At 41.1% G+C, this 70456-nt stretch overlaps 7 protein-coding genes across 10 annotated transcripts; 5 read left to right on the plus strand and 2 right to left on the minus strand.

Annotated features, from left to right (window-relative positions):
* Positions 1-13161: 13161 nt before the first annotated feature.
* Positions 13162-17333, plus strand: npy7r (neuropeptide Y receptor Y7). Its single transcript, XM_034232661.1, has 2 exons — positions 13162-13199; positions 15832-17333. The coding sequence occupies exon 2, from the start codon at positions 15869-15871 to the stop codon at positions 16982-16984; it is 1116 nt and encodes a 371-aa protein (XP_034088552.1). The 5' UTR covers positions 13162-13199; positions 15832-15868; the 3' UTR covers positions 16985-17333.
* A 1526-nt stretch (positions 17334-18859) lies between these two features.
* Positions 18860-23292, plus strand: prelid1a (PRELI domain containing 1a). The gene is made up of 6 exons (XM_034232538.1): positions 18860-18960; positions 19535-19652; positions 20273-20498; positions 20588-20701; positions 21506-21584; positions 22351-23292. The coding sequence occupies exons 2-6, from the start codon at positions 19561-19563 to the stop codon at positions 22470-22472; spliced, it is 633 nt and encodes a 210-aa protein (XP_034088429.1). The 5' UTR covers positions 18860-18960; positions 19535-19560; the 3' UTR covers positions 22473-23292.
* A 782-nt stretch (positions 23293-24074) lies between these two features.
* mxd3 (MAX dimerization protein 3) lies at positions 24075-27526 on the minus strand. Its single transcript, XM_034232611.1, has 6 exons — positions 27329-27526; positions 26579-26684; positions 26442-26471; positions 26187-26301; positions 25845-26010; positions 24075-25288 (listed from the first exon to the last, which is right to left on the minus strand). The coding sequence occupies exons 1-6, from the start codon at positions 27396-27398 to the stop codon at positions 25170-25172; spliced, it is 606 nt and encodes a 201-aa protein (XP_034088502.1). The 5' UTR covers positions 27399-27526; the 3' UTR covers positions 24075-25169.
* An 859-nt stretch (positions 27527-28385) lies between these two features.
* Positions 28386-39151, plus strand: fam193b (family with sequence similarity 193 member B). 4 transcript variants are annotated; one of them, XM_034232607.1, is made up of 11 exons: positions 28386-28689; positions 29990-30268; positions 30901-31087; positions 32980-33198; positions 35369-35780; positions 36137-36320; positions 36447-36680; positions 37318-38395; positions 38494-38569; positions 38702-38774; positions 38902-39151. In XM_034232607.1, the coding sequence occupies exons 1-11, from the start codon at positions 28531-28533 to the stop codon at positions 38950-38952; spliced, it is 2952 nt and encodes a 983-aa protein (XP_034088498.1). In that variant the 5' UTR covers positions 28386-28530; the 3' UTR covers positions 38953-39151. The 4 variants fall into 4 exon arrangements, with proteins under 4 accessions (XP_034088498.1, XP_034088499.1, XP_034088500.1 ...); XM_034232608.1 differs by having other exon boundaries at positions 38497-38569; XM_034232609.1 differs by having other exon boundaries at positions 37318-38371.
* Positions 39152-40971: 1820 nt separating this feature from the next.
* ddx41 (DEAD (Asp-Glu-Ala-Asp) box polypeptide 41) lies at positions 40972-47793 on the plus strand. The gene is made up of 17 exons (XM_034232641.1): positions 40972-41195; positions 41615-41710; positions 42144-42294; positions 42410-42484; positions 42608-42668; positions 42749-42885; positions 43000-43072; positions 43158-43311; positions 43485-43621; positions 44291-44453; positions 45273-45404; positions 45526-45597; positions 45682-45778; positions 46674-46823; positions 46934-47005; positions 47131-47241; positions 47412-47793. The coding sequence occupies exons 1-17, from the start codon at positions 41169-41171 to the stop codon at positions 47546-47548; spliced, it is 1845 nt and encodes a 614-aa protein (XP_034088532.1). The 5' UTR covers positions 40972-41168; the 3' UTR covers positions 47549-47793.
* A 115-nt stretch (positions 47794-47908) lies between these two features.
* dok3 (docking protein 3) lies at positions 47909-53666 on the plus strand. The gene is made up of 5 exons (XM_034232642.1): positions 47909-48172; positions 49478-49777; positions 50063-50153; positions 51065-51252; positions 52281-53666. The coding sequence occupies exons 1-5, from the start codon at positions 48116-48118 to the stop codon at positions 53112-53114; spliced, it is 1470 nt and encodes a 489-aa protein (XP_034088533.1). The 5' UTR covers positions 47909-48115; the 3' UTR covers positions 53115-53666.
* A 4-nt stretch (positions 53667-53670) lies between these two features.
* On the minus strand, positions 53671-54678 carry atoh1b (atonal bHLH transcription factor 1b). The gene has a single exon (XM_034232643.1). The coding sequence runs from the start codon at positions 54617-54619 to the stop codon at positions 53981-53983; it is 639 nt and encodes a 212-aa protein (XP_034088534.1). The 5' UTR covers positions 54620-54678; the 3' UTR covers positions 53671-53980.
* Positions 54679-70456: the final 15778 nt, after the last annotated feature.

Below are 70456 nucleotides of genomic sequence, written 5' to 3' on the forward strand. Positions count from 1 at the left end.
TCTATTGTACCCGCCGAGCAGAGTCAGGGCGGCTTCTATTCCAAGTACTTCCTCGTTCCCAAACGGGGAGGGAACGGAATTCGGCCAATACTTGATTTGAGGGCTCCGAACAAATATCTAAAAAGATATAAGTTCAGAATGCTCACTCACACATCTCTGCTGCGGCTCGTGCGACAAGACGACTGGTTTACATCAGTCGACCTGAAAGATGCGTACATCCCAGTATATTACCCACACAGGAAATATCTGGGATTCGCATTTCAGGGGATCTGTTATGAATACAGAGTACTCCCCTTCGGTCTGTCTCTCAGTCCAAGGGTGTTTGTACGATGTACGGAAGCCGCGATAGCCCCGTTAAGACAACAGGGTATTCGCCTGGCGACCTACCTGGACGACTGGATGCTTCTCGCACAGTTGGAGCAGGAGGCTGTTACGCAGACAAATGTCCTCGTAAAGCACCTGCTCAACCTGGGTTTCATAATAAACACAGAGAAGAGCATGTTGTGCCCCGCGCAGACTATACTCTTCCTGGGTTTACGCCTGAACTCGGTGCCCTTTTCAGCTCGCTTGTCAGCGGAAAGAGTGAAAGCTTTCAGAGCTTGTCTCGCTCTTTTCCAGCTGAGAGTTATGGTTACTGTGAAATGCGTAATGGCACTGCGCCACTGGCTGCACCCGACTTTTCTAGTACGAGGTGTGCCTATGGGTGCTGTCCTTTCACGGAAAGTGGTCACCACGGACGCATGTCTGACAGGTTGGGGAGGTATTTATGAAGGTCGCCCGGTGAGGGGTCTCTGGAGCAGAGACCTCCAGCGGGTGCACATAAATTACCTGGAGCTTTTAGCGGTGTTTCTCACCCTAAAACGCTTTCTGCCTTTCCTCAGGGGACATCACGTCCTCGTGAGGACAGACAATACGACCACAATATCGTATATTAACCGCCAAGGGGGTTTGTGTTCTCTCCAGTTACACACACTGGCGCGCAAACTGATCGTATGGAGCGGTAGACGTCTCCTCTCTCTGAGAGCGACGCACGTACCGGGAGTGATGAATCTTGGGGCAGATCTACTGTCCAGAGGTATACCACTTTATGCAGACTGGACTCTACATCCAAGGATTGTGAGCCAGCTGTGGGTGCGTTACGGCAGAGCCGCGGTGGATCTGTTCGCATCGAAAGACAACGCTCAGTGTCAGCTGTTCTTTTCGATGCGTGATCTAAATGCACCGTTAGGCGTGGATGCACTCGCGCACGATTGGCCCCCGGGCCTTCTGTACGCGTTCCCACCCCTGGCTCTGATACCCCCAACTCTGGCCAGAGTGAGAGAGCAACGCCACACACTTATCCTGATAGCTCCGCACTGGCCAGCTATGTACTGGCCAGCGGAGATATATCAGCTGCTGTGCAGCCATGGCAGCTCCCACTACGCAGGGACATACTGTCCCAAGCGGGGGGGGGCGATCTTTCACCCACACCCAGAGCGCTTGTCTCTATGGGCCTGGCCCGTGAGTGGTACAATCTGAATACAGTGTGACATGAAGCTGACCCTGGCAGCTGCCAAGCGAGCCAGTGGCACTCATGCGCTATCTGTACAGTCTTCATGCACTCAGTTTGCCCCAGGGCAAACAGAGTGTGGTTGAAGCCCAACCCTACCTTTATCTTAAGGCGGTTGGTTCAGGTACCACATTTGACATTGAGGAATCCTCCCCGCCACTGTATTCCTCCGGGGAACAGCGGCCGGATTTGCCGTGTCCAGCCCGTGCTTTACGCACGTACAGGGACAGATCAAGGGTGCTTCGTCATAATGACCAACCCCTTGTGTCCTGGGCTAACCCTTATAAGGGCAAGCCTGTTACTAAGCAACGGCTCTCCCACTGGTTTGTGGAAGCAATTGCTTTGGGGCCCATATGAGTCAGAGTTCGCAGGCACCCTCGGGTCCGCGAGCTCTTTCGACTCAGGGTCTGGCTGCATCCTGGGCTCTGTTCAGGATGTCTCCCATCCAAGACATTGGTGCAGCGGCGAGCTGGTCCTCGCCGCTCACTTTTGTCCGCCTCTTAACAGGCTGGACGTTCTGCTCCCAGTGTGACTCAAGCAGTGCTGGGCACCTGGTTGAGTCAGAGCTCTACCTGTTAAGTTCTGGTTGGTTTGGTGATTTTCGAGATAAGCTCGTCTGACAATACGGGAGCTACAATTTCCCATAGTGAGACATCGAACGGAGTGTTATGAATGAGAACTATAGGTTACTTACGTAACCCCAGTTCTCAGAGTAACATGAAGTGAGATGTCTCACCAGACGGCCCTCCTTGCTATGGTGAAGCGAGAAGAGGTGCTTATTTTGAATGATGCATGCGTCGTGGCGCAAGCTACTTATAGGGGGTGAATTCCCTGACGCTGACGTCAAGATCACCAGCCAATCAGGATTGGCGTAATGAGATTGATGCTTCTGTTTGCTCCGCGATGAGGCGCATCCCATAGTGAGACATCTCACTTCATGTTACTCTGAGAACTGGGGTTACGTAAGTAACCTATAGTTTTGGACAGTCTGCCGTGGTTCCATCCCATTTCAAGTGCTGTTCGAGGCTCGGCGTAACCCTCGGAGCACACTCTCCAATCACAGAGCTTGAGGACTATCACGGGGTTTGTCAAACAGAGCACATGGTGTAGTCCAAACGATAGCTGGGGATTCTGGGTAGTGTAGTGTCTTCTGCCATCCTTTACTCCGAAAAAATATTTGTTTCTCCGAATCGAAGGGGAAAAATACAAAAGCATTGCACACAATTTAAACCAATCAATGTTGTGTAATTAACAAGGATAATCTGGTGTTTTTTAGTCGATGAGTAGTGCAGATATCACTGTAAAATCAATCGACAGTAAGGGGAATACTTACTTCCGGGTGTACAATTCTCCGTTATCCAATGAGAATGGACGCTCACATTGCCTTTAAGGGCAGTCGACACAAACGAACGCCGTGCTTCCATGAGCGTCCATAGAAGCATATGGACATCCCGGAAAGCTGAAAATGGACGCTAAGGGCCCCCCCCTTGCTTTGAAAATGGACGCTAAGGGCCCCCCCCTTGCGTTGGAAAAACACAGGGGACTTGACATAACGTCAACATAGGCCGACCTGGGAGTGAGGATGTGTTGAGTTTGTGCAATCGAGAAGGTTAAATAGGGGAAGTGCATTATGTGTAAATAGGTATGGACACAATAGGGATATGTGCAATTTGACGGACACTATACATAAGTGCAATAGGGAAAGTGCAATATTGATAATGATTTGTGTATGAATACAATAGGGAAAAGTGCAATATTTAATTATGTATGAATGCAATAGGGAAAGTGCAATTTGATTATGTATGTGCAATAGGGATAGTGCAATAGGGAAAGTTATGTCCCTGTATGTTTCTTGTTTGTTTCTTTGCCATGTGATATGTAATCTCTGTTCTGTATCTATGGCTGATTGACCTGAATGTTTTATGTGTATTATCTCGATGCCCAAGACAAATTTCTCCTAAGGGAGACAATAAAGCTCTATCTTATCTTATCTTATACTTAACGTACCCAGGGCCGGCACTGACCAAATTGCTGCCCTAGGCAATATTTTAGCTGGCCCCGCCCCTTCCCCCCTCCCAAAATGCAGACACTCACTATCATGCATAACCACCAAAACAGAAAGATATGGATACAAGATGTGTGCAAATGCATTTAGTTTCCTATCCATTTGAACATGATTTAAGTGGGGGTGGACCTAACATCCTCTAGGGAGGTCCGGGGGATTTTTTATTTTTTATATTGAAGTTAAAAGCATCAATCTGGTGCACTTTGAGAGCAAAATGAAGAGATCTATGGAAACATCTCAACACCCATATGAAACAGAACTGTAAGCAGATTTTATTTTTCTTTCTGGATATTTTACAAATCACTCCCCTTTTAAACTGTATTCTTGTATATTAAATTATTAATAACAACTTTTTTTTACTGTCATATAGTATGTTATACCTGTTTTTCATCTATTCTCTTATTTTTGTATAACTATAATGATCATATAAAGGTGTGCCTTTACCTCACTGAGCTGAGGTTATCAGAGCCGCTCAGTCTTTCAGGAGAGAGCTCTCTAAAGCTCTCCCCCCTGCGGCCGCTTACACAGTAAATTCCAATGTTAATAAAAGCTGTGTACGTTTTTTGGGAGTTTGATTTATTTTAAATTAACACAAATACAAAATGAAAACCTATAATTGCACACTAAAACCATTATTTAAAAAAAAGAACTATTTCACATAAACCTTTGGTTTTTACTGGGGCTGGGGCAGTTCAACTTGATTTTAAACTTGAGTTTATGGGCACTGTGCGTAATATAGGCATAGTTATGTTAGTATAAGATAATAAGATGTACTTTGTTGATCCAAAATCTGGAAATTGTGTTGTTTCTCCACAATTTTCGGCGCCCCCGATGGGTTAATGCGCCCTTAGCATTCTCGCCTATACTGCCTATGCCAAGGGCCGGCCCTGAACATACCAAATGTAAAAGTACACTTTGTGGGGTAATATCCAATTTCAGGGAGTGGAGAAGAAGTATAAAGTAGCATACAATGAAAATACTTAGGCTACAAGTCCCCCAAAATTAAACTTAAGTACAGTACTGGAGTAAATGTATACTTCATTACATTACACCACTGGAAATAATGGAACTTGATTGCACTCAGCTTGTGGTGCCTGTAGGGCTAAACAAAGAGTTTTAGTATTGCACTTCCATAAAGTTGGCACAGTACCAGGAGACTGGTTTTTAAAAGAGTGGACAGTATCCGAGCAGGAGACACAGAGATATCTTGACTTTTTGGTTTCAAGAACTGGATCATCTGACATGAACAGGGCACGTTTTTTAGACTTTTGAAAAGTCTCCTCAGGGCAGAGGTATTTTCGAACTGTTTTATTTCACAGTCTAAGATTCGAGATTCAAAGTCTTTAATGTCATGCACAGTAGCTACAGTGTAGACATGGATTGCAACTCTTAAGTCCCAGGCTCCTCCAACATTGCAAAATAGTTATATAGCACATGAAACAATACAAATAAATGTTTTTTAAAGCTCAAGAAGAAACAGGATAGAATAGATTAGAATAATATTGTGCCGATTATATTGCAGACCAATGTGCAAGTAATGCAGATCAAGTAAACTATATGTCAGGAAAATAAATAAATACAATAAGCTAAATAATGCAGAGAATGTTGTAAGTGACTATGTAAATGCAGGAGTCTCGGACATGTAAATAGAATAAGATGTATACAAGGACAGCCCACCCTCTATAATTAATGTGAAAAGTAGATGTGAAATGCAGAAGTCCCTCTCACATTGTTAAAGCCTCCATATTGCCGGAAACATTACCAAGGACATAGCCTAATGGTAGGTTTGAATAGACTCCTAATTTAATTGTCACTAGAGTCATGTTTTAGACAATATGGACATGGAGATAGATGTCCATGTTGCTTTCCTAGAAACATTGGCCATGCCTTAGAATAAAATAACACCATAAGGTATGACTAGAGCACCCCACATGTTTACCCAAGAAATCCAATTTGACTGACACTGAAAGTCCACCCTTTCAAATCAATATTTTGGATCACTGAAAACTAAAGGCTGGTGTCTGCATTATGGCTACATTGTCCACCTGTCAAGTTGAACCTAGACAAAAAAAACAAAAAAGCAAGAGTCTCAAATGGGATTTCTCTGTTTGTCTGTCATCCTCTACTCAATTTATAATTCACAAAGCCCACACAAAGAGAAGCAGACAGACAGGGAGTGCCAGTAAGAACATCCCTAGCAGTGTGTGTGCTGTGATTGTTGTTGCTTTGCAACGTGAGGGTGCCACAGTCTCTGATCATGTCATCAGATCAGTGGCACCAGTGTTCTCAGAGGAGCTGAACAGACACAGCGATCAGATGGAGAGCAGTGGAACATAAATACAGAATCCTGGCCATATGGAGGGAGGTCCTACTAATTAGGTACATGTAGATTTATATGAGCACATGAAGAAAGCTGTAAAGACCTACAGTATGGGTTGACTTAAAGGGGACCTATCATGCAAAATGCTCTTTTGTAGGTCTTTTATACATGAATATGTGTCCCTGGTGTGTCAGGGAACTCACCAAGAACTCATACAGACTGATACAGATTTGAAAATAGTGTGATGTCAGCAGGGTTGGGTTGTAACGGAATACATGTAACCACTGGCGGCACATATCAGACCCGGGCCGGGGGGTGGGGCCACATGACCGGGCCCTTTAAACCCAATAAAGCTTGACAAAAATATCGGGAGTCCGGGGTGGTAATCTGACGCTCGTGCGTAAAAAGTCGCTCAGTCAATAAGATTACAATTTAAAACAATGTTTGAAAGAAAAGTAACTAAACAAAAGGTGTGATATTTCGTTTCTACAAAGGGTATAGAAACGAAATATATATATCAGAGATAATAATGATATAACATAACAAAGTCCAACAAACCACAAGGACAACAAAAACATAGCCTAATAAAATGACTACATTTCTGACACACCATTCACCATGGACCAGCAGCCACCATTGTTGTGTCTCGTCAGATCTGTTAGTATTATTTCTCTGTGAGTCTATATTGTTAAGTCCGTGTCTGCCATTTCCTGTTTTTACTTTGTCATTTTCCTTCTCATTTCAGGTAGTTCGATTCCTACCTTGCCTGTTTGTCCACTGACCTAATTACCTGCCCCGCCCTTATTGTTTACACCTGTGGAGTCCCTTGCTTTTGTATATATTCTGTGTGTTCCCTGTGCCAAGTGCCAGATCGTTTTGAACCCTGTGAATGGATTACCTTGTTTCATCATTAGAGTAAAACCTTTTTTGAATCATCTTTTGTCTAGAGTCGTGCATTTGGGTCCTATCAGTTTTTGTGTACTCCAGTCGTAACAACCATTACATTGCATTTAGCTGACGCTTTTATCCAAAGCGACTTACAATAAGTATAACCATGAGAGCAGAGCAGTGTAAAATTGGCACGGCGGCCCATACATTCACGTACAAGTAGGCTACTGTACAAATTAAATTTGAAGTGTACTCACCACTACTTGAAGGGTACTCGGCGAGCCTTGCACTCCGCGAACTCGTCCACAATCCGCTGTATGTCCAATTTCTTGGCTCGGTCACTTTCGATGGACAGCAAGGCCAGTCCACTCAGTCTCTCCTGTCCCATCGTGCTCCTCAAATAGTTTTTGATGAGTTTTAATTTGGAGAAAGAGCGCTGGGCGGTTGCCACGAAGAGTCAGAAATAAGATGAAGGCTGTGCAAACCTCACTGAATGTAGATGTTACTGCTGGGTTGTAAACAATGAGCATTTTTTTCCAGATCCGCGACAGATTTTAGTTTTTGTATTTGGTCCCTGAAACAGGTTCTGAAAGAAAGCAGCTGGCCAGGGAAGCTGGCGGCGATGTCCCGACTGTAGTGCTCTCTAAGCCGCTGGGCAGCTTGGTGTAAATCCTCATCCTTTGCTTGCAGTAGTGTGTTGGGGTGAATTGCCTCAAACATGTTCACAGTTGCATTTAAGCTGGTGAATCTTTGGGACAGTTGCTGGATGATTATATCGAGACATGCATTGAAAACGGTCACCCGAAAGTTGCTCTCTGCGTCAGTCTTCAGAAAGTTCATCAAAGTGTCTCTTAACTTTCCTTTAGTAGCCAGGGCAAGAGTGGCGGACTTCACCTCATCAAATTGTCCCCCATACTCCACCAAAACACTGATGGCATTTTGCAGTAGAGTAGATGCTTTGAGAATATCCGCGTCTTTTGCTTGCAGTAACTGTGAAGCATAATTTATGCTTTCCAAAATCTTGGTTTGCATGTTGACCAAAAATAGAAAGCGAAATTTGCTTATGGCATTCTTGAGTGCACTTGCTTCATTGCGCTCATCCTTTTTGTCACTGGTAAGGGATATTTTGACGAGGGCTTTTATAATGTCTCCATATCTGTGCCTTAACGCAACAAGCGCATCATGGCGAGATGACCAGCGAGTGGGACATAAGCGTTTTAATGTGATAGTTCTGCTCTCTGGCGTCATTAACTCACTGAGCAATGCCCATCGTTTGATACTGTGACCAAAAAAGTTGTAGAGCGTCTCTACAGTGTCATAGAACTGCTTCACTCCAGGGACATTTTTAACAGAGTCGTTGAGTGCTAGGTTGAGATTATGAGCAGCGCAATGAACATAGTGGGCAAGGGGCTCCTTCTCGGCTATTCTTGCTTGCACGCCTGAATACACACCACTCATATTAGCCGCCCCATCATAGCCCTGTCCGCGACATTTAGACAGATCTAATCCGTTTTTCTCTATAGAACCAAGGATTTTGTTTTCAAGCTCTGAAGCTGATGAACCTTCAGTCACTTCAAAACCCAAAAAGACTTCATCTATATATCTGTTGCAATATCCATGTCGTTCTTAACAACAGTTATGTAACGGTAAACCTGACTCAACTGGTCTATCTTTGACACATCTTGCGTTGTGTCCATGATGACGGAATAAAATGGGGCTTCGTTTATTTCATCAATGATGTCAGCTTTCACACGTTGAGATAATATGTAAATAATCTAATCTTGAATCTGGTGACTGAGGTATTTCACTGACCCTTCTGGTCGGTTGATTAGCTCTTTCAAAACAGGGTCGTAGCGAGCCAATAATTATATTATTGACAAAAAGTTGCCAGCTTTTCCCTGACCTAGAACCTCTCGATGGCCCCTGAATGCCAAGTTGCTTGAAGCTAGAGTGAGAGTTACATTAACAATGCGCTCCACGACCTGTCTCCAAAATTGGGCGGCATTACGCACATTCCTCTCCATGTCAGCGTCTATTGTGCCGTTGGTTTTCCACTGCTCATATACTACGCATGCACCAAGGTGTATTTGAGTGGATTCATGCCTCTCAATTTTAGTAGAAAGATGTTTCCAGTCTTTTATTCCGTTTACCCATGCATTGTTGTAGAACGGTGCCTTTCGGTTGACAAAAAGCCAGCAAGGCTCACAGTAGCAGCAGTCCAATTGTGGGGAATAGCACATCCAGCTGCGTGGACATTTCATCCCAACTTTAGTGGTGGAGGTGTAATAGCTTTCTGAAAAGCAACGGTTATCCTTGTCTTTGGGAAATGGACCTTTGGGTTTGCATGGGCCCATTTTAAGGATATATCTTTTGATATTGGCGTCCTCAATGTTTTCAAAATAGTTTGCCCGATCAGTCGGAAAACGCTCCAGAGGATAATTGCAGGACACATCATGATCCGTGGTCTGAGTTTCACCCGTAGGCGTAGCGTGAGGAGGAGACCTGTTGCTGCTTTCATTCCCAGTGTCCGGTACTTCTTCACCTTGCGGCGCAGCAGGTAAGGAGCCGGAGGGGTGCGGCTGGTCAAGCGTCAGGCCTGGCTCTCCTCTAGACGAGCAGCTAGCAGCTGCTGAGTCGTCCCTATTATTATTATTATTATTATTATCATCATCATCACTACAGCCGAGAGACAGAAAAGGAAATAAGCTAGGCGGCCGAGCTACACGAAGTAACAACAACTATATGATATCAACATTTACCACAAACTCACATTTTCTTGTTGACAGTGTGTGTCCGTGATGGTAGCCAACCTGTAAATCTGGCTAACCCCCACTAACGTTGTTGGCGGGCTGGGGCTCGGGGATGAAACACTGCTGGCAGTGGCAACAACTTCAGGTTCATCTCCCGCAGGAGGAGGAGTAGGGCGAAAAAAATATCCATCTAGCTTGGACAATTTGGCCTTTTGGTCCTCCTTTTTATCTTTTTCTTTGCGTTTTGTAGCTCCACTTTTGTGTGTATAACTGCTCATGCTTAGGCAGTGCTCTGTTGAATGACAAGTGATTGATGATGACGTTGACGTTCATTTACGTATGATGTTGATGGACGGCTGTTGATGACGATTTTACCCAAAATACATTTGGAGACAATAAAAGGGATTCACTTGCAATTTTTCATGTTTTAATGTTAAATGTGAGTGTGAAAATAGCAGCACAAGTTCAACTCATATTATAGGCTACAATGCTTTATACCTAATATGACCACGAACGTCAGTGCACTCAGTGGCGCGAGGCAGCAGGGCCCGCCGGCGAATATCTCGGGGGCGGAGCCTGCTGCCTCGGCGACGGGCCCCCATTGAGTCCCGACCGTCCCGGGCCCGGGGAGCCCTGCCCCTACAGCCCCCCCTGAAGCCCCGCCCCTGCATGTAACGGCGTTACGTAATCAGAATACAAAAATCAAGTAACTGTATTCAGCTCGCGTTACATTTGAAAAACGAGTAATCTGATTACAGTTACTTTCTTAAACCTGAAGTGAATACATTTTGGATTACTTATTGGAATTATTGGTGGAAAGATTTCCTCACAACATTTAATATTCATTACTAAAGGTACAGCCGAATCATCAAAGCCCACAAAACCTATTACCGCCGCAGATGGACCAAAAAAGCGTTTGAAAAAAAATCGCGGGTCCGCTCAGTGAAACAATAACAACGAAACATGGAGGAACAAAAGTCTGCGTTTAAATCGCGTGTGTGTGTGGTTAAAACACATCAGCCTGCGGTCGCTCTTTCTTTAGCCTTACTAATGATTATTTCTGAAGGTAAACACAGTGAATGCGGTGCGTGAAAGGCACTGCGTGCTCCTCTTTTCAGAGGCTGAGTTAACCCTCCCGCTGCCTCCTGGTGCTGCAGAGATTTCATGAAGTGAAGGAGGTGTTCCTTCTATAAAACAGCTGCGGGCAGCAGATACTGTGAGAGTCACGGACATGAATTCATAGATCAAGGCAGACTGGTGCACACACTCTCCTGTTTTGCCAATCCGGTGCTTAAACAAATATAGCTCTACACCCCTGGCCGTAATGTCCTTAAAATGAAGTCCGAGTTTGACATTTTAATTCATGTCCTGCCAACACTGGCAGGACAGAAGGCGACACGCTCGTTCTAAGCCGTGTCCCTCACTCCTCACATCCCAAGCTGCATCCCCAAAGAGTTTATTATGTTGTTACATCATTTCAGATGTTATGTTTCAGTTGTGCTCTTGATAAGCCATTACAACAGTAAAAACACGTTCAGTTTCCTTTTGCTTTTTGTGTCTCCTGTTCACCAAAACATACTCATCTGTGATGGAAAAAGAAAGTAATCCAAAAGTAATCTAAAAGTAATCTGATTACGTTACTTTTTTAAGACACGTAACTGTAACTGTATTCGGATTACTTTCAGAGCCATGTAATCAGTAATCAGTAACTGATTACATTTACAAAGTAACCCTCCCAACCCTGGATGTCAGTGACGAGGAGCTCCGCCTATATGGCCAACTCTCCACCAAGCAGGGGAATGAGAGGTTGCCGTGGCATGGTAACAGCATGGTAACATGACGCTCGTAACTCGGCCCCCTCCTTTGCAGGGGGGCGTGGTCAGCTGCAGCGCATGCAAGTTGCATGCAAAGACAGGGTGGAGGAGAGGAAAATAGAGCAAAATGAGGCATGGCTAAAATGCATGATCTGTTTGGTATTTTGAAAAAAAACAACGTATAAATATACCTTATATAGGTTACGGCCCTACAATATATTATTCAAATATAGCATGATAGGTGTCCTTTAAATTGACACAAACATTTGTTTTTTTGCCAGTATAAAACCTCACCACTTTTCAGAAGCCCTTAGAGATAAGTATGAAGCAAGGACAGGAATCCTTTATCCTTAACGAATACAAGTCAGGCTGAAGGAACTGTCAAGCTTCACTGCGAGTGACCCAGTGCACTGCAGGTTTTTGGGACGACTCTTATTATTGAAAGAATAAATTGAGGTGGAGGGGCAGCCTGCCACAATCAATAAGGAAAATATCTGTTACTGAGTCAATCAGTGAGGCAATTATTGCACCATTAAATATAATTCCACCACAAGAATCCAAGGATCCCATGTCATGTTTCTCCATTCACTATAGTTCTCAGCTGTGATGGTGAAAGACGACTCTAAAGCTCCAGGGTATTGCAGAGACAAGGGTCGGGGGAGACACTGTTATTGAAATCACTAAACGTTTTTTAAGTGCGCGACAATGGGTTTTCCACGTGGCTAAAGCTCCTATGTTAATGTCTAATTTAAAGTGACAGCATGTCACATGTCCTTAATTATCTGGCGACGTTCCTGTTACATCTGTGCGAGCAGTCTACAGGTCTGATGAGGTGAACACATTTCAAACAGATTCAATGGAGATGGAATCACATGCAAATGTTTTTATTTGAGATATTTTTTCAAGAATTTGAAAGTTGTTGCAAGGTAACTGCTGGGTATATAATTGTATTACCTCGGAAATGTTCTGTGCACAATATCACAGTCAGCCTTGAGACATCTCCTGACAATCTTTTCACAATCCTCTCCAATATTTGCTACATTATATGAGGGGAAATGGCTCTAGACACACAATGTAACCTGATCCCTTCAAACCCCAGTGGAAATGACATAATTCAGGTGAATGACACCCATAATACTACATATTGATTGAAATTCCCAACCGAACCCTATTCAAATGTACTACAATTGAATAATCTCAGAGGACATAAAGGGAGCACACAGAAATTAGTTTTTTGAGAGATGTGTGTTTTTCCAGGGAATCAAAATAAAGCATGCAAGTAGGGCTTGTTGCACAACAACACAACACCTCAGTTATATGCTCATGTTATTGCTGAAATTACATTGTGACATGTGATGCCAAATAAAGCAATATATGAGGATTTGCTTTACAATCGTGAATTGTTCCAAAGTTCATTCAAAGTTGTATGAATATGAATACAACAAGTGTTAAGCCTGCCTAGAAATAAAGTGAATGATAAATGCAGATAAAACAGGAAAGTGCAATAAATCAGTGACGTTACTCTTGTGAGTTGGCTCTTTAAAGGACATTCTGTGATATTGAATTACATTTATTCTGTATATTCTATGTGCACTGGAAATGAAATCACAAAGAGCCCTCCGGTGACAGTCCCTGGCACTGATGTGGACGCTGACACTGTCTGTGTCCTGTAGACCTGCCTCAGGAACGCACTGTCGAGCCACAAGATGCGCACTATAGGAGAGCAGTTTGGGAGGAGCTTCGGGATGTTCCCCCTTGTTTCACGCCACTTTGGAGTGAAGACTCGTCTGTAAAGGGAGATATAGGAGAAAAGGTGAGTGCATAACTACGTGGGTAGCGCTTATTTTGACTTTAAATGTGTGTTCCGAGGTTGCTTTATTGAAAAAAATGTATCCCTGAGGAAATAGATATTACATTCTCTGTTATTCTGCTCAGCGTTAGTTGCTAAAACTGTTATATGTGCGTAATTTGGATATGAGAGGAACCTTTGAAAAGGAACAAGTGTCCAAATTGCGTACCACAGGTGATCATTGGTGTTGGAGGCAAACGATTTGCAGCTGTCTAGTCGGTGAAAAAAAGCTTTGAGAGCTCACTTGGAGATATTTGAATGCGCACTATTCAGTAAGTTAAACAAATGGCGACAAATTACGCACGACCGAAGCATCAATGATATTTGATTGGGACATTAAATATCTCATTAGAATGTCATGGCAGTGCGTATAATTCAGTATAATATAACATTCAGTTGAATTGCTCCAGCAGGTGTATCATAAAACGTTACTCAGTGCCACGAGCTTTGTTAAAGTCATGTTTAACCTTCGCTGATCAGAACGGGTGGTTTGACAGATTCCTGATGCATTGTGAAGTGCACATTTCGCCTGCAGTCTCAATGTTAAATCCCTGCTGCCGGCTGGTGTGTGACAGTCTGCTACGCGGACAGAAGGTACAGGTGTAGGATTTTGGGCTCATTGGCACTGCACACTGTAGGCCTAGTTGTCATTAAATACGTGGTCCCTAATAGATTGAGAGTCATTACACAGTGTGTGTGTGTGTGTGTGTGTGTGTGTGTGTGTGTGTGTGTGTGTGTGTGTGTGTGTGTGTGTGTGTGTGTGTGTGTGTGTGTGTGTGTGTGTGTGTGTGTGTGTGTGTGTGTGTGTGTGTGTGTGTGTGTGTGTGTGTGTGTGTGTGTGTGTGTGTGTGTGTGTGTGTGTGTGTGTGTGTGTGTGTGTGTGTGTGTAAATACCTTTTTCACCTCGAAGACAATTGCAGAGGACCATTTGATTAATATAGCTTCTAAAATAATAATAATACATTGTATTTATCAAGTGCTTTATCATACCTCAAATATGACAATATCAACCCAACAATACAGCCAAAAATGATTTACTCTCTATTGTCCTTGATGAAATTCTTATTTGTGAATACAATACTGAAAAGGCAAAATGTATGTCTAAAAGTGTGTCAAACAATATGCTACAAAATCTCCAGAGCAACAAAAAAAATGTAACCAAAGAAACCTCTTACTGTTGTTCTGTTTGTCTCTGTGTTTAGAAACAACTTGAAAACGTAGTGTTAGCTTTGAAATGTGTTGAATTAGGCATATGAGCACTCACAATCTTAAAAAGTGTTCCGTTTTGAACAGTTATATCAAAGTAATTTAGATTTGTTGAAAGCCTCTGGTCGATTCTAATGTCACTAAATGTAAAAAACCTTTATTTGGTTAATGAGGATGCAGCAATTTAGCAGTCAAGAGTCAAAATTGAGAGTAGTTTTAACACATGCCATCACAAAATGTTCTGTCTGTATTCAGCATGGAGCTCTCAGTCTCTTGCAGGTAAATGGACAGTAATGACAAAATAATGAACTATAGAAAGTACTGAGGAGAAAGAATATATTTTATACTAAAATACGGCTGTCTAACATGGGTCAGCACGGACCTTTATGCAAGTAATTACCACACAGTATTCCCTTTATGAGCTGCCAACTGAGTTTGAAGGCAGTCGGCAGCTCTAAAGATAGCTATGACTGCCTGACATCTTCTGATCACATTTAGCCTTTATCATGGCACAGGTGTCTCTCCCTTGGAGAAACAGTGAGCTGTAAACAAACCAATACTTGTACCTAGGCCATGGTGGATGCAATAGATCTAGGTAGCATTATGCTCTGTTTTTTGGGAGGCACACATGTGTACAAAGAGAGCCATTTCCTTCTATTTTTCTTAGCTTATTCAAAACGTCTACTTCCTTAATGAAAGGCTGTTTAATTGTTCTATTAATTAGGCTGCATGCATTAGAGAATTATCATATCTCCTATTTTGATTAATTACAAAACGGTTTTAATAACCGTTTGACATTTACAATGCAAACTACCCTTTCCAGGTAATATGAAAAGAATAATTAAACGGTTCGGTATGGGATCTTTTAGTCAGTTTGTCAAAGCTCTAGCAGGTGAGATGCAGACCCTGAAAATACATTTGAATGACTGGAAGTATCGTACAACATAAAGAGAAGAAGAGAATATTCCAGGAGTCATTAAGTAGATAACAAAAACAGCACAGCAGCACCGTAGAAACCCTGGGAGCATTTCACAGCAAGGGTACATCCGGCTTTTTCAGGCAAAAATGAGAGGAACTCTTAGTCTTTTGGTAAGTGGCTGCCAATGAGGGATCATGTTACTGCTTCAGAAAGTCATACTTGTTGTTTGGGACATCTGCACAGAGGGGGGGGGGGGGGGACGACGACACATAGGAAGACATGTGTATCCTAAAGCGTTATTTGCAGTGACAAAAAACATTTGGAATTCTAAATTGGAGAGCAAATGTTGGGAATAAAATAATTACCTCATAGCTCCGGCCTTTTTTTACATTTGACATGTTATTTTCAAAGGCTTATTATTCAGGCTAGATTGTGTCAATAATTACATTTGATGGGTTTTCCCCTCCTCAGGTGTCGGCACAGCCTAAATCTATCATCTGACGACAGAATGAGCCCTCCAGACACATCCAACAGCACGAGCGAAGGGGAGGCTGGTGAAACAGATCCCTGGTTTCTTCTCAACAACAGCATGGGTTTACACACACCAGGTTTCCACACAGACATCACCAAGCACATTGGAGTCCAGATCACCCTGATCGCAGCATATTCCCTAATCATTCTGCTGGGGCTTATGGGAAATGCTCTTGTCATCTACATGATCATTCGCTACAGAAACATGCGAACAGTGACCAACTTCTTCATAGCAAACCTGGCCCTGGCAGACCTCCTGGTGGACACCCTCTGCCTGCCCTTCACTCTGGTTTACACTCTGCTGGATGAGTGGAAGTTTGGGGCTGTGTTGTGCCACATGGTGCCGTTTGCCCAGGCCCTGAGTGTGCATGTATCCATCCTGACCCTGACTGTCATCGCTCTGGAGCGATACCGCTGCATCGTCTTCCACCTTGGCCGGCGCCTTACATGGCATTCCAGCTTTCTCATCATGACACTCACCTGGACTATGTCAGCAATCCTGGCAGCGCCCCTGGCCATCTTCAGAGAGTACCGCCATGAAGAGATCCCTTCCATCAACCTGCGTATCTCCGTCTGCTCTGAGAAGTGGCCCCACGGGACCAGCAGGGACGGGGTCATCTACAGCCTCTCAATGCTGCTCCTGCAGTACATCCTTCCCTTAGCCATCATCAGCTATGCTTACATCTGCATCTGGGTCAAACTGAAGAACCATATCAGCCCGTCCACCCGTAGTGACAGCATCAGACGCCGCAAAAAGACCACCAAGATGTTGGCGCTGGTGGTGGTGGTGTTTGCTATCTGCTGGCTGCCATTCCACGTGTTTCAGCTGGCCAGTGATCTAGACCTGGTGCTCAGGTTTAAGGAGTACAAACTCATATACACAGTGTTCCATATCATTGCTATGGGTTCGACTTTTGCCAATCCTGTCCTGTATGGGTGGATGAATAAAAACTACAGGAATGGCTTCCTAATGGTGTTTCGTTGTGAGGATAAGCCAGATGCTTTCCACCCCGAAGGCTCCTTCAGGACACGCTCCTTAAGAAGGCTGACACTGAATGGCCGTAATGGTGGACATCCTCCAACTGCTGTTTGAGATTAGCACAATTTAAAATGCCTGTAGGATGTGACTGAGCACATTTAACACACCTCCGGTTTGTGGTGCTTATGGTTGAAAAGTAGTCTTTTGACTTGAATTGCCTGATTATGAGTATATCTGGGACTAGAGAGGGCTCAGAGCTTTGCATGCAAATTGCTTTATGTAAGGCTTTTCTTTCCTTTGTGAATGGTACTAGTTAAAACACATCTGTCTAACCTGTTCAAATACGTAATTAGGATGTTTACTAGGCTGTTAGAGAACTTGGTACAATGTAATATGTGTCTCCTGTAACTGCAGAGCTGTTGTTGATAAGTTATGTCCAATTAATAATGCATTCCATTGCAAACATTGCCTGAAGCTATTATTGTGTCCATACCTACTGAAGGGTAAAAGGTTAATATTGTGAACAAGTTTTGTTTTTCTCACTCGTTCTTCTATTTGTTGAGTTTCACATATGCTGCATTATGGATTCACTCAAAAGTCCTTGTAGAGTAACATTCAATTTCCGACCATGTCCATCTAGAGGAAGTGTTGATCTGTCCAACCAGGAAGTTAATTGTGTTCACCTGGCAACCAGCTGTTCTCGATTAGACGAACCAGCTGTGTCCAAAGGAATAAGACTTTTTGGTATTTTCGTCACATGTGTGCAGCTGCTTTGAGGATATGTAGAACAAGGGATTTGGATGAAGAAAAATCATGCAATTATACATTCTACACGCTGCTCAAGTGACCTTTGTGGTGGTCTGTTAATAATGAACACGACAGCATTAATCAACCACACTGCCTCTGGACATATAGTGAACACCCGCTGTACACATAACACATCAGGAGAAGAAATTATATGTGTTTCAATTAAGAAAAGTTTGGATGAGAGGATTAAGTCGAATATAAAACTCAAAATAGTGGCATATTCTGAAATGTTTTCAACACATCTATACATGGATTACTCTCGGGGTCTGTGCCGTGGGTATACACCCTCCATACGGTAATATAGGAGAGACGAACGACAGCTAAGAAAATCCATCTATAGGAGGGAAGACAGTCCACACAGAGAGGGGAAAAATAAGCATTTGCATAATTGAAATGAATCAAAGTCCTGCACAAAACATTCAGACTTCATTTTGAAAAATAAAAATAACTAGTGGGTCCAAATAACATCAAATAAAGTATTTATTGAACACCCAGCTGCAGTGTGATTCATTTCATATAAAAAAACATGTATTGATTTTGTACTGCTGGTTCTTGACACCCACATTACTAATGCCCTAGTTTAGCCTATGTTTTTTATTTATGTACTGTAGATAATTATAGAAATTCCTAGCCTTAATCGAGACTACTAGCAGACAAATACTGAGCTTACACCCTTGGCATCAAACCGTTTGGGCATTAGAGCTAATGTGTGAAGATTTGGCTGCAGTCTGGAGATGTATTCAGGGATGGTTTTAATATGCGTGAGAGATTATGCATCTGTCCTAAAGTATAGCATGCTGAAGGGGGTATATCTCCAGAAATAGCAAGACATGGTCATATTAAAAAGAGAGTTCACCCAAAATACACAGTTTCCGTTTCCCTGTAGTTATTTATCAATCTAGATTGCTTTAATGTCTGCATTTTTTTTTCGTTTGCTTTTTCTTTTTAATAAATACTTGGGTTTTTAAGGAATACGGATGCCACTTTTAAGGTTTTGGGCAAAATTACATGATATTTGACCACAAGAATCCGATCAAAATCTACATTTCAGGTAACAAATCCTCTCTCATGCTGTAGTGCATTTTGCACGGTTACCTGCTTCCCTCTAGTGTTCAAAATGGATATTGCATCGTCACCACCTACCGGATATGTCGTCTTCGTTTGACCTTCTCTCCAGTTTCACATGATTTGTCGGTGGCTGCCATGGTGGCTGCACGGTGAAATCCATGCCGACAGGAGTATAACATGAAAATACCCAACTTTTGAATGTTGTCGCCTTACAGGTAACCACCTTTGCCTTAGGAATGAAAGCAGCAATTTACTTTTTGAATGTCGATGAATAAAATCAATGTCTTTGCCATTCATTCATAGAGACTGCTTCATGCTAGGCTAGCTCATGCTAACTAGGAAGCTTTGCAGTGCGGACGTGACAAATGTGACATAGGCTACATGTTATATCTGTATCTATATTATATTATTGTTTGTGCTCATGATGGTCGCTCAAGGCTTATTTTGAGCAGTTTCAGTGTGGTATTTAAGAAGTATTATTTGAAAGACAGCTGTCATGTAGTCTGAAAAGTTCTGGAAAACGTGTGTCTCAGGATTTATGACAGATGTAAAACATGTTTAAACAAACCTATGTAATACAATGTATTTAGTTTAATATGACCTTGTCGACATTAATGGTCAATTGGTTCAAACAAACACAAATGTTCTCGAATCTGCTGTCCAGTGAATTCCGGGCTCCCGTTGTGTTTACCTGGGGGGGGGGGTAAACTGCAACTTCACTGCACTGTTGTTGGAAAGCTAGTTACATAAACGTATGAAACTCACAGGCTGTATTCTGTGTCTCCACAGCGTGGCCACAGTAAACCCACGGCACCATGGTGAAGTATTACTGCTGCGCAGGTATGCTCAAAAGCAGCTGGGACCAAGTCTGTGTTGCTTTCTGGCAACGATATCCCAACCCTTACAGGTGAGCGAGTCTGCATTCAGTGTTTCCTCTGCTCCTCGCATACACTTATCTATCCAAAAATTGCAAAGCATGAAGAGTTGGGATTATGTGTCTACATTTCTATACTCAAAGTGGTGAGAAGTAACTGAAGTGTATTTACTCTAGCAGTGTTCTTAGGTATAGGATTTAGGTACTTCACTAGTATTTTAGGGTACTTAACACTTTGAATCCACTGCAGTTTAGATGCTTGTTTCTTATGTTTTTGCACATTGATTATTAGATAAAATATGTAATCCAGTGATGTGATATAACATCATTCTGTCACCTGATGAGAAATGTAATCTTTAACACGTTAAGTCCTTTTGTATGCACATAATTCAGAACTGCTGCTAAAGTAAGATGATTAATGTTAGACTTTTACCTGTAATGGAGCATTTCTATATTATGATGTTGCTATTTCACAGTGAGTAAAATACTGAGGGATTGGTGTATGATATTTGCATTCCTTTAGGTTACTTATTTTCATATATGTGCTTGCATAGATTAAACAATATGATTTAATTGAAGAAAAATATACTTTATTATAAGCCCACAGCGGTTTTGTATTGTTGTGATCCTTATCTTCTCCTTCTCTCCCACAGTAACCATGTTTTGACTGAAGACATAATTTTCCGAGAGGTTACTCCAACAAACTGCCTCGTTTCCAGACGTCTCTTGACCAAAACGAGCCGATCACCTCGCTGGATGGAGCCCTACCTTCCAAAGCAAATGTCCAGCTCGGCATATATCATCGAGGACTCTATTGTGGACCCTCAGAAAAGGACCATGACCACCCTCACATGGAACATCAGCCACGCTCGACTCATGGTACCACAATGTTTGCTTCCACTCAGCATGGCACAAAGTAACAACAGCCTCGTGATCATTTTTTTCTCTTTTTTCTCTCTCTGTTACAGTCGGTTGAAGAGCGGTGCAAGTACTATATTAACCCTGAAAATGGCAGCTGCACTGAGATAAAGAGAGAAGCTTGGATCTCTACCACCATCTATGGGCTGTCAAGAGCTGTTCAGGTCAGTAGAGTAAAGTAGAGCTCTGTACTATGTAACAGATCAGGGGAAGTGCTGAGGGGGTCTGAAAGGAAGACTCACCCATCTAACTTTTCATTAGGTAACATAATACAAAGTGTTCAGATGTACAAGTGGAGCAGCTGAAGCTGTCTGAAACGACTTAGGTTCCTGATTGATTTATCACAGAGTTAGCTAGTGGAGCCTCGCAGATGGGGGTGCTGCAGCCCCTCAGCATCTCCCCCTTCCCGCGTCCATTCGCGATGTCTCGCTGTCTCGCAGACCCCACGCAGCAAGCAGGAAATGAGCCCAGCTCACATTGTCCGCTCCTCGCAGCAGCGAGCCCCGGCAACGTCCCGCAAACACGGCACCCAGACCCCACGCAGCATTCTCATCTGTTTGTCCTTACTGGTGTCACTGTCTGGATGCCAACGCCATTGTAACACATAATCACTGTAACGGTGGTGGACTCATCAGAACAGAGTGGCCGAGATGACCAATCAGAGCACAGTGGGCTCATAGAGAGGGGGGGGGAGGAGCTCCAACAAGCCGTTTAGGACAGAGAGTGAATACACATACTATACAGAGATGCTGTTTGAGAAACCAATGTGAGTTTGGAACATTGGACAATATAAATCTATTCTAGTAGACCTCGACAATGGAATTATGATCAGTAGAAATGGCCAAGACATGGACCTTTAAGTATTTTCAGACATGGTAGTACGTGTGCCGATATGAGGTGTAGGTTGTTGACACAAGACTTATGTCAAAGTGCTTTTTAAGTGTTGGCTGACTGTGTTCTCTTTCCAGGAATTTGGTCTTAGAAGGTTCAAGAACAGTGTAACAAAGACCATGAAGGGCTTTGAATACGTGTTGGCCAAAATGCAAGGTAAGTTGTCAGTTATAATACAATGCATTAACCGCATGAATAAAAGCATTGCTAATTATTTTTGGAAACACCTTATTTTCCTGCAACGACAAGTCACAATATCTGCAATGAAAAGGAATAATTAAGAGGTGCTCTGATGCTAGGTATTTTGTTAAGATTCAGTTTAACAGATGTAAAGTAAAAGATGGAAACTTTGAGTAAAATAAAAACTAGGTTATGCTCTTTAAGCAATCTTATCAGTCAAGTCTAAGAACTGGCCATTTGGGTGTAGCTTTCCAGCTGGGCGTATCACTTTAAAACCATGTTTAAATCCATGTCATAGAACTTTTTATAAAACATGTAGTTTGGATGTAATGGGGCCATACTTGTCAAACTAAATGTTTATTTAAAAACTGTTAACAAATCAAGGCTAATCACTCATTGGATATTTGTCAAGTTCAATTTGTAAGAAGACAGTTTTATGTGTTAAAATAACAAAAATGCACAATATCAGTCTCTATTGCGACAGTTTAGTCATTCCAAAGTTATGGGCTTGAATACATAAGGATAACATTATAGTTTGGTATTTCAAATGTACCGGCATTCGTGGAGTATTGTTGATAAAAACCCTGTGATTGACACACAACAAATCTAAAAGTCGGTGCACATTAGTAATTAATGTTATTTATTACACAATTCGGAACAATGAAGTGTTATCGTAGGTTTTCCTGCGCTACATAAATATCTATACCATAGCCTTATTATAACATATGTCCTATTTTTTTAGGTGAAACTCCATCAAAAACCTTAACAGAGACGGCTACGGAGCGAGCGAGAGAGACGGCCCTGGCAGCTAAGGAGAAAGCCAAAGATCTGGCCTCCCAGGCTCAGAAGAAACAGTATGTGTGATGTGTCGATCACCGGTTCTTTACCACTGATACTAAGACAGATTTATCTATACCCTTTTGTTTAGTCGAGCATTGGGGTAAGACAAACTGATCCCGGGTCATTGGGTAGACACCTGACCTCTATGAGGAAGCATCGTAAATGGTGGGTGGACCATAAAAGGGCCTGAGCTGGGTTCAAGAGCCTGTTCCAGCCTCCTAAAATATATTGTACTTTTGATACCAGATCATCTCAGTATTTACCGTAGATAGAGATCTCAGAGGAACGGCTGCATATGGCTCCAGGTGCCATAAAACAATAATAGCACTTTGCCAACCTTGATGCCGTTCATCAGACCTTTGCTCAACCTCTGTGCCCTTCATCAACGTTTACTTTTTGTTCTGTTCCTGTTAGTCCGTCATGTTGTTTTCTAAGAGCTTTGTATTATTAACAGCTTTTGTTCTCATGCTAAGATTAGCATACCACAAGATCTAATTCATGTGTATGATTTACGTTTTATGTTTCTCCACAATCATGTTATCTATTAATTTAGTTGAGTTCACCCAACCACACCTTAATCATCTTAAACCTGATTACTTCAAGTTGAAGTGCATTAACTGGAGAAAGGTCCTTATAGCTTGATAAGAAATACTCCCTTGTGGCAGTATCTGGTTGCCGTGGACATCAGTGTCTTCGCCTGAATTTCAAATGCGTGTACAAAGGCAAACATGTTACCTTGTTTTGTGCATTCAGTTTAGGTGTGATGATACAACCCATATCAGCTCGCTTACTGTGTTGATTCAATATCAACTTGTCAATAAATGGACTGTTCCTATGTAACCATCGTGCTGTGATGTCTTTGAATAAGTGGTGCCTCGATATACTGGGTTGCAATTTCCAACTAAGATCATGTTTATTTTCCTGTAATATTACTTCTTGTCAATTACTATATATACTATTACTATATATACTATTACTATATACACACCTTTTTTATAGAGAACAAGGAAAATCACTCTCAGATTGTACTCAAAATGCTTAACGAATGCAAAAAGGTGACAACGACCATTACTTTGTTATAAAGCAGGGGTGTCAAACTCAAATACAGTGGGCCAAAAAAAAAAAATGGGTACTAGTCGAGGGCCGGACTGCTTCAATGTTTATTGCGAAACGTATTGAAATGAACTTATTGCACATATTAAACCTGGAACTAACAAAGCTTAAATTATTGCCTATAAAAACAACATTAAATCATCAGTTGCATTCATTTCTTATGGCTCTATCTGCAGCTTTTCAGAGTCATTTCTTATGAGTACATTTTTCCACAGGCCAACAACAGCTTCAACAAAACAATTCCCCTCAAAGAAAAACCCAAACATGCCGTGTTGTCGTGAGAAAGAACGTGCAGAAGGAAACATCCATTGAAACTCAGTTTGCTGCTCTGTGATAATTAGAAATCATTTCTGAGAATCACTGTAAACAAAAAGGTCCTGAAACTCGTCATAATGCCTGTTTGCATCATTTCAAACACCATTACTGTCTTATAGGGTCATAAGTACAATGTTACAAACTGTTGAGTTTCATAACTGTAAACCAATCAGTCCATGTAAAAAATGAAACGTCACATAAATAAGAAAAATATTTATTCATTAAAAATGCTACATTATATTACTGGGCGGAGAGATAGATGAATGCATACATACTATTGAAAAAGGTAATAAGGCATCTTGCATATACAAAAGTGAAGTGAAAAAGCACCTTCAGTTATTAAATATATAGCAAAGAATATGATACATATTTGTAATACAGCAGCAATTGCATAATTACTACAAGTTGACGTTACCTGCCTGGCTGGCGAATTTGTATCGTATATCGACAAAATGCACAATCGCGATCTTTTCCAGCTCATCTTAGAAGTGAATAAAACAAACTGTCGTAATACCTCTCTCACAATGCATCTTCACACAGGCAACAACATTCTTGCACTTGATCACAGACTGGATTGTCTACAAATACAACACATTTATATTTGCCCCAGTTGCCAGATATAAATGCAAATATGACCAGTTTATTTCAGATGACTGTTTTCATTTTAACATACCCATAATCTTTTGAAAACATGTGCAATGTGTACGTTTTGTGCAACAGAAAAAAGACATGACTGAATTTATATAATGGAAGACGATAATACAAATCATAGCACAGATTAATGCTTAAGTGCGGGCTACACATGACATAACAGAAAATGAACTTAGTGCTAAAGGAAAGCTGTATGGTATACTACATCAAATCTGATTTAAGGCAGAATTCAGTAATGACATACTGTAGTAAAGAATAAGTTAAGAGATTAAAAAGCCCTCATTTGGATTTTAAAAAGCCCTTACAGGCAAAGGAATACGCCCTTAAGAGATGAATGAGTACAACTTTTGGATTCATTAAGTTAGACACAGCTTGGCTAAGGTAAGAAATGCCAGAAAAAATATATGCGCAAGGTTACATCCATCCCTGCCCAGTGATTTTAACTGCTTTTCAGTGCAAAATGGACACAGCTCATTCACACCATTATTGTTTAGCGTGTACATAATTTAAAAAGAGAATGTCACAAGTTACTCCATTTAAAAAAGTGTTCAGTTGTACAGTAACATTTTTCTCCATTTTCCTCCGTTGGCTTGTTTTTGGAATGTTTTTCTCCTCTTCTTGACGTCAAACAAGTTACTACTGTCATAGCCAGGCTTTGTCCATGCTGGAGTAACAGTGGTCTGCATCAGTGTGCGTAATGCTCAGTCCGTCAGAGTCCACACAGTCGAACACTATGCCTTCCACGTCCACCTCCACGTCCTCTGTAAAGGGACCGACAAAACATCAACTCCATTAGTGAAAGAGAAAAAACACGATGGAAATGTGTGAAAAGAACATACAAAAATATTCAATGCATACACACAAAGATCATTTTGTTAACTTGTGTTTTTTTGGTTCTTGCTTCAATCATTTGGATGAAAGATTTATGTAAGTTAATAACAAAATACAAATAATAACATCACAATACTTTTCCTTGAGGTTGATAACCTGTAATATTGAATACTTTAGTTTCAATCATAATATGTAAAATGTCCACATCCTAAACACCTATTAATGAGTAGACTACACTAATGTATGATTAACAAATACGTTTTGACAGCAAATTATTTGTGGACATGTTTTTTTAAGAAGGTTTCTCTCTCTGTCTTTTTTTTATAAATCCTTTGCTGGAATTTCTAATTCCCATTAGAGCAGAATCACAGGGGTTTGAATGTGACAGAATAATGATCAAATATAACCAAACCTTTAATTGTACTTCAAGCTATAAAAGGCTGCACATTACTGTGACTACGCCTGGTTGAGAGGCTTGGTACGTACCTCTGTCAGAGTCCGACCTCTCGGACGACATGGTTGACCCATGACTGTCGTTCCTCATCCTCTCGGAGCCTCTCTGCAGCTGCTCCAGCCGCACCCGCAGCTCTCTCTGCTGCCAGCGCAGACGGCCCTTCATCTGCTCCGCACGCTCATCCTGGTCCTGCAGCTTCTGAAATTGAAAAAGAAGAGATGGAAAAGTGAGCAGGGGACTAAATATGTAGACCCAACTTTAGACGTATGAGCATCTATCAAATACTGTTAGCAAATGCACCATGATATCAGGACAATAACAGTCCCATTATCATGTTCTTAACTAGGACTTCTATGAGTCATGGTGTTGTGTACCTTTATGTGCAGCTGGGCTCGTCTCAGCAGGTTGAGTGTGGTGTTCCTCATCGAGTCAGATGACAGAGGGACTTGCTTCTTCAGCTCCTCTAGGTGGTGCCTCAGCTGAGCCCGTCTAAAAAGCACAACAGATGTTATTTCATGGAAGTGAAAACAGGCTTTTCAAGATTGTCCTCTGCCTTTGGCCTAGTATAAAAGTTTGTTTTTTGATACACTTGTGATATAATCTATTGTTCATGACAAAATAGTCCATACCTGTTTTTTTCCAGCTCGTTGTGAACCGACCTGCATGTACAGAAAAATACAGTTTTGTTAAGCTATGAAATATGTTCATGTTTACAAATGCATAACCACACCCTTTTTGTCAGTTGTCTGTTATGCAAGGTATTCACCTATTGCCTCCACCAGCAGCAGATATCTTTCTGTTCTTCTGTTTGCTCCTCTTGTCAGAGTCATCTGGACTGAGAGGAAGGAGTGAAGCATATCCATGTTCTGCCTCTGTGCAGGAAAAAAAACATCACAACGGTGTAAGAAAACTGTCTGAAATTAAATAGCAACGATGTTAAGTATAAATATAAAGTGATCCCATTATCATCGGTAATGAAACCTAGTGCTATAAATGATCATATAATACCTAATCTCTTCCTAAATCGTAAGAAGAGGAGGACAAAAGCTGCTGTCAACAGCATCATCAGCTGGGCGTTTTGTTTTTGGCGCCATCACACCGCTCTTTCACTTTTATAAAACGACTCTTTGTAGCCTCACAGGCACAAATGCAAAATAAGATTTTACATTGTTTTAATAGGAAATGAAACGTTGAGTTTAGCGTTGTCCCTTTCTCACTTTCATTGACAGTAGAGAGCGTTCACCGCCGCTCTAATTCCTTTTCAAACTGGAGCAGATTGGCGCCTTTGAGTACAATGATGTGACCGATATGTAGGTCACTGAGTAATGGGATGGATCCCCTAATGTTACCCTTGTTGCAGAAAAAATGATACGCTCTGCAACACTAACATTGTGTTGTATAATTATACTATGTTTTGCATTACATGCATAGTTCATTTAGCTTCAAATGCATTTCGTTGGGTTAACAATAACCAACTTCCTCCCCAGTAGACTGACAGTTATCATAAAAACCTTACCTCGCTCTCTTCTCTCAAGAAACTCAGCAGCCCGGAGAAGCACCTGGATGTTGCAAATGGTTCCTTCCATTATAATTGTTGTTAAAAGAATAAAATCTCTGGTAAACAAGCAACTGAGGCGTAAGCGTCGGCAGTCAGGAGATGAAGCTGTGTCTGTGCTACGTCCTCGGTTGAGACCACAGAGCACTGGCGCTGCGTTCAGGTGTTCGGCGTAAACTCGGACATGTGATACTACCGTCAAAAAAATATCCGGAGGGCACAACGTTGATCTATAATAGAGACAAGGAGGACAATTTAACTAAAGTATTGGCACCTGGTGCCTCATTTTCGTTAGAAAAGAGAAACAAGTTTATATTTTGGTGACTTTTTATTTACTTTTTCATTGTATAAAGTTTTAAGGTTACAATTATAATATGTCCGAAAGCAAGTGAAGGCATCTACAGTCAACGTAAAACGTCATGTCAAAGCTCCCTCCCCTCCTCTTTGACAACACCTTTATTTTTCAAACATTCATTATTTTGGCGGACTGTATTGACTTGTGCTTGACTGATATTTGCATGCACTTATACTTGCTTTCCACTATTATATTAAAACCTAAAGAAAAACATGATATAAGATGGCCGTCTGAGAGCTAACCTAGTTGTGTAAAGCTGCATTGTTAGCTATGCTTTTGTTACACTTAGTATCATTTTACTCTCCCCCTCTTCCGATCGTATAAAAAACAAATGTGCATTTGCCTAAATCCATCTGATTATCTTACTATTCAAATATTTTCATTTACAATACGGTGTACATTTAACATGCATACTTTTAGTAACATAGAATAACATGGTATTATATATGTTGAAAACGCCAAAACAATCGTTTCCGTAGTTAATGTAGGCGAGAGGATATGTCAAATTGTATTTTCATTCACATAAGAAAGTGGGAGGGGAGGATTGCCCTTACCAAAGATGGCGGTGTCTGGCTTCAGTGCTTGCGTAAGGTTTCAGTTGTAGTCTCCCTATAGGAGTGAAGCCGCATTGCCAGCAGTATCTTTAACCTATGAACTCCTGAGTGTGCCAGTCCTCCGCCATATTGACTGTTGTCTTGACTGGAGGAGATAGAGAACATTTTGAGGTCCGAGAAGAAACGAAAGTGTGCTCTCCAAATCCTCGAAACTGGTGCAAACTTAGCCAAAGCGTATTATAAACAACACCGTAATGGCAAGGAAGAAAAGCAAGCAGCCAGGAGTCGCCCAGAAGGAGCTTGCGCCCGGACAGCAGACCGCACCGAAGAGCCCAGTCTCTCCCGGCGATGCAGCTGACGGTGGCGGCGGAGATGCTGGGCTGGATAGGCTGGCCAATACCAGGGCGAACCAGGTAGCTAGCAACAAGCCAATTGCTGCTTTTAAAACAGGCTAGCTAGCATCTGAGCTAGCATCACTCTGCTAATCCAAGCATCTTTCATTGTGCTATTTTCTTCTAGCTAGATTGTGCAGATGTGAAGTTATATGCATCCGCTGTCTGGTTGAAAGCTATTTGTATCGTTATGTAGTAGTCGTAGATGTTGTACTCTCACGTCGATTGATATGTTAATAAATAAATAATAGGCTCAACTTAGCCAACAGACTCGTCCCTAGCAGGCGGCGTTGAGGCTAGCTTTGCAGCCCAGCTTTGCAGCCCAGCTCCTCTGACGGACAGGTGACATTGTGCCTCGGACAGGTCGTCCCATTTAACAGCATTTACAACTATTCATCCGCACAGCTTACATTAGCCCGAAGGCTAGCTGGGCTATTATCTCCAGCTAGCGCGTTGCAAACGTGCTTAGTGCCTGCAGTTGAACCCAATACACAGGAACCACACAGCCAGCAGTAGCTAAACAGCTGCTAGCAAGCTAATTCGCTGGGTTAGCTGTACTAGATAACGAGTTCATAATAAAGCTAGCTAACTAGTTCGAGTTGTTTATTCGACTCTATCATACTGTTTACCTTTTTTGCTGTGTAGCACTACCGGAGTGTGACAGGAGCTCATGTTAAAAAAAGTTTAATGCATGCAGCTATCGGACAGTGATGCCTAGGCTTAGTAGGCTAGCTAAGTCGAAGTCAGTGTGTTAGCTAAGTTGAGGGTAAACACTAACCTTAGCCTTAAAAAGAGAAGATGCTACTGCAGGTTTTGACCATTGTTGCCTCAGCAACCATCTGACCTCAGAGCCTTACGTTTTCACATTTTAAACCACCACAACGGTATGATGCCAGTTTAGACACGTCCCAATACTACAGATTACATATTTTATTTTTAGGCAGAATTGTGTTATGCTATTGTAATTATCAACATTCACTAAGCTTTTATAGTATTATGCAACTGTACAATTATATCCATAAAATACTGTAAAACATCTCCTATATCCATAACTGTTTAGAGAGTTGTTGATTTAACCTTTTAGGTTTTGAATCACCTTTGTGTTATTCGTTTTAGCTGGATGCACTGAATAATAAACTGTAACTGAGTGTAAAATGCACACATAATCCATACTTTAAAAGGTCTGTTGACTGCCTACTATGTTTTGGTGACGATGTCATAATGTAGAAACTATCCTGACAGACATCTGACATAGTAGACCATATTTTTCTTTTCAATCACAGGCGCATACTCAACCTCTTTATCCTCTCTCTCTACCTAGCCTATGCACACCTGCTGCCTCCTGTGCCACCGAGAATTTAAGGACTGGGGAGCAAACTCTGTGAACGGACTCCCTGGGGGCCATGGGACCAAGCTGGCTGATGCCGTGCCTGCGCTCTCCCAGGCCTTATTGCGGGAGGCACCAGGGCGTAAGCTTGCTGATGCCGTGCCCTCGCTGTCTCAGTCCCTGCTGGGAGAGGTGCCTCTGTGGATATGTCAGAGCTGCTGCAAGAGTGTGGAAGAGGAAGAGAGGCGAAGCACCCAGGAGCAACCTGCGCCGGTAAATAAAAAAGGACTAATTTGGGTCATATGTCTGGATCCTTTTTTACAACTTCTTTGTACTACGTTTTAGTTTAACTGTGTTGGTTTCTGTCGACGGAGGCAACCTCTTCTTTATTCATCATACAAGGCATTGCATGTGCTTACCCACTAAATAAATCGTAGTTGTAAGTGTAGAGTCTTTTTGCATATTTAGTAGTACCTTATTTTGTATTTATGTCTCTGGCATATCTAAGGCAGCAGCAGCAGCTATCAACTCTGCTTTCTTAGTTTTTTTTCTAACACAAATGCTTTGCATGAAAGGCACATTTCAGACTTCTCTTTCATCTTACTTAAGCTTCACTTGAGATGAACTTGGTGTCCCAGATGTTTTGTTGATATTTGGTTCAAACATGCAAATGTTCAAAAAAAGTGAGGAATAAGGAACAGAATGAGAGACAGCTACCTGCAGTGATTTATTTTCATGTATTTTTTGTTTTGTTTTTTCTTAATATGGATTTTTGCTTGTCAATCTACTTTCAATGTATTACAAGCACATTTAGTTTGTTACTTGGTGCCAATAGGTTAGTCTACTGTATTTAAACAGCTCTGTGATTAACCAGTGTGGGCTTTGTTTTTTTTGTTTTTATGCAGGTACCATTGTCACACTCTTCCTCCTGTAAGTCCCAGAGCTGTGGGAACGGTTACCCGGAGCAAAGTACTGTGGATTGGGACCCGAGTTCCTTCCTGTCAGCCCACAAACTGTCAGGGCTCTGGAACTCTGCCCACACCAACGGAGGGGAGCACTGCAACCACAACACTTCTTCACACTCACAACCAGGTCTGTCTTTGCAGGGTAAAACACAGCTCCAGAAAAAATATCTAGTGACATTGACAGTAATTGCTGAAAACATCAAAGACCTACATTTCAGGCTGTGTTGCAAGTTACAGTTTTGTAAAATATACACAAATGTGGTTAGAATCCGTCTCTAAGGATGGCTTGTTAGCCTACTTAGTAACCAATAAATGTGTGATTTATTTTTGGCCACTTTGTTCAGGTGTTAGTTTATTAGGTCTTAGAAGTATAAAGAGGCATCTTGTAAAAGCTTACTTGTGAGGTAGATGCTTTTAAAAATAACACACTTTCCATCGAAGATGATTTGACTAAATCAGAGAATATGACTTGTGACTAAAAAAGCTAAAAGAATACACTGGATTACAAATCCACATTTAAATCTTTGTCAAATTTCAGGGATTACATTAAGGTCACAATCTGTTTGAATATATTCTGAGATAAACTTCAGAATTATTGAGCACTTATTGGATGCTTGGACCTTCAGCTTTTTAATATAAAAATACTTTAAAATTGACCCTTAAAACCCTCTTTTATAGGGCTGTGGTTGAAAAGTGATCATCTCTTACATAAAGTGTGATTTATTTCTTGAAATATTTAACTTCCTTAGATCTAATAGGGAATTGTGTTTGGTGATGGATATGATGGCTTTCCCAGTAAGGATTGTTTGGTGTAATAAAGTGAATGATGGTGGACATCGAAGTGCCTGCGTCAAGATGCATCAAAGCATTTTAAGATATAGTTGAATCATGTTGTATCCCAGCTAAATCATTGGACAGATATATCATTTGAGCATTTGTTGGCTCAATAGGACTGTATAACACATTTACTCGGGTGCATTACTTAGCTATAACATCGTCTAGCCATTGCAGCGATACCTGAGAGGAGAATGGAATGTGAAAGTGTGGCAGGTTGGTCCTGGGCCTGAGACGGGCAGTTGTTTTATAAGGGAAGCATTACATTTCAGACGGCTATGATTTTAGCTTTTGTCTATTTGCTTCCTGTTTCTTGGCTTTATTCAGACCACCTGTAGAGTTTACCGGATGCATAGTTATGGTTCTATCTCTAGTTTAGCTTACTCTCAAATGGGTCATCTTGCCAAATTGCATTTAACTTGAGTAAAGGAAATTAGTCATACTTGATGGCATTTGTGCTCAGTGAGTGCAACGGTACACTTTCTGCATGGACTCAATTTAATCCCAGGTGCCTGCCTTTGTTTAACTTTATTCCATTTAAAAGTTTGCAATAATAACAATAATGTTTTCAACTATAAATGATATTCCTGTTTTATAAATGGAATTAGAACCGAGCTAACTATAGTACTTCTCTAGATACCATTGCAGATGTTTAAGCTGGTATCTAAGGGGACATTTCTCAACTCATAGCCGGTGCCAGGCAGAATTGCAAAGTGAAAGTCTGGCTGATCGGGAACCAATTTAAATGCAGATAGTCCCCTTATTCTATAGCTAATACATTGTAGTACTACTTCCTTGTTTTTGTTTTGATTATCAGAAAGGGGCTCTCCCCTTTTAGAGCTTAAGAATGTCTGTCAATGCTGGTTTCTTTATCATAGCAGTGAGAAATGATCACCATCAGACAGATAAACATGTTTAAACATGCCTTCATAGAGAAGGAAATTATTTGTACGAGACATAAACCGTAGTCTAAAATAGGACTGTTGAATGACCGAAATCTCAGCACCAGGTCATTTTTTCCAGGATTATTCAAGGACATTGATTGAAGCACTCAAACTATCCAGGAAGTTATGGTGCTCAAATCAAAATAAGATTATTTTTGGTTGGAACCGTTGTCAGATTGTCTTAAAGGGACATTTCCTTTTAAACCCATCATCAAATTAATGGAATATTTGTAATCTCCAGGTTTAACAGCAGGTTCAGCTTGTCATGAGAAAAGAGGACTCCATGAAGCACCGGGGAAATCTGCTAAAACGTCGGGGGCCAAAGTCTGTCCCTACAGTCACCCGTCATCCCAGACCTCCAGTGGATCTTCTGCTGGGAACCCCCTGTCTACCTCAGCAGACCTTTGTAAGACAACGCCCAAGCACTTCAAGACCATGTGTCGTCGACCAACACCGCCAGGTAACACTTCCTGTGACTCTTAGGCACTTGCCCATTTGAGGCTAGAGGCCATCCCCCTTGTTAGCAAAACAACGAAAACGCATCCCCCCCAGGGCTCGACATTAACGATGGCCCGGGGCCATCTAGTATTTAGCTCGGGCAATGAAGCCTCACCTGCTGGTTGCTCGATCGGGCAATCTATTATGCCAGTATCATGCAGCTCGCGGATCCAGTAATGAGTGACCCGACAGTAAAACTAAACATATCTATAACTAGTGTAGGTAGTTTGAGAGGTAATTAAAATAGCTACGTGTGATATTCTAACCGGAAGTGTGTGTTTTGTTCCGCTCACCGCTGCATGTGATCATGCAGAGCTGCATGTGTCGACTTGTCAGCAGCAGCTGATCTCTCTCTCCCATCAGATTAGACTTTACTCGCGTTTATGTCCAAATCGATCAGATCCAGCTAGTTCTAGCTAATGATATGACTACCTGCTTATTAAAAGACACCTAAACAATAAGTGTCGCTATGCAACTGGGTGAGGCCACAAAGTATAGCACAGCATTATGCATTTGTTCACATGCCCACCGGAACCCCGAGGCATTACCAACAGATCAACGCACAATCAACCCACACAGGACATCTATTTCTCCACATTACGTGTTAGACATTATAATTGACTATTCTTGTCTGTCACATACTCTTCTTGTCTGTCACATAAGTGGCGCAACTGAAGCGGTATTGCGCTAAAGGGAAATTATTTTGACCGAAGAGATTTGGATTTGCCGGCTAACGGGAACTCTGACGTCGCCATGTTGTGTGCTTCGCGGATGCGCTCGGCTCCTCTCGACTGCTGCTCGGTCAGCTTCCGGATAAGGAGGCATTCGTTCGACCAACTTACAGTAGATAACATTACAAACATTTTTAACAGGGGCCATAATAGTGTAAATAATGTTTTTTTTGGCAGTTATAACTGAATGTAATGTTTTCTACTTTTTTCCATCTGGGAAGGCATTTGCCCGCAGCGAGGCTCTGGTGTTATGCCGTGTGTGCATGCACCTCGCGGGAGCGCGCACAGCGTAAAGCAAAACCTCTCAGATCTCTACGGCAAAGTACGGTTTGGAAACTATATAATTTCCTTTTGGAGGGCATGCATAACACGGCAAACACCAGAGCCTCGCTGCGGGGAAACGTTGGCGCTGTTCCGAGTTTGTTCTAATCTGTCAAAATGACGGACTGCTTTCAGATTTTTCCGTCATTGATAAATAAAATATTCGTTTAACGCGACCACTGCTGTCCCAGCAACATCAGTACCAAGCGAGAGAGTTTTTTCCAGTGCAGGGGATATTGTAAATGCCCAAACATCCCAGCTTATAAATACCTGGAAATGTGGACATTCTCATATTCCTAAAAACCTGTCTGATGATGCTGAGTGAGTGACTTAGTGAGTTTGAGTTGAGTTACTTGAAAAACTAAAGTGAAACTTGATTTATTTTATTGCAGGGTCTGATTTATTAAATGTTTATTTGTGAGATGCAGTGGCACAAAGAAAATGCCTACTTTGTTTGGTAGTACTATAGGTACAAAAGCACTGGTTTTCTTGTTCCAGTCTGTTACTGTCACTTTGTTTTTGACACTTTAAATGACTGCTATCCTACTAAAATGCTGTTCAAATCAGATTTATTATGTAATAAAGAAACATTTTCCGAGCAAAGAAAATTTGTATTGAAAAAAACAATTGCATTTTTTTCCCCCCCTTTATTATTCAATATCGCGATAAATACCGTACCGTGGACTTGTTATCGCGATATAATCGTACCGTGAGTTTTTGGTATCGTTACATCCCTAATATTTTTATATCGCACAGTCAAAGATCTTAAAAATAAATGGCTTGCCTATTTTATTTTAAACTTACTGTCAAAGTAAACTTAGATAATTTATATACAAAGGGGACATATTGGATGTACACCTTAGATATGAGTGGTAAATGCATTAATATTAGCCAAAGCATAAGAGTTCTTTACGGGACCAGTTGTGGAAACTTGACCCCCCTCCCAAGTTACATTTCTGACTGTACCCGTAACTTATTCAGGTAGTAATAAACCCCTCAAAATAAACTGCCGACCAGAACAAAAACTGATATAGCGTTTATGATTTTGAGTCATTTATATTCTTGTTTTCTGTTGTCCAGGTGAAGCCTTCCACCCCAGTGACCACCATCAGCACACAGACTTGTCGGTACCCCCCAACAGTCCCACCGGCCTGTCCTCCCAGCATTCCTCCCTCCTGCCTCCAAAGCCGAACTCTGGGCAGCACGGCCACGTCACCTCCTCGTCCGGCGCTGGCGTCGCAGCCCACGCTCCCTTCTCCCCGCTGGTACCAAACCTCCACGGCCCCTCAGCCAAACTCAACTCTCCCAGTCCAGACAGTCCCACACCTGTCCATAAGCCCAGCCCCTGCAAAAACTCCCACATTCCTGCCGTGAACACTCAGCACAGCAAACTGGGCACGTCCATCATGGGCTGTAACCACCCTTGTAATGGACACAGTGCGGGGACCGTGGCCCCTTCAAATGTGGGCCATCTGACAGCCGGGGCCTGCAGGTAGGGATTCCTTCTCAACATTGCTTTTATGAAATATTTTAATCCATCTGCAGTGTTAAATTATAGGAATATCTAAGGAGTAGTTATTTATATTTTATGATGACTTTCTGTGATATCTATAATATTAAACTCGCTCTAAAAGTTAACTTGGTTACTTTATATACTAAGTGGACTTATTTGGTTTACATCTTAGAAATGTGTGTTAGAAATTATCCTTTTTTTAATTGTGAAATACAGAATTCCAGACTTCCAGTAGTTTTTCAAGTGTTTCATCAAGCTTTAGGGGACACCACAAAACCGCTTAAAAAATACAAATGCCTTTTGATGGTCAATGTCAATTATGTCTATTTGTGTAGGGACCAGGCGTGTAAGGGGCACAAAATGACTAATGGGACGTTGTGCCACCCTTCGTCGGAGCTGGAGGAGGGCGAGGATGAAGACAGCAGCTCTGAGAGGAGCTCCTGTGCCTCCTCTTCCACCAATCAGAAGGACGGGAAGTACTGCGACTGCTGCTACTGCGAGTTCTTTGGGCACAATGCGGTACTTTAAACGTTTTTTTGTTGCTCTCGAGTAGTAAATTAGAGTTTCCCTTGCTTTTACCTGCTTGTTTAACATTTATAAGAATCTAACATGAAAATGTTTTTGCGATATATCGTTTGGTCACAGCCTCCAGCTGCACCAACCAGCCGTAACTACGCTGAGATCCGGGAGAAGCTCCGCTCACGTCTGACCCGGCGTAAAGAGGAGCCGCCTCAGCGCCAGGATGCAGAGCTGACGGTGGCCGGTGCCATCGACAACCGGGATGTAGACGAGCTGCTGGACTTCATAAACAGTTCTGAGCCCAAACCTGTCAACAGTGCCAAGGCTGCCAAAAGGGCCCGACACAAACAAAAGAAGAAGGTAGAGTCACTTAGAAACTATGTGATACATTGTTTTTTAATTTTAATTTTAAATTGTATCCTCTAATATAGGGCATTGTTTTTGAGATATGGATACTCATACTGATAAAGAACACTACTGTATTCCAAATGCTACCAAGTCATATGTATTCTTTAAAACAAGGAATACTAATGATACATTTTTCAAAACACAAACACCTCTAGAATAGTTATAAGCTAAAATTAGACTTAAAGTATAGTCCTTTCAATGACTCCAAACAACACATTTCAAATTAATTAGTTACTATCAAATGAAATGAATACAGCTCTGATGTGGCACTAGGAGATTAAAGAGAGAGTAATGTCAATGAGATAAAATTACAAACAGTTGTGTTCGATTACAAGAAGGCATACTTTCATTTTAAGGTATCACATATATCACTAATAAAAACAACTCTATAGAACGTGTATTGCATGATTTAAATTAAGTAAATGGCTGTTGCTTTGATTTAAAAAAAAATCTTTTGGATGATAACTAATCAAGAAACAAATCGGACTAAACGTTTGATGTCAAAGTGCTGCAGATGCATTTTGGTCAATGCAGCAAAGAAACCATCGATGCTTCATACTTACTGACGTGTAATCTATTTTTGTTTCAGGAAAAGGCTCAGCAGGGAACGGGTGCTGCAGGCAGTGACCCCAACTCCGACCCCTCTGATCCTGCCGACGACGAGCCCCTCCCTGACGGCTCAGAAGCCAGTCGGCTGCTGGATTGGCCTCAGCTGGAGCTGGAGCGCGTCAACAGTTTCCTCACCAGTCGGCTGGAGGAGATTAAGAACACCATCAAAGACTCAATCCGGGCCTCATTTAGCATGTACGACCTCAATCTGGATGTTAATGACTTCCCAAAGAAGGCCGCCACGCTGGAGGGCAACCATTTACTGTCCCATCTCAATGGTTCCTCTGACCTGCAGCAGATAGACCTGGACTTGGCACCTCTCTCACTGGGAAACTTTAAGAGCCACCTGGACCTGGTTAATGGATGGGAGGACACGACTACGGTCTCATCCGCTAATACAGCCCCCAACACCACCACGGCCTCAGGGGTCCCTCCTGGGTCCAAGGACATCCAGCGGTTGCACACTACCGCCAGTCTTTCGAAGCTCATAAGGGTTCGCTCCCCAGAAAGATGCACTTCCACTGGACCTGACAGTTTGCTGCAGGTGCCAGCCCAAACCACAGCTAAATCGAATGAGGACGCCCCCGATCCCAAGAACACGACGGTTGGGAACGGGAGTGCAAAGTCAAAGAAGAATAAAAAGCAGCAGCAAAGACAGGAGCAATCTGTGTCCGAGCAAAACACCAACAAACCAACCAAAGCTGCCTCTGGGAATGACGCACAGAAAAGCAATGAGTGCAAAGAATCGGCTTCTAGCGGCACAAAAGGTGGGAACAGACAGCCCCAGCACTCTGCGGAGAACCAGAGGAACGGGCCAAAGAAAGCCGAGGAGGGCAGATTGTCTAAACACGCAGCAAACGTTGGCGTCTCGAATGCACACAGAGGGAAAGGCGACCCAGACACACGAGGAGGTCGATCCGAGCTGGATTCAGAAAGCAAGATGCACTCCGGCATTCCAGCGAGTGGGCAGCAGCAGCAGCAGCAGCAGCAGCAGCAGCAGGCCAAGGGGAAGAACAAGAAGAACAAGAACAAGGGTGAAAAATCCAGCAATGCTACTGGTACAATAAACTATCTTTGAGACTGTGCTCGCAATCTGAATAGTTTCTCAGCTTGTAATGCGTCTAACCAATGTTTTATCGTTTTTGTTTTTCCTCAGAAGATGTCTTTCTCCCTAAAGAAGGCGATCCAACCGAAATGGATGAAATTGATCGTGAAGTGGAATATTTCAAAAGGTAGGCTTAACGTTGCAGTGTTTAGGGTGCTTTTTAAAAATGTATTAGCTAAACTATGCCTATTGATTTTAACTTCACTAAAACTGGGCAACATTTCTTATTATTGTTTGTCTGTCTTTGTTTTTTTTTTAGGTTTTGCCTTGATTCTGCAAAACAAACTCGCCAGAAGGTAGCAGTGAATTGGTCCAACTTCACCCTCAAAAAGGTTCCTTCCAATGCAGCTCAATAACTTGGACGAGTGCCAGAAAAACTCCACACCACAAACTCTTTCAGTAGAGCCCACTTGGCCTGAGGCCTTCTCTCATTCCCTGTCTCTTCTCTTTCCTCCTAAGCCAAGGAACCCTGGTTCAAAATCCTACTCCATTCAGAGGACTGAAACATAACGTGTGGCTGACGGGCCAGGGACCATTCTCCAGGCCAACTTTACCCGTTGCTATTATTGCAATGTTCACTAAATGAGAGATGCAAAATTGGTAAAAAAAAAAGTCTGTTGAATCCACTGCATCCATGTGCTTACGTATGTAGTATGTAAACAATTACCTTACATGAAATAAATGTTTTTATCACAAATCTGAGACATTTTAACGTCGTTAAACTTCTGAATTCCAATTTGGTGCTCATTATACATTTCCTTCTGCACAGCTAGTTTCCCGCTCACTTCAGCAGTCTCAGTAGACACTGCAGACCATTTGTCTAGTAATGTAACTGTGTATAAGGAGCACAAGACAACATTTTGGCCTAAACATTTGTACCCTCCTCTTTTGCAGGTGAGGAGTCTTTTAATTAATTCTATTCCAAAACAGACTGCAGTGCATTCAGTGGTTGTTCATGATTTTTAATTCGATTGCTTTTCTCAATATTTAATTATGATCATTAAATGATTTAATAATCAGTGTTTGAAAATGATAAACGCTTGATTACCCATGAAACTATGTTTAAGACATGAATTGTTTGTGAGTTTAGTTTATCAAAAGTGCTAAAAGAACCTATTGGAAAACGTACTGTGTGTAACACTTGGCTCGCAGGAGGCATCTTATATAACACAAACCCAATGAAGAACCCATGGGACATGTGCAACAGAAACATCTGAATAATGGTCCCCACTTCTGTATTTGGCAAAGTTCAAATGTCTGTTGCTTCAATGTCAACCCTCCCCTGGTTTTAATCTTGAACAATTGCATATTTTATAGTGATTTCCATCATACACTCCATCTGTATAAGAAAGTCCTTTACCACGGGTTTCTAACTCTTAAACTGTTATTTGAACCCCTTTATCCCTTCAGTGACAGGTACACCAGTGTGCAATGTTCATGTTAACGTTGGAGCCATCACACATTGTATGACAGTCAATTTCAATGCTTGTAAATATTGAGTGATTATTTTGGGCCCTTTTGAGCCTTTGTCATGCGTTTCTGGGGGTTGTGCTTGACATATATTCAACCATCCTACTCTTTCCCTTTACTGTGACCTTGGTGGCATCCTGTACCTCAGCTAGCCTATCTTAAGTGGAAGTCTCAATAATCTCTTGATGATAAACGTCACTGAAGAGTTGATACCTTTGAGACCAGGGCCTTGAGATTTTCACCATTAACCATGTTTTTAGGTGACGGCTTTCATTGAGGCGGATAAGTTATTTCCTGAATCTGTGCTGAGATTTTGTTTTCATATAACAACATTGATGCTTTCCAGGTTATATTCAATTAGAGAAGATTATCTTAATGTTTCGAATGTAGATTTATACTATATCAATAATAGCCAAGTGTATGTTGGCTTGTTTCTTTTTTTTTTAATTCACTTTTGATACTGTGAAAAATCTTTCGTTCAGAAAGATTAAAAACAATACAGTTTTGACAAAAAATAAAGTGTGGTGTTTGTTTTCTTAGTTTATCTATGAAGTTTGGTTTCAGTGATGGATATAAATGCCCATAAACTCTGTAAAGGATAAACCATTTGCACGAGCAGACTGAAGCGATTTAAAATGTTCGCTGAGGTTTGACCCTTCCTGCGACCAGTTGGACTTGGAAAAGGAGAAGGAAAAGCGGTAATTAAGAACAAATGGATGGAGATCTGGCAGAAAAGGTGGAAGAAAGGCAGAGTATCTTATTATATTGTGACTTCTATAAAGCTGAAAGAAAAAAACTAAAGGATAAAGTTATGGAGGCAGAGAGGGAATGGAATTGGTATTCTGGGAACAGAAGGAGAAGAGCTACCAGAAAGGCACTGTTTACCTTTCTGAGTGAAACTGGGGTAGGTACAATAATCTAACATTAGGTTAGAATAGATCATGGATTTTAGTTTTATTTATTTCATGTTTTTATTTTATTTTTGATTACATCATAGATACGTCCATGAGTTGAGATGGAATGACATGATACACACTCATGTACAGTAGGTGGCGGTATGCAACTAAAAGCTGTTTGCGATCCGCCATTAAAAGAGAGAAGAAGAAGAACACCCTTCCAGCGTCCCGTACAGCATCATAGCTTCCTGTGTTGTGTAAACATGTGGATTGGGACTCTTTATTGAATAGTGTGCCGACTAGTTGTTCAACAACTAATTCATTGAAGTTCATAGAGAACGTAACTGTATTAATAACAACATGGAGACTGAAAATCGATCCAAAAAGGTACGTTTATTCATTCAGCATGCATAGTATGAGTTTACACTGGCAAGCTAACACTAGCTTGAGTTAGCTAGCTAATCCTCAACTCTGTTTATAGGTGATTTATCCATTAAGCAGTTCAAACAATTATAACTGGCCAATAAACAACGTTACACAAACATGTTTAAACAATATGCAGTTTTCTATTAGATGTCGTATATGTATAAACGGTGTTCGGTAAACTACCGCTAACGGTAACCATAATGTAGCGCCACAACAATACGTGATGGTGACGTTCAGTTTTCTGAAGTCTGCTACAAATATTTTACCTTTGTTTAACCCTTACCTAAGTATAAGAGTGATATTACTTGATTGCGTTTTTTATTCATTAATAACATCCTGGTACTAATACTATTGATGATAATGTTGATGTGTTTGTACAGAGACCCAATGTGGAGGAGGAAAGGTCTGTCTTAGAGGAAGCGGAGGCGGACGACTATGTTCCGTATGTTCCTGTCAAAATTAGGAAACATCAAATGGTAAGTTATTGTGCATTGTCCTGTTTTGACTTTAAAAAAAAAAAAGAGCCCAATCTGATCCACCGGTCCGGTATCAGGGCACAGATCTCATTTGTCAAATCAGTGATGTTGGCAAAACTAAAACTTGATTCTCATAAAGTGAACTAAATATATATAACCTTTTTATTGAGAAATAGCTCTAGGAATCTGCCTTGGCTCATACCCTTAGTTCTAGTATCAGGATAGAAAAAGTGTTGTTGGTTCATCCCTTATTAGCGGTAGCCTACATGGTCAGTTTAACATAGGATTTTCTTGAGGAACTTAACATTTCTATAAAAGTTGTATCATTTAAAGACAATTGTATTTAGATATTACAGATGTATACCAACATCACAACCCATTGCCACATATTCAACTTAAACAATATATATTATAAACACGTCTTACCTCACAGCTACAGAAGATGTTACGTCTGCGAGGAAAGGCGGTGGACGAGGAGCATAAGGACAGTGGGGAGGATCAGAGGGACGAGGACGAGGGTCTCGGTCCGCGCTCTAATGTCAGTCTCCTCGACCAGCATCAGCACCTCAAAGAAAAAGCAGAAGGTATTCGGTTTATACACGACCCACTCTGGATATGTGTTATTGCTGTTATTAACATAGTGCTCATTAAACATAACCTTGTTGTATTCTCACTAGCAGTGTGTTTTTGTATTTACAGCCCGTAAGGAGTCAGCCAAGGAGAAGCAGCTGAAAGAGGAAGAAAAGATTCTTGAGAGTGTCGCAGAAGGCAGAGGTAAAATTGCTTTCTAGTTCAAATATTACAATATAAATCAGATTTACTTTGAACAACAGTTTGTGAAAATTGTTCTAACTTGAAAACTAAATCTGGGTCCTTTTTTAATTCCTCCTTTATCAGCTTTGATGTCTGTGAAGGAAATGGCCAAAGGTATCATATATGATGATCCCATAAAAACAAGGTACGCTCTTGAGGAGTGAATTCTATAAAGTAACATTGTTTGACAGTTTAGGAATCATTAATCGTGAATGTTCTCTATAGCTGGAAGGCACCACGGTACATCCTGAACATGCCAAACACTCGAAATGAACGCGTCAGGAAGAAGTTTCACATCCTTTCTGATGGAGACGGCATCCCTCCTCCAATCAAAAGCTTCAGGGAGATGAAGCTTCCACCAGGTGCAAACACGCTCCTTCTTCCACACATGAACAAAACATTTGTCTTTCTGTGCAAGGCATTTAGCGCGCCCACCTGATAACCACCTGACAACAAATCTGTGTGTTGTTTTACAGCAATTCTTAAAGGTTTGAAAAAGAAGGGAATTGTGCATCCCACACCAATTCAAATCCAAGGAATCCCTACAGTGTAAGTGCAAAACAACCAGACTGTGAAATATGGAAGAAATGTTGAAACCATAAACTGTTCATGTATTGACGGTGTGCGTCTGTAGTCTCGCAGGTCGAGACATGATTGGAATAGCCTTCACTGGATCCGGAAAGACTTTGGTCTTCACTCTGCCCATCATCATGTTTGCCCTGGAGCAGGAGAAAAGGCTGCCTTTCGTCAAGAGAGAAGGACCGTATGGACTCGTCATCTGTCCTTCTGTAAGACACACCAGACCATCCTACTTGATTGACGTTGCAGCTTGAACTGCAGCATTAACCCTGATTGATGGTTACAATAAAAATGCAGCATTTCCTTGCACTTTAGACAGATGGCCTTTACTGTGAGCATCAGCTGAGCGTATCTGATTTGAATACTTTCCCCTTCAATCCAGCGAGAGTTGGCGAGGCAGACTCACGGCATCCTGGAGTACTACTGCAAGCTGCTGGAGGACGAAGGAGCTCCTCAGCTGCGAACTGCTCTCTGCATCGGAGGAATGTCTGTCAAGGATCAGATGGAAGTAGTTAACCAGTAAGTAACAGTGGAATGTGTGGGGGGAAAATGGCTTTCTGTATTTCACCCAGGATTTCAGCTACATTAAATCATTCAGAGAGGATGAAAATAGCCAAATGTTCCAGATATAATGCATTCAGAAGCAATCACATGATCATATCCTAACCTAGGCTAGTGGTTGCCAACCTTTTTTTGTCGTGTACCCCTTGAGCTGGTCGCCATTTTACCAAGTATCTCTTTACTCATCTGTGATGATTCGCCTACATTTTTCTTGTGTTAAACCATTTATTATCATACCATCTGCTGCTTTGATGAAAATCACTTGTATATAACTCCCACTTAATACAAATGCATTTAAACTTGACATTTACACTTATTGTGAGTGAAAAATAATAAAAACAACAAGTTTCAAAATCTGATGCTTTAAATGAGACACTTGAGCTTGCTTATCTTTCATACGTGTTGATAGTTCTGGAGGCAGGACACCAGGCTTATAAACATTTATTTAAAAATGCTTTTTTGTGTGGAAATATATTGCAATCCCTAATCTTTCTCAGACCCCCTGCAATCCCCTCCAGTACCCCTAGGGGGCCCTGTATCCCCAGTTGGGAACCACTGATCTAGGCAGCAAAAGTACTGCATTTCAAAAATACAAGCCCAATTAAATTACCATTCGACTGATTATAGTGGTGTGCACATGATGGTGGCTACCCCTGGACGACTGATGGACTTGCTGCAGAAGAAGATGGTGAGTCTGGACATCTGCCGCTACCTGATCCTGGATGAGGCTGATAGGATGATTGACATGGGCTTTGAGGAAGACATCCGAACCATCTTCTCTTACTTCAAGGTGAGGTCATCCTCTGCTTCAGTGTGCGCCAAATGACAGCCACCATAACATTGATTATGTTAAGATATTTGTCCTGTGTTGGTTGTTTTTTGGTCAAATTCAGATCTCGGTTAGATGTTAGTTGTCATTTATAAATAAAATCTACAAAATGTATCCATAAAATCGAGTACTCAATACTTTTAGAACAAAGAAGAAAATGTTGTTACTGATACTGTAAACCTATCAGTTGAAATTGTTATTCACACATTCCTGATGCTTTAAGAGGCAGCACATTTCATCACCTCCTAAGCACTCTCCGTGGTTTGCCGATTAGTCCACCTGCCAGCTGTTGTGCTCAATCAGTTAAAGGGGCCCTATTATTCCCATTTCCAGAGTTCATATTTTGACTTTTACTGTGACATGTTACCACGCTTTAATTTTCAAAAAGTCATTTATTTGCTCATACTGCCTGTGCTGCAGCACCTCTTTTCACTCTCTGTCTGAAACCAGAGCCCAGTCTGCTCTGATTGGTTAGCTGGCCAATTTTCTTGTGATTTGTCAATAGCTTAGTGATGTGTCAGAATGTCCCGCCCCTTAGCAAATCACGTACAATGTGTTGAAGCGAGAGTGGGGGTGTACATTTGGGATTTTCAGACCATTAACATGCAAAAGAAATTGAAATAATACACTACAGGAAGGGGAATATATCAAAAAGCATAATGGGGTCCCTTTAAAAGTTGACCGTTGACTATTTTTCAGACTGAAAACTGAGCCTTAAAGCCTGGCTTTTTGAGGCAACCAGATATGAAATGTTGTATAATGTATTATTTCTCTAACCAGGGGCAAAGACAAACGCTGCTTTTCAGTGCCACTATGCCCAAGAAGATCCAGAACTTTGCCAAGAGCGCGCTGGTCAAACCCATCACCATCAACGTGGGCAGAGCTGGAGCTGCCAGCTTGGATGTCATCCAGGTGTGTTTATTTGTTACTTAAAGATGTTTTCCATCTAAGTTGGGGAATTCATTGCATTTTTTTAAATCCACTCTTATCAAATTGGTGTAAACTAAATAATAAATACTTTGTGTGTGTGCAGGAAGTGGAATACGTCAAGGAGGAGGCCAAGATGGTGTACCTGCTCGAGTGTCTCCAGAAAACACCACCTCCTGTCAGTACTGTCACAATTGACAAAGCAAAATGTGTAACTAACACATGAGAAAAGTCACTAACTCTCCTCCGTTCATATCAACAGGTGCTGATATTTGCTGAGAAGAAAGCCGATGTAGATGCCATCCATGAGTATCTGCTGCTCAAAGGAGTGGAAGCAGTGGCCATCCATGGAGGAAAAGGTCTGCACAGCACTTATCTAATTCATAGCAATAAATACAGAGTTATAGAGCCTGTACAGAATGGAAGTATTTGAAGGAATATCCAACCCAGCAGCAAGCTTTAGATCAGTGTTTCTCAAACTTTTTCACCAAGGACCACTTAACCAATAAAAAAACACTTGCGGACCACCTAACTCCACAAATATAAAAAAAACACATCGTTTTTCTAGAACAGATTACAAATCGCCTGAAACAAGTGGCAACATGTTTGACGAAGGTGTTGCGCTGGGCTATATCATGCAATCGAAAGTGAATATGCTCACGAGAAGCACTGCTTTAGAGCAGTGCTTCTCAAAGTGTGGTCCGCGGACCACTGGTGGTCCGTCAGTGCCCCCTAGTGGTCCGTGAGTATATTGGTAAAATTTCACATTTGAAATAAATACATTTATTTAAGTTTTTCGCACTCTCGCGGGAATATCTCCGCAATGGAGCGAGCTTAAGTTGCACTTTTGATTGCATGATATAGCCCAGATAAAGACCTTCATCACACATGTTGCCACTTGTTTGTACCATTTTCAGGCGATTTGTAAAAAATGATGTGTTTTTGGATATTTGTGGGGTTAGGTGGTCCGCGAGTGTTTTTTTTATTGGTTAAGTGGTCCTTGGTATGAAAGAGTTTGAGAAACACTGCTTTAGAGCAATATGTACACAGCTTTCCTCATCAATGTTCCCGCAGTTGCTCGTCATCACCACCAGATGCCAGCCTGCCTGCAAATGTCACAATTTCTGCAAACTTTTTTTTTACATTTCCAAAGAAGAGAAGTCATTGCAGAAGCTTCTCTAACAGTTTCCATTTGTCATTGTCTTGCAAAATACAGTTTATGTAATATTTGTTATGTTTGTGTTAATTTTCCAGATCAAGAGGAAAGAACAAAAGCCATAGAGGCGTTTAAAGAAGGAAAAAAGGATGTCTTAGTGGCCACAGACGTTGCCTCCAAGGGTCTGGATTTCCCAGCTATACAGCATGTAGTGAATTATGACATGCCTGAGGAGATAGAAAACTATGGTAAGAGAGGATAAGAGGATGTGTGTATATTTGTATAAGCCCTGGCCTTATTCAAATGGTAATCATCAGTTATCCATAATTTCTTACATTTTGGAATCTTCTTGTTTCAGTCCACAGAATTGGTAGAACTGGACGATCAGGCCAGACTGGTGTTGCCACTACGTTCATCAATAAGGGCTGTGGTAAGGAAGACTACCAATAAAGACTGTACAGGAGCATAGATTTCTGTATATGTGCAATTGATTAAAGTGAATGTAGTCATCTTAATTTGGTGTTAAATGACATTAACTTGTGTCTTTCTCTATAGATGAGTCTGTGTTGATGGATCTCAAAGCCCTGCTGGTTGAAGCCAAGCAGAAAGTTCCTCCAGTGTTGCAGGTGCTCCAGACAGGAGACGAGACCATGCTGGACATCGGAGGTAAGTCTTTCACACCAAATCTAGTTTTTCTCTTTCTACAGGCCTACTACATGCTCTTCACTAACAGGATACTCCTTTTAAGAATCAACCTAATGTGATTATTTTAAATCCACCGAAGTGTGCAGTGTTTGCAAACCCTTTTGACCAATCTGATTCTCATGTTTCCACAGGAGAGAGGGGCTGCACATTCTGCGGTGGTCTGGGTCATCGTATCACAGACTGTCCCAAGTTGGAGGCCATGCAGACCAAGCAGGTCACCAACATCGGGCGCAAAGACTACCTGGCTCATAGCTCAATGGACTTCTAAAAGTTTCATATTCGTGGGAAGAGTCTCCAATGCGAAATGGAACTGAAAAACATTTTTGAGGAAACTGTACACCTTTGTGTCGTGTCATTGCACTAAGGAAGTGTATTTTTAATCTTCACTTGACATAGTTTGCAAGTGAATTGTCTTTGTTTCCCTAAAATCTGACATACTTTTTGATGGATGTGTAGAATTTGTAATATACATTTTGATACTCCAACTGTAAATAAAACCACTTTATCCGTTGATGAATTTTCATGTTCTTATTTAAAAAAATAATAAAGGTGAGGTACCAATTTTGTATTGTGAGGAAGTTGCCGAAACTAGCAGATTTATGCAAAGGGAAGTAGACTTGTGGGTCCTTTCTTTTGCAACGGTGAAGTTGCAGATCAGAGATATCTGCACTAGCAGACTTATGCAAGTTATCAACAGAATGAAAGCCGCTGCTGACGTAGTGGAAACATTTATTCTAGTGGCTTAGAAACCTAATTTTAACCTCCTGGTTTGTAACATCTTGACCACAGAGCATCAAGAGCTAGAGTGAAAGATTTACAGACGGAGCTTACAAGCATGGAGGTCGTCTTCAAGGAAGGAAAGCTGTACCTTCAGAGCGTCAAGTTTGGAAAAGTAAGTTTTATAAGAATTCTGCATACCAGTCAAACTGAACATTAAGGCTCCTCAGTTAGGACTGAAGTCATTGTGGTAATTGAACAGCTCGGTTCAAAAATAGGTGACTGCTTTCATGAAGTGTGTAGTAAAAATGATCGTTGGCGATGAAAATGTTTTTGTGTTATTGGCACATCATTTTCAGTCATTTACACATTGAGGGGAAATGAATGCAAATGTTTAGTACGGTGATACTTCTCAAACAATGTTGCATTATTTGAAACGTTTTACTTCAAAAAAAGTTTACATTATTAACTGAAAGTCTTAAGTTATCCTACAATCAGATGGCGCAGAATAGACCAGGTTTTGCTGAGTTATGAAAACGTATTTTCTGATGTGTCTGAGGAAGTTCTATGTGGTTTGCAACTAAACAATCTGTATACTTTCTTTGACTTCAATCGCAGATGCAATCCTTTACTGATGTATTATATATTGATTCTATTGTTCAGGTCTATGTGGACGTAGTTCTGCTTGACCAAATTTGAAATAAGCCACTATCGTAATGCATATATCTTTCTAAAATGTGTTTCGAGTTCAGAAGTGCATTTCTAGCTTTTTGTTCATGAAATGCTTAGTTTGGCAATATGTGACATTTAGGGAATTCAATGTAAAAACTCCACTAAGATGCTACTGTGATTCATTAAGTTTAAAAAATACGGACCTCGGCTGATGTAGAAACCTAATGTGTGACGATTTTTATGCACAGAGTAGCATATTATCTTAGTACTACATTTCAGATAAAGCAAGATAGAAGAATAAGACAGGAACATTACGAGAGACATAATTAAAAAAAACTGTGAATTACAAAACATACAGTAAATGACCATAGGTAAAAGCAAGTTAGACATAAACATGTTCACTAGTTATTAAAGCTGTTTAATGTAATGTAGCTTAACTCTACAGGGTGGCTGTTTAAGAGGCTGAGGGGAAATGACTAAGGTCATTCATAGGTCATCTTAAAAAAATTAGAATGATCTTTAATTCAATTCTGTAAGTTACAGGCAGTATTGTTGCAACACACTTTCCGTAAAGTAAGGTTTCACTCCTTTGACCTCCTTACCCCCATTAACCCTGATCTCTGTGTGTTGCATTGACTGTTGAAACTTTCAACAATCCCAGCAGGGTGTAGATCGTCATGCGGAGCAGAAATGTAGAGCTGTGTGTTGTGAACAATCTAAACCAATCATAAACTGTGCCAGCTAACTCTATATAACTAACATCGATTAACAGTTACTTTTTTATTTCCCCCTCTGTAATCTACTACAGAAATCATGGCGGGAAGTATGGATGGCGCTTTTTAAACCCAGCTCCTCGGGGGTCGGTCGGTTTGAGCTCTCTGTACTTGTCAAAAATGCCGCTGCTGACCAGAGGAAGGTCTGTCGGCAGAAAACACCTGAAAGAAAAGTGGTGCGTCTCCAGGACTGCCTCAGTTTCATCCCTGCTCCAAAGGTGTCCTGCCCTTCGGGTTGCACCGCCTTCTACTTACACACCGCTCAATGCTCCTTCACCCTGGCCTCCACCACAAGCCAGGACTGGCTTAGTGCCCTCTCACTTCTGGCCTTCCAGGTACAAATATCCATTAAATCGTGGCGACTTTCCCCTCTTCTTTCTAAATCAGAAGCAGTAGTTTCATTATTTGGTCAAGGTGAGAATAAACTTTACTCAGACTTGGAGCTAGATAGCACAATGAGGAAGCTACTAAAGTATCTGTTACATCTGTCTCTGCACTTCTCTAATTCTTGTGCTTACACAAGCTATGTTCTTTCTTGCATCTTACATCTTTAAAGTCATAAAATGATAAGAGGGTGCTGTACACTCCATGTAATGTTTACCATGCCACTGTGTTTACAGAAGGATCCAGGGGAATCACACAAAGGGACTTTTGAAAGAGGAAATGGCTTGACCATGGAGGACAATGACATTTACTCATCTTGGAAGACTGGTAATGCTTGTTGTTCTGCATACTGTAGAAAACAAGGAATCAAAAATAATCATTAGTGAGCGCCATATTAGTAAGTGCCAGCTGAATTGTTTCTCATCAGAAACCAGCAAAAACATATCCTCTACCTGGTGGTGAATTTAAAGGATTATATCCATAGTTTTCCACGTTTTTCCTATATGTAATTAAACATGGTAACCTACTGACCAAGGTAGTTGTTGAGGTCCGAATTACGCTATCTTTGCAAAGGGACTGTACAAAATATATTATGGGGTCAAATAGAGGGAGGGTATGGTGATATTTTTGGGATAAAGGTTTTTTTGCAGAGACGTCACTACCAAATGTTACCTCCAAAAAGAATATCTGACTAAATAGTTGTTTATTTTAAACTATTTTGAATTATTTTTGTTACCCCATATCAGTAATAAAAAATTAGATCTAATATAAACTCGAATCATCCTTTGATAGGGTAATATTAGTAAACTGCTGAGAGTATTTTAAGAAGGAAGAAGCTAGCTTGTTTTTGTCTTCACCGCATCATAAATTCAGGACACCAGTCAAAACCTAGAATATGTGAGTATGAGCAATAGCTAAAGCCACTAATGTATTCAAACATGAACGCCAAAATGTATTAGCGCCAGCAAGCCCTGGTTTACACACATTTATTTCCTTTTTTATTTCCTAATGGATTACACTTGTCCTGAAAAATCCATGGAGCCCAGTCACAGGCAGAGATTAGCTATAGCCGTTTGAAATCAGTCTGTTTCTGTATGAGAATATATTATACATGAATTCCCTTTTGCTGATTAATTTTTGCTCAGACTTCCTGAAAGGTCTATTTACTTTGTATGCACTTTGCTAACCTCACTGTGTTGTAATGTTTTAGTAAATGTGTTCATGTCTCTCATGTTTAGATGTGACCCTTCCTCCAAACCATTACCAAGTGATTGTCCAGAGCACTGAGGCATCGAGGAGGTGCCGGTTGGCTGGGAAGTATCTGGCCTCCCCACAGAAAGAGGCTCTGATACTTCTGGAGATCAATACTGATCACATCATCTACCGCTGGCCATACCGTTTTTTGCGCAGATTTGGACATGTTGAGGTAAAGTATATACTTATGAATTCCATAGTCATCATAAACCTGACGTTCAGCTCAGAGAACACACATGTCTTTAAAGGACTAATTCAACATTTTGGAAAACAAACAAATTGTCTTTCTTGCAGAGAGTATGAGATAATATATTCCCTTTTCACATCTGTTCGATAATATGACACGTCAGCTATCAGCTGATAGCCTATCTTAAAGGTGGGGTATGTAATTTATTTCAGAAACACTTTTTGTTATATTCCATGGAATGCTCTTAACATCCTGATAGCAATGAATATATTAAATGCTTTGACAATAAATACATAAAACAATTTCATCCGTGGAAGCCGTAGCGCTGTAAAAAAGCACGACCAATCATTTGAGCCGGCCCGGCTAAAATAACTGGATGGCCTACCTGCCTGTCAGCCTTCCATCTGTGCACACATTTATCTCATGCCCTCATTGGTCACGTGTGCGTTCGTGTGTGTTGGAGGAGGGGCTGGATTTTTCCGGTTAAACAGAGACCTACAACTAGCTTGGCCTTGTCCAAAATCTACCTAACAGCACATCTAAAGCTCACTTATTAAGATGCGACTTCTCCATTATCTCTCAAAACGTAGTATGGTTTTTTTTGTTTTATTTTCAAACAGAGAAATCCTAGCTATTTCCCCTGTTTGCAGTCCTTACGCTAAGCTAGGCTTATGAGATGCAGGTGGCTCCAGGTACATAGTTCGGCCACCATACAGACATGTCACATGTTAGTTAAACACCTTTGTTTAACTTAAAATAAAAACCAAAGAATAACTTAAATATGTTATATGAGTGAGCTTTAGACACCGTTTTTTTTGGACAGAGCTAGTTTTCGCGGTTTCCCAAATTCCATTCTTCATGCTAAGTTAAGCTAATTGGCTGCTTCATACGTACCCTACTAACATGAGAGTGGTACTGATCTTCTCATCTAACTCTCAGCATGAACAATTGAGCATACTTCCCAAAATGTCAAATTATTCCTTAAAAATGTGTATTAATGCATGTGATTTCAGGACGGATTCAGCATTGAAGCAGGCCGCCACTGTGAGTCAGGAGAAGGCGTGTTCACCTTCCTGTCCGAACATGGTTCCCAGATCTTCCAGGCTATATCAGATCAGTGCTTCATGGAGAGGATCTCATCTAGCAAGCCACACAGATCATCGATGTGTGAGCTGTCTACTGGTATCCTCCCAACCACAACCAACTGGTGCCCTGCTCCTCCAGTCTACAATCATGCAGATGTTGACACAGAGGACGAGTCTGCCACCCAATACTCTACTATTAATTACAACCCTGTACTAAATGTAAGGCCGCTATCTCTTGTTGAACCTCATAGCAATGAGATGCTTGGAGAGGAAGGTGAGGAGGAACGTTGTCATTCTCTGGACGCTGTAAACCAAGGTAATGTCATGGAGGACGACATTTATTACAACGTAAAGAGAGCCACACTTCCAATGACCAGACAAAATGAGGTCAAACCAAAGATGGACCCAGAGTGCATCTATGCCCATGTGAAAAAAGTGGATCCTCCTTCAGAGCCCCAGCTGCAGCTCCCACAGCCTCCTCCCTGCACCTTTCCCCAGTCTGTCCCCTACGCCCCAGCCCATTATCAATACCAGCATCAGCCCTCTGCAAATGACTTCTTCCAGCCGGGGTACAATGCACAGGCACAGGCGGTGGATGACATGAAGGAGACGGAGGAGGACATGAGCTCCTCCACCCTTGTTACCCCCACAGAGGCCCGTGGCAGTTTTAAACACAGGCTGGCAGAAATCCTTTCTAAGGACCTGGCAAAGTTCCAGCCACCTATTCCCTCTGGAGCAGGCAGCCCCACGTTTTCTCATTAGGCTATTAACAGAAAGACCAGGAGGAGAGCTTTTAATATGATAGACTGTCATGAAGCAGTAGTTTCCTTATTTCTTTGAAATCCTCTCTGCTGGGAACATTGGGCATCAGACTTTGGCTTACAAATCTATATGTATCTGTAGCCTGTATGAAAACGCCTCTGGAACACATTTTATTCTGTGGATTGTTTTGCAAAAAGAGGATTGAATGTGTTGCGCTTCACTGAAGCTATATGTTCTGCTGTATTTTAATGTGACATTGCTATTAGCTGATTAGCTTAATGAACCCTTGAACTGTTTCATTAAGGAAATAGCTTTAAAGAAAATATGTTTCATTGTTATATTCAGAGTTTTAATCAATGTTTATTTCCATTTCTTAGGGAATGATAGTTAGGGAATGAATTTTTTTTTTACATATTAATCAACATTTTGGCAGCACTACTGCATTTTGGATATGGATGCATCAGTCTGCTTGGGACTGGTAGAAATATTGACACTGAGTGAAATGTCCTGCTGACAATGAAACATCAAAAATACAACTTAGAATGTCATGTTTTCAGTATATCTTTATTGTATCAAAACAACTCTCATAAAATACCCCATAGCTATACATAAATATCAAAATAATTATTTTATAATTTAGACAAATGTGGTGATGGTTCAGGCCATAAAGTGCAATAAGAAGGCCTCTGGGAGTTCACCATGGCCTTAGGAAGTACACCAATCAGTCAGTGTTTCATCATTGGCAGTGCATCATCTACACTAAGATGACAGGAGAATATTAGTCCATCTGATATGACCAACATTTCTACAAGCTGTAATATTTGGTCCAATAACACACTGCAGAATAAACAGTAAGAAGCTTTCTGTCACTGTCTTCCACTCAGACTTTCCTCCATGTCACTGAGGTGCAAAGATTCCCCATCACTGCCGTTGGAAGAAGTCATTGATTGATTAGAGTCAGATCCAAATATAATAATGTGGCCGACTGAGGGGTCCCTCTGTTCCCCGCTCAGAGGGCTCTGGCTTTGCGCAGTGAGAGAGTGGATCAGACTCATCCTCTTTTCCGCAGGACTCCTGCACTCAGGGTTAACCACACCGGTCAGCAGCTCCGACAACTCATTGATGTAAATCTGCGCCAATTGGAGGGTGTCATACTTGGACAACTTTCTCTCGTTCTCCATTGAGGGGATGACGCTCCTCAGCTCGTCAAACGCTTGGTTCAGGCCGTTCATCCTCCTCCTCTCCCTGGCGTTGGCTGCGACGCGCCTGTGTTTCTGCGGGCCAAAGTGGCTCACCTGCCCCCCCTCCTCTGCGCGGTCAGAGTCAGTCTCTGTGAGGCCCATTGGCACACGGTCTTCCAGTGAGAGGCCCGCGGCTGCAGAACCGTCCCTCCTGGAGAACGCATGGAGTGAGTTAGAAGAAATCCACGTTTTGGAGTTGATGTGAGCCATGCTGAAATCCTCTGGGAACTCCGGCCAGCTTGATAGTTCTGATTTTGCAGTCATCCCTTCTCTGGCATGTGGTCGCACACTGCAGTGAAAGGTCACACAGAAGACTCTGGCTGATGCTTTGGGCTCTGAATGAGTCTGCACTGCGCCAGCATTTTATACTGCCTCCCCTCAGTCACCTTGTGTCAGTCCCAGCCCTCCGACAGCCCTGTAGCCTCAGGAGGCAGCAGCCAATCGCAATCCCCCCTGACCCTGTCAACGAACAATTAGACAAAGCTCTACTTTTTCTCTCCTATTGTGCATTGTAACTCAATCACGACCTTGTTATTATCCTCACACAGAGGGGAGCCACAAGTATTAATCATTTAAGAGCGTGGTTTATATGTTTCAAAAGCTCGGTTAAAGGTGATCTAATTACGTTTGTGCATAGTAGTGAAGTATGCGCTGCATGTCTGTTGGCTTTTTTGGTGTTGTTAAAAATAAATAACACGTTTATGTAGCGTTTATAATTAGACCACCGAGGCTATTTTAAATGGCATCAGATATTGAGCAGCCCCATTCAGTGTGTTGCGCAGTTTCTACTTCTACTAAAAACGTAGCCTAGCCTACTTCTTTATTTTGGTTAGGCTATGTCCCTTGATGGACCTGCAGTGTTGAGGTTTGTTCTCAAACAAGCAGTAAAAGCTGAACAATCTTTCGTGGATTATTTGCAGAAGAATAATAAAACGAACAGGTGGAAGGCAAGACATGAGACACACCTGTTAGCAGGACCATGATAACCGATAAGTTGTCTAAAGGCGATTTATGAATCATTTAGCAGGATGCCAGCATCAAAACATGCACACGTCATGAAGCAAAAAGCGCAGTTATTATTATTATAAGGGGTGTGAAGTAGATTGACTCAATTAGCTAAGTACAAGTTTAAGAGACGTTTACTTGAGTATTTCAAATGTTTGCTACTTTGTAGGCCTATACTTCTGCCTCACTAACATTCAGAGCTAAAAGGTGTACTTTTTTACATGTATTTAATATCTTTAGTTACTTTGTTCATTTGGATTTATGATGTGAAATATAATAAACACTTAAATAAGACTTTAGTTTGACCTGTGGCCTATAGGCCTACAACGTAGTTACATTTGCTGCACCGCTTTGATAAACTCATTAATGCATCAATAATTATTATCAAAATCTATAATATTTATTATTCTGCATAATGATTACTTTACTTTTGGTACTTTAAGTATGTTTTGATACTTATACTGTTGTACCTTTACTCGAGTAACATTTTGATTACAGAACTTGTACTTGTAACAGAGTAGCCTATTCCTACACTCTGGTAGGCTTCTTCTACGTTTTCTCAAGATCTGAGTAGGCCCTACTTCTCCCCCCTCTGATTATTATGATTAATACAATTTGCATTAGCATTAAGATTGGGGTTTTCTTTTTCTTAATAAGACCTAATCAAGTCAGATGCATTCATTTGGATCGGTCACGTGGCCCCTGTGCCTATCAGCTGGTGTCCCCTGGCACCTCGCACAAGCTACACACCTCTGTCACAACCAGAGTCCCCCCACGTCTCCCATATGCCGCGCACAGCGTCAACTCTTCCTACCCACTGACACCAGTACTGACACAGTAGCTAATCACTCATTATGTCATCAATTACACAAGAAACCACCTCAGCATCGCGTCTAAGATGTTGTGATGATGGCAACTTGGACACATTTAGCATTAATTGCCCCTCTCTACTTCTTCTTCTGCTTCTTCTTCTTCTTCTTCTTCTCTGTTTGTGTATGTGTGACAGTCGGGGTCGAGCACTGCTAAAGAAAATCACCGTGACCTGCCTCGCCGCCAGCAGTTTAATGAGGCCTGGTCTTAGTTGAATAAATCGGCACGCTCTCCGTCCCGGGGTGTCCATTCATTTTTTGGGCAACATGAATATTTCATTCCTTCAGCCACACTGCCAGCGCAACAGCCTGCAACCCTGCGTGCTGGTTTAAAAATGCGGCTACACTTCCCATCTGCTGCGGGGCGTGAGCGGGGGAGTGGCAGCGGAGGCCGAGGAGGTGTGAGGAACATTTCTAAGGTCAACTTTAAACCGACCTCCTGTAAGAAAGAGACTGATGGGTCCCACCAGCCAGGGAGCGGGGGCTGTAGACAACATGACTGTCAACTGGGGAGCTATGGCAACTTCCAGTGCTGGTTTGAGATGGGGGGCCATATATGCAAAACGTCCACTTCCCTAACAACTGAAAGAGTTACACTTTGAAGGATTTCCATAATTATTAAAAGTTGTAGGGGTATCTCTGCAGAGTATTCTAACCTGCAGTATTAAAGTTATATGTTTAAATGTGCAGAAAGATACACATGTAATTTAAGGGCATGTAGTGCATTACAGATTGGTTTCACACTGTTAAAATTAGTTTGAAAAAAAGATTAAGCAACCAATAAAGATTATTATTTGTATTAGAAAATCTTTGTTATGTTATGTTTGCTTGATTTTTAGCTAATTTGTACTGCTTTACATTTTGATGAGGCCTTTTATTTGTAACATTGTGTCATATTCCACTAACTGTATGTTTCATTTGCAAAGTAACTTGAACTATTGGCTCTAAAATCAAACCAGGAGTAAACATTGAAGTAACTGCTCTGTCGAGGAGGCAGGTTATCCAGCCATCTATACAATATTGCTGAATAAAACCCAGCACACTCTCTAAATGAATGTATAGCTTGTGCACCCTTTGTCTCAGGATGATACAATACTGCTGACTGTAGCAGAATGTAAACAAGTTGAATCAATTTGTTTACAGTGGCATCCTGTGTGTTCTTTGACTTTAGGTGCTCCTTGAAAAGTCTTTGAAACACTTTTAGGTGCTCAGTATTGCCTGATATAACATCACACATTGCCCTACTTGCCCATAAAAACCTCACAACTCAGTTTATAGACAATAATGGTTTCACAACACAACTTGGCATCCAGGACACCTGCTGCTGTGTGACGTTGATGACAGAGCCTGGCAGCAGTCCCAACAGTTTACACTCACCTATAACTATTCAGACCCTAAACACAACCACAGCAGCACCCTCTTGTGTCAACACACACTCTATGGCTGCTGTTTAACTGTAATTAATAACCATCTAAAGTGATTACAGCACACACATATGGTGGTTGGTAAAAATGACTCAATCTGATCATAGAGAAAGTGTATAGTTTCTATCATAATACATTGTCTCATTGTTTTAATTTCTAGTAAATGGAGCAGGTCTAATAGTGAAATTGAAACAGTTCTAATTTCATTGCAGGCTTTAAAAGCTCCTCAATTCTCCCCAGGGAACCACCGTGGGGGAACCATGACCCCGAGCAGTCTCTGGACTCCGTTTGAAGTGTCTCTGTTTCTTAGTCCACCTGTTCAAGACATTACAACACGGTATAATACATCCAGATAACCATATAGGATTCAGGAGTTAAGGTAACGCAAATGGCATTTTGTAATCAGTTGCAGGGGACACTAATTGTAATTTGGTTCTAATTATAAGGGAAATTTCTCCAACTCATTTCTCAATTCAAACTCAATAATCCTACATTGATATGTTATTCATTGATAATTAATATGTTGAATTGCATGCTGATCTGTTTAAACAAATGTTCACTGAACATTTGCACAAGTTTGAAGTTTACGAATTGAAAACTGTCTTATGTCACAATCAGCATTTCATTGCTAATATATAATTTGGCGAAAGATCGAACCCATAAACCATGCATCATGATTGCCAATGTTGGATCATACAATTCCATTCAACAGATTATAATGTAAATATTAGGATAAATGGTACTCACAAAGGTATTTAAAGTATTAAATAATAATACTAATTGAATAAAAGTGTTAATTTATTATAATTGAGCATAGGCTTTTACCTGTAATAATTTCAAATATATCTTTACCTTCATATATATTTATTTATATTATTTCCTTGTCCAACCATCCCCTGACTTCTAAAGTTGTACTTACTTTTAATGATGGATAATTATATAATGACGCACACGCAGGTCAACATGAGTTTATCTGCAGTGACTCACTGAGTTTCCTTCCTCTCACTGGGTCTTACTGGTCCATACAGTTGGCCTTAGCCTCCGTTTTGCCCTGTGTCTTTAATGTTTTAATTAAAGACTGCTTAATTTCGCGCGCACACACACGCACACACACACACACACACACACACACACACACACACACACACACACACACACACACACACACACACACACACACACACACACGCACACACACACACACACCCGAAGCTACGGAGGTGGCTCCACTGAGCAAAGAGACAAATCTTAATGCCCGGGTGTAAAACGCAATTTAGGACAATTAGCAGCCTCATTAATTCGGGAGAAGGGAAGTAATATTCTTGTTAAAGTAACGCTTCGTTAAGTTATCTATGGTAGGAGGCTAATTGATGAACTCTGAGTGAAGGACAATAAGTGATTACTCTGACGGACTTTGTGGAGTCTGCAGGCCTGAAATGACTGCAGGTTGGGGCAGGTTAATTAAAACTTGTTGTAAACACAGCGCTTGTTTCATCGCGAGTATACTGTCACAGTGGGCGGCTGCACTGGAGGAAATGTCGCGATGCCTGAATCAAGCCTCTCTGCGGGGTGCCCTCCTCTTGCAAGTGTTGCAGAGGATAGACGGGCCCCTCGGGGTCAGCGGTGCACCAGCATGACCGACAACAAAGACCGTCTTCAAAGGCAGACCTGCACCAATGATCACAGGTGTTAACAGATCCCTTCTGTATACGACACGTGTCTTACAATAACCACTATTGAAGTTATGTTAACTTAGCATGCTATTCCAAACTGTGCTTTGATGAATACATCTATACTTCAACTGAATTTAACCCCCCAAAATATTGAATATCTTTCTTACATTTGGTAGACATCAAGGCCTGTTTGTTCAAACGAAAGCACTCCAAATAGCCAACTAAAAGTGTATTTTATTAAAATTCTTACATTTCCTGATAGTGGAGAAGATCACTCAATGGCTGCACTGGAGTACAATTTTGCAGTAAGGTACAACTTCGTATGTATACCTCACTAATGTTATATATTCTCTTGACTTTACTGCATCCAACTGAAAGCAGTCGTAACCGTGCAGAATGAAATCATATAAAAAAGATAATGCCCTCTAAATATGATGAAAGACAAATTATATTGATATTATGCTAACAGAATAATTCCATACAGTAAATAAAGTAGCAATATGTCAATTAAATGTGGATTTTTGTTCTTATCATCAAATACATTTATAAATATAAACAAACATGCACAAACATAAATGCATAAATGCACTATTTTCTATTTTTGTCACCTTGAGATAAATGTATTGCTCATCTAGTAGACTTTCAAAGCGCTTAATCAATCATTAAAGAAAAGAAGGTTGCATTTAATTTAACTTCATGTATGGCAGGCTGAAAATGCAGTTTGAAGTGAGCTCTTTTCTTGTACCAGCACACCATATGGCAGATAGGCAAGCGTGGAGTAGGCTCTAAAGACCCAGTCCATCAAAAGAAAAGAAAGGCTTCCAGGCACTTGAGCGTCGGGGACTCTGGGGGCTGGCAGCGGTGGATAAACACTTACAATGTATAATGGATGCTCTGGCTTTTGTGCACATAATAACATTTTTACATTATCTTGTGATGCAGAGACAAGGATATAATACAACTAAAAATATCTACAGTCCCATCATCTTTACCATAAGGGACGATAGTTGTCAAAAACGCACAGATATATGGTCCTTATGGAAGTGGTTGATTTGACTTAAAACAATTACAAATATAATCAAGATCATATATGCATGGAAGAACCAGAGAGAAGGTCCATGTATAACAACACTATAAGGCCATGGTAAAAATGTAAGTTTCTAAATGTTGTTTACAATGCGTCAAAGTGGTGATGATTGCATTTGGTGATTGAAGATGTGTAGAGTGTGGTTTTGCTGTATCTCATTTAATTATATAAACAATACAGCTACACCAAGTATAAACTCTTACAAGAAACACCTTTAAAATGTACCACCAAACTGATTCTACAAACAAACAACAAAATTAGTAATTCTATCAAAATAGTCTAATTCTTAATGAGCCATCGTTGGCCCCATGAACTTTAATTGTTCAATATAACATTTTAAATTCATTTCAGTTTATAAGGGAATAGCCCCTTTGATGCCTCTGCTGCTTATATTGTTTATTTTATGGAAGTTGAGTAAAACAAATGTATGAATGTATTCACTCTTTTGTTAGAAACATGAACATAATGCTCTTCAACAACTTAGAACATACGGTGAACAAAAAGGTAGTAACACACATTAAATGTGAATATAATACTATTTATGAGTGAGTAACTGGTTGAGACGTCATAAAAAGGCCACATAAATTAAATTATGTAATTCTACCATAAACCACTAGGTGGAGACAACGCAGCATACTTTTTACAGAAAGTCATGGGGTTCCAATAAGAACCAAAAGCTGGTTTATTTTTCAATCAAAAAAAGAAATCCTTCATAATGATTATATAAATATAATAACACACTCCAACAACTTATCAAGCGTTTAAGGACTGGCAAGGTGATTTACCAACTGTGTACCAGACAAAAATCCTGCAGGAGGTGGACAACCGTCTGAGAAGAGGATCTCTCAGGAGGCTTCAGCGATGGTCAACAATCAGAAAGCTATTTACTGTGAGGATTAAGATGTGTATCTTATCATAATAAGGCCTTGCTCAGTTCACCGGGAATTACATGCCTCGTGATACGGGCCGTGACAAGATGTGATCACATCCTCAGCACAGCAGCTGCAACTCAAACTGCCCTTCGTTGCAAAAAAAGGAGAACATCCTCCAAAAGCTTTCCCTAGCCAAACACAAGGAAGGTCATTCTCATTATCGTTAATAATGTAAACCTTGATAAAAGAGCACATTTCAGCCAGCAAGTGTCACGTAGTTGTCAGTAGAGAGCAGTAGCGCTCTGTGTTTAGAGGCCCACAGAGCAGCATGGGGCTGTTAGTAAAATGAGCAACACTTTGTCCACTGACCTCTGTGACCTTGCAGACTGAATTAAACGTGCTTCACAAAGTGAGGGCTGTTATGAAGTCATGTGGGCATGGCCGAATCACGCAGGGCTGTTTTCAGTAACTGATCCCTTGAAAGTGCACGACCTTCAATGTCTTCAGTGTTGGTAAAGTTGGTGAACTGCCTTGGATATGATTGTGGACAACTCCCATATTCCTCTTGTCATCTTCTTTGAACATTTTGAACCTTTGGAAGTTTAACCATTTCCCTACCGATATCGGGTTGATGCTAGGAGCAAGGCACAAGATTGAAAGAAAATGTGTTTAGATTTATAATTATGTCTGTCATGATCGCGGTCACAAGGGTTAGCTCAACAAGATTATTTCATTAGACAGATAGTGACAGCCACAACCAACTTCAATTATAATGGTGCCATCCCTGTAATTCGGCACTAAAGATTGTTCATCAACCTTCAGTATGGATTTTCTATGGTCGATTAATGTAATTGGATTGAGAATCACTGATGTCTCAGTCTGATCTGACATCTGAGCTGATGTCATATTTTGCAGCAACAGGCTTTGTCTTCATACTGTTGCTTAGAGTTATGAGCTTAATATGAGCATTTGTGTGTGCGTGGGAAGAAAAGCGAGAAATAAAGAAAGAGAAAGGGATTTTACGTGACAATAAAGCAGTAAGCCCGTTTCAATAAGTGGTCATATATAAATAACCCTTATTATGAAAAGAAAAATGTTCTGCACCTGCCTGCTAAATGTTCAGACAGGGGGTAAGAAGGAGAGAGAAGTGTAGAGGGTGAGACTGCTGGTGGTGAACGGCATCTTAAACTGAGTGGAGCTGATTCTCTGTTATAATCCTTCAGTGATTTCCATCTGTAATGTGTGCCGGATGATTAGTGAAGGTAGTCATGGTTCCGGCATGACACTCCCTATCCATCCCCGCTTTCCTCTTCGCGGTCATCCGGCACACACAGAAGAAGATAAAATGTTGATGTCATAAATCTTCATCCAGGACGCAAATTCGCAAACCCTGAGGCTGAACTGAATGGAAATTATGAGCGCCTTGTCCTTTATTGTTATTCTCAGATAGCAAAGAGCAAGTGAAGGTGCCGGGGAAAAGGCCCTAGGTGAGCTTCTTGGCTACGGGAACAGAGATGGATGAGACCAGTGAGGCCAAGGTGAGGGGTTAAAAAGGAAGAAAGAGGGAGAGACAGGTGCTGGAGTGTGTAAAGCAGTGGTTCTCAAAGTGGGGGGGGGGGCGCCCCCCTGGGGGGCGCAGAGGCATGCCAGGGGGGGCGCGAGAGACCAGGAGGAAACATGGTTATTAAAAAAAAGAAAGAAAAAGATACAAAAAAAATTATAAATTGAAAAAAATATTGATTCGAAAATAATATGATGCAGTACTATTACGACAGGGTCTCTATGTTTCATTAAAGCTCGGCTCTGCGTGTGTGTGTGGAACAAGCCATTTTGTGTGCGCGAGCGAGAGAGAGAGAGCGCACCGGTACCGGAGATCGTTGTTGTTAGCTTCTGGTGCTAGCGAGCTACGCTAACAGATATAAGGAGTTTTTTCAACAACAAAGTGGAGGAGAGTCCTCTCCTGTGAGACTGAGAGACTCAGTGAGCTAAAGGACTCTCTCAGCGTTATCTCAGTGGGTCTCAAATGTTTTGGTCACCATTAATGTAAACAATTATTTCCGAGGCACACATTTATATGATCATTATAGTTATAAAAAAATAAGAGAATAAATTAAAAACAGGTATGAAATACTATATGACAGTAAAACAACAATAAAGTTTAAAAGGGTTATTTGTAAAATATCCATAAAGAAAAAGTAAATCTGTTTACAGTTCTGTTTCAAATGGGTGTTGATTGATGTATCCATATCTCTTCATTTTGCTCTCAAAGTGCACCAGATTGATGCATTTAACTTCAATATTTAAAAAAAATCTTCCCGGGGGAGCTTGCCCCCGGACCCCCCGATGTGAGGTCCACACACCACCTGTAAAATAACACTTGACCCCTGCTTACACCTATATGCCATGAGCTGATTATCGAGCCTTCATTGTAACAGTCGCGGGTACACTGTGTATTTGCGTGGGGATTGTTGCAGTAGAAAATTCCACTGTAGCGCCCGGTACATTAATGGGAAACCCTACATCTTTTGAGCACCCTCTATGAAACGTCAAGCTACCCCACAGCACCCCCAAAATAAATCTCTGGCGCCGCCACTGAGCCTGACTATTTGTGTTCGGGGGGCCCGACTTTTTTTTTTCTCCAAAGGGGGGGCCTGACAGAAAAAGTTTGAGAACCACTGGTGTAAAGGGAGGTAGAAGCTGTTGGATGAGAGGTTTAAAGTGTGTGTTCTCTCTGAGACAGCTCCATCATTTGTTAACATGAACAACTCTCCAGTTGGAATGACAGCCCGACAGCAGTGGTGAATCAGATCAGTTTCCTGTGCTTTCATTCTGCCGTAGCCGCAGACGCTTATTTTTATTCACACAGAGAGTTTCTGTGTCAGTACTGCTTCATTTAAATGTGTGGACATAACAGGCCAAATTGTGTTTGTGTGATGCCTTCAGGGAGACAGAGGGTAAACTGACAGACAGGTAACGCCAGTGTCAAGTGCTGACTCACATGCCTGTGAGTTGAATGTAATCAAACTTCCTTTCTGAATAGTTTAAAAACCAACCAGATGTGGAAACAAATGCAGAATAATTGCACATACAAGCTTTAAATATTGTAAAAATATTTGAATTGTTCTGACTTATGTTACATTTCTTCTTCTTCCAGTTACCATTCCATAGAATAAATATGTTGGCGTTGCTCTATAAAACACTACTTTAGCAGTTGGGGGAAATATGCTTTTTTAGGGTGGTCCTTAGTGCCATAAGCGCTATATAAAATTAATATATTATTATTATTATTATGTACATTTTCGAATTCATTTATTTTAAGCTCCAACCACCGGAATTTGTTATGATAGTCAAGAAAACTCTCCTGGTGAATTTGATTCAAATTCCAACAACATTTACCCCTCCTTCATCAACCTTGAAGTTTAGCCTAGGGTGGTCCTTAAAATTGAAAGTCGGAAAGTCTAAGCTCCAACCCCCAGAATTAATTATATTAGTCATGAAAACTCTGAGGTTGATGAGGGAGGGGTAAATGTTGTCAGATTGAGGAAAAAATTCACCAGGACTTTCAATTTTAAGGACCATCCTAATTGTTGTGCTTTCTTGCCAAGAGATACATAAGAAGATTAAACCACTACATGTTTGTATGCTAAGTATGTAGCTTGAGGCAGCAGCTTGAGGTTTGCTGAACACGAGAAGGGAAAACAGGGGGATCAGATAGCCTGACTTTGTCTGAAGGTAAAACATATGAATAATAAGGTATTAAACAAATGAGCTAAGCTATATGCATGTTAATCATTGAACATAAACCAGGCTAGCTGTTTAACCCCTGTTTACAGTCTTTATGCTAAGCTAGGCAAACCAACTATAGCCTGATAGTGGTATTGATCTGTTCATTAACTCTTCGCAAGAATGATTGTTGATGATTGTATTTCGCCCAAATGTCGTACTATTCCTTTACCAGAATTTATCCCAGTTGGCGGACTCCATGATAGGCTTTTGTGACTTTACAATCTAACATGATCATGGCTTTGTATTGTCCTCACAGAGGATTGATTTAGCATCCTTTTGTTAAATGTACACTACAAAGAAAAGACCTGACCAAGTCTGTCAACCACATGATGGATCTTTTAAAAGATAGCAAGCCAAACACAGTAGAGAACACAACAAGAAAACCCTCAATACTCCAGATATAAAAACGTGGCCGAGGACATCTGCAGGGCATCAGTAAACCAGGAGGGTGGAAATAAAAAAAAATCATGGCTCTTTTATTTTCTAGCTTTGGGCGAGACTTGTTTTCCCTCACACTCATTCACTCTCTCACACACATGCTTGAACACAAGTCTACAATAAGCGTCTACGGTCAGAACATAAGTGAATTCTGCTTGACAGTGCATTTTCGCTTGACTTTGACAGCCATTGTGAGAGCTCAAATAGGTACTGATCGGCATCCCTGCAAAGAAAAAAAGATGGTTATTAAAGAAAAAGACCAGGGAGGTGTTGCTGAGAGGAGGCGGGGTGCCAAATATGCCTGGCAACCAAGGTCAGGAGCAGTGCCCTCTGGCAGGAAGTGCTGTGAGGAATGGCAATGTCAGTCAGAACCCTCCCTCACCTCATTGGACCTGTCAATTTGCCTGCAATAATTAATCTCTCTCTGGTTAAATATAAAGATTGTAAATCACAGCATGATCCTGTACCATTAGGGGGCCTTCATCTGTCAGCCTCAGACCTTGGCTAATGGCCCTTTGTAAGCAGAGTATTGGCTGAGGCAACACACCAGCCACCTACTGGTCCTCCTCATCATGTATTTCTCATGAAGACATCCCACCTCCAACAGCATAGTGGGAGATCATCAAGCCGCAGGCAAGAAGACGGCAGTTTTACACATCCAAAATGATCATCCTTAAAACCCATATCTTTACTTTGCTGAGCCCTCCTCACCACCATGTGTTAGTGAGGCATACATTATAACATGTTGGCTTTATTAATGGCTAATAAATCATTTAATAATGGTTCACACTGTAGCTCTGTAATAAGACATTGATGAGAATAACATTTGGGTTGCCAGTTCAATCACTTTGGGAGGTGCATATCCTCCTCTTGCATGACCTCTCTTGTTTTTTTTTAAATCAGTTCCTAAGTAAGATAGCAAATCATCTTTATCCCGATCTAATGTATCTAATTTATTAGCAAAGCAACACTAAACATCATGGTGGAGGAACTCTTTATTATTTTCTTTAAAAAAAAACATTTATTTTTTCGGACCTGACATCTTATGAAAAACTCATGACTCTTTATTATTGACCTACTTTCTAATAAGGCATCTCATCTGCAGTTACGTTAATAAATCATAATTAAAGGGTTAGTAGCTTGTTGCTCTCTCTTAAGCTGTCTGCAGCTGTGGATATTGCAAAATTTTTTTATTATTTTGGTCCAGATGCTCTCCAAATCTCTTCCAGAAGTCGTCAAACTATCCAATTAAGCGGCTTACATACTGTAACATTTATTTTTGCTGATGAAACAGTAAAAAAATGAGTAAAAACTGTATCGATGAATAACAAAATCACAACCATTCATTCAGTTGGACCTTACTTATAAATCCCTGAATTCTTGATGGATGGCATTCTGCCTCTCTGGCTTATACACAGACTCCAGTTGCTCCAAGACTTCATATTTAAGTAAAACAAACATTTGTTGCATTTGTTACATTCACAACTGTCCCCTGTAAAACAACATGAACAAATTGTTTAGCAAGGATGCCATTTTAACAATAATATTGATATCATTGACATATATCATACTAATATGATAATTAATTAATAACTTCTTGAATAATGATGACAGCCCAATATATTTTGATACATATTTAATAAAGTATACTTAAATACACAACATAAATTAACATGTCAAACTTAACCTACAGCATTTCAGCAACATTGATGAAATACAGTCTCCATCTTAATCCTCAAGAAAGTATTAACTTAAACAAAACATGTCTCACTTATTCTGTGTAACAGTTCATCTGCAGAAGTGGTTAAAAAAGAAAGACATATACAGCACAACAAGTCCTCCAACTCATACGACCAAATGGGCCGATTGTTCAGGCTACCTTGATATTATTCCAACAGGATTTTTCAAAGATGTTTTTCGTTGCATGGCCTCAGATCTACTTCATATAACAAATCTCTTCACTCAGGTATTTTTCCACAGGCCCTGAAAACTGCAGTCATTAAACCGCTCTTAAAAAAGAATAATCTAGATCAGGGGTGCCCACACTTTTGGGCTGGTGAGCTACTTTTGAAATGACCAGCTCACCGAGGTCTACCAACCAAAAATAAAATCCCAAATTGCAAGGGTTGCTGAATAACACGTTTTATTTATACATGGGATAATAGGGCTGCAACAAACGACTAATTTGATAATCGATTAATCTATCGATTAATGAAACGACTAATCGACTATTCAGACTATTACTGTATGCCTTGCACAATTTCTCAAACGCTCTTATTTAGCCATCAACTTTTAGATGTAGCTTGAGGTTGTTTTAGGCATGTGGAAACTAACAATGAGGACAATAAAGATGAATACTTGATTCAAAAATACATATATTATTAAATTAACAAATTGTTTACCAAATTAACATTGCTTTTTATTTAAATAAAATAAATAATATTTCGCATCAAAAGAAACAACAATGTTTTAACAAATCGTATTAAATAATCTGATGACAGAACTGTAAACAGAATAGCTGAAACTTTAACAAAATAAAGAGTAACTCAGTTTCCTCTAATCATTAACCCATGTTTGTATCATTGAGTTAACTGCGTGTGTTGCTGCTAGCATACATAACACCTGACGTGGAAACGTTACTCGTGGATGGGGGGGCTACAGGGCTACTAGAAAGACAGTCGAGCCCGGTGCATTCCTCCGTCTGAATGTGGTGCACTTTTGATAAATGTTTAGATAAATTGCTCGTGTTACCGCCCTTACATGCTAAACTCTCTTGGCAAGGAGCATTGTCCACCTCAAGACGGGTAACATTTAACCACACCTTGGAGCGCTTCTCTCCGCCATCTCCTCCGTGTGTTGCTGCATGTAGCAGCTGTGTGTGTGTGTAAACTGCCCCGCCCCCTCGCACACAGACTGGGGAGAGAGAGATCTCGTCTCGATTGGAAAGATCAAAAATACACCGACCATAGACGCATTTGTTTGTCTTTTTGCATATTAGAGACGAGTTGGCGACACTAAGACTGCGAGATAATGTTTGTGTAGCAATAATACATGACCTTTCTCAACTCGCTACTCGGAGGGAAGTCGCTGTCATATGCCTTGTGAACACTCCGATAATGCCTCTCCACGTTACCTTTCTTTGGCAGAGCGACGCTTGCTTTACAAATAAGGCAAATAACCTTTGAATGTGACATCACAACAAAATATTCTCCCTCCCATTCTGTGTGGAAGTGGTTTGTCTTTAGCTTCTTGCTCGGTCCCGCACTCATTTTGTTGTTTGTCTCTTGTTTGTCTCTTTAACTTAATTTGAGTTTTCCCGGCACTTGACTGATTTTGTATCGCTTTGCATTCTGGGTTAACAGACTGGAAAGCGATAGGTCGCTTTTTCTGTCAATCAAGTACACTCCTGAATTAAGTGGCAGGGAGGCCAAGGGAGGAGGGATCAAAACCTGTTTTGTCTATTTTAACGGAACTGGATTTTTTTTTAATGAATGACTCGCGATCTACCAGCATTGCCCTCGCGGTCGACGTACTGGGCACCTCTGGCCTAGTGAGTGAACAGGTAAAGGTGTTTTTATGTAAAAATGATATCCTGTCCAAACATCAGTCAGGCTTCAGAAAACAACATAGGCTAGCACCATCACTGCCACAATGAAAGTGGTGAATGACATTGCGAGTATTTTAGACAATAAGCAGAGTTGTGCAGCTCTATTTATTGACCTTTCCAAAGCCTTTGATACCGTCGATCATCGCATCTTAAAGCAGAGGCTACTCAGTATCGGCATATCCAGCCATGCAGTGGGTTGGTTTGTGAACTACCTCTCTGAAAGGTCCCAATGTGTTCACTTTGATGGGCTGTCTTCTGAGTGGTTAAACATTGCTAATGGTGTTCCTCAAGGTTCTGTTTTAGGTCCACTTTTATTCTCCATCTACATCAACAGTTTAGGTGAAAATGTGGATGAAGCTACTTTACATTTTTATGCTGATGATACCGTGATGTATTGTGCAGGTCCCTCCATTAAGGAGGCTGGTGTTAAATTACAGGCTGTTTTTAACATTATTCAGACTCAGCTTGCTGAATTTAAGCTTATTTTAAATGTTGATAAAACCAAGGTAATGCTATTTTCAAAAGCTAAAAAGACACCAGAGCCTGTTTTGGATATTGTTACTATGCAAGGACAAGTACTTGAAGTGGTTACCAGTTATAAATACCTAGGTATCTGGCTTGATGATTGTCTTACTTTTAAACTTCATGTCAATAACCTGCTTAAAAAGCTGAGGGTTAGACTAGGTTTCTTTTTCAGAAACAAGTCCTGTTTCTCTTTTGAAGCCAGGAAAAGGCTAGTCACTGTGACCTTTTTACCTGTGCTGGACTATGGTGATCTGATCTATATCAATGCACCTGCCCATTGCCTGGAAAAGTTAGATGCCGCCTATCACAGTGCCCTGAGATTTGTTACTAACTGTAAAGCACTTACTCATCACTGTACCCTATATGCCAAGGCAGGTCTGCCTTCACTAACTGTACGGAGGCTCAGTTGGTACATGTTCATTTACAAAGCCATGTTGGGTAAACTACCTTTTTATATCTGCTCTCTGATCTCTCGACGAATTGAAAGTACATATTGCCTGAGATCTCATGATGTTGTTTTATTAAATGTGCCAAGTGCTAGGACTGTCTTAGGGAAGAAAGCTTTTAGTTGTGCAGCTCCACTAACTTGGAACAGTCTGCAAACATGTTTAAAACTGAGCACTTTGGTTCCCCTGCATCATTTTAAAACTCAGCTGGGTGACATGCTGTTTGATACTCATGGTACCTGTCTCTGTAAATAGAGTTTGTAAACTGTACCCTGTACATTATGTTGTATGTCATCCTTATTGTTGTTCTGTTGTTTTTATGTTACATGTGTAACTAATGTCCTGCAGGTCACCCTTGAAAAAGAGATC

Source organism: Gymnodraco acuticeps, unplaced genomic scaffold, assembly GCF_902827175.1.
Source record: "Gymnodraco acuticeps unplaced genomic scaffold, fGymAcu1.1, whole genome shotgun sequence".
Taxonomy (NCBI): Eukaryota; Metazoa; Chordata; class Actinopteri; order Perciformes; family Bathydraconidae; genus Gymnodraco; species Gymnodraco acuticeps.

Bases quoted from the DNA above. Each gene is read 5' to 3' on its own strand.
- npy7r (XM_034232661.1), top strand. From the start codon at position 15,869: ATGAGCCCTCCAGACACATCCAACAGCACGAGCGAAGGGGAGGCTGGT.
- dok3 (XM_034232642.1), top strand. From the start codon at position 48,116: ATGGAGGTCGTCTTCAAGGAAGGAAAGCTGTACCTTCAGAGCGTCAAG. The intron at 50,154-51,064 runs GTAATGCTTGTT...TCTCATGTTTAG, and splicing joins TTACTCATCTTGGAAGACTG to ATGTGACCCTTCCTCCAAAC. The intron at 51,253-52,280 runs GTAAAGTATATA...ATGTGATTTCAG, and splicing joins GCAGATTTGGACATGTTGAG to GACGGATTCAGCATTGAAGC.
- mxd3 (XM_034232611.1), bottom strand. From the start codon at position 27,398: ATGGAAGGAACCATTTGCAACATCCAGGTGCTTCTCCGGGCTGCTGAG. The intron at 26,472-26,578 runs GTGAATACCTTG...CTGTACATGCAG, and splicing joins GCTGCTGGTGGAGGCAATAG to GTCGGTTCACAACGAGCTGG. The intron at 26,011-26,186 runs GTACACAACACC...TTTCAATTTCAG, and splicing joins GAGCCCAGCTGCACATAAAG to AAGCTGCAGGACCAGGATGA.
- fam193b (XM_034232607.1), top strand. From the start codon at position 28,531: ATGGCAAGGAAGAAAAGCAAGCAGCCAGGAGTCGCCCAGAAGGAGCTT. The intron at 28,690-29,989 runs GTAGCTAGCAAC...CTCTCTACCTAG, and splicing joins CCAATACCAGGGCGAACCAG to CCTATGCACACCTGCTGCCT. The intron at 30,269-30,900 runs GTAAATAAAAAA...GTTTTTATGCAG, and splicing joins CCCAGGAGCAACCTGCGCCG to GTACCATTGTCACACTCTTC.
- atoh1b (XM_034232643.1), bottom strand. From the start codon at position 54,619: ATGACTGCAAAATCAGAACTATCAAGCTGGCCGGAGTTCCCAGAGGAT.
- prelid1a (XM_034232538.1), top strand. From the start codon at position 19,561: ATGGTGAAGTATTACTGCTGCGCAGGTATGCTCAAAAGCAGCTGGGAC. The intron at 19,653-20,272 runs GTGAGCGAGTCT...TCTCTCCCACAG, and splicing joins CGATATCCCAACCCTTACAG to TAACCATGTTTTGACTGAAG. The intron at 21,585-22,350 runs GTAAGTTGTCAG...CTATTTTTTTAG, and splicing joins CGTGTTGGCCAAAATGCAAG to GTGAAACTCCATCAAAAACC.
- ddx41 (XM_034232641.1), top strand. From the start codon at position 41,169: ATGGAGACTGAAAATCGATCCAAAAAG. The intron at 41,711-42,143 runs GTAAGTTATTGT...CTTACCTCACAG, and splicing joins AAATTAGGAAACATCAAATG to CTACAGAAGATGTTACGTCT. The intron at 43,312-43,484 runs GTAAGACACACC...CCTTCAATCCAG, and splicing joins GACTCGTCATCTGTCCTTCT to CGAGAGTTGGCGAGGCAGAC.